Raw genomic sequence first — 65,972 nt, forward strand, 5'->3', positions numbered from 1 at the left:
AAGAATGGTGCAAGGAGAAACGGATCCACCATCACTTTACCTCAGTTGCACACACCAGGAGAACGGCCAGACCGAAATACCCAAACAAAACCATTGTGAATGAGCTTAAGAAACACCTGATGAAAATAAATGGGGCCTTGACAGAATAACTGACAATAGTGTTGTGGTTGTACCGTACAACCACAAGGTCAGGAAAGGAAGAGACACCCTTCAGTCTGACATACGAAATGGAGGTGATGCTCACAGTCAAGATTCTAAGCGAATCATTGCGGGTAACCGGTTTCGACACATACTCGAACAAGGAAGAATGATGGAAAGACTTGGTCATGCTCGGTGAGAAACGCAAAGCCGCTCAACTACGACAAGCAGCCTATAAAGCTCGTGCAAAAAACTTTTACAACATACTGGTGTAGGTAATGAAATTCAAGATAGGAGAATGGTGCTAAGGAAGAAGGAATCTAGCCGCTCGAGCCATTGGGCAAACTAAGTATTGCATGGGAAGGACCATACAAGGTAGTAGGGGCGCATCAAGGTGGAGCATATACGCTAGAAGCATAAGACGGGAGGCCAATACCTCGGACATGGAACACGCATAGTCTGTGCCACTTTTATTCGTAAAAATAGGGGATGTAGTGGCGGCCGAGCCACCAGCCCATGAACCACACCTTGGCCAAGTATCGACAAAACTATCTTTCAGTTGTCACCAAAACGTTCCGGTTAATAAATTTCATGAGTCCTGAATAAAATAACAGTGACCAACTTTATATACCATCATACACACATATAGGTGTACATATAAAAAACAGAGATAAAAAGTTTTGCATGTTTACCAAATGGCAATATGGGTTAATCACCTACATCATTTGATGAAAACAAATCACTAGCATGAAACCATAAATCTAAGAATATTATAACCCCTCTCTATAAACATGTCGATTCAAACAACAACCAAACCTCTAGGATCTTGAACCATACATACTTGAAGGGTTCGAAGGATCATAACCTTCCCCTCACAATTTAACATAAATAATTCCAGGGAGTCTCAAGGTGACGATCTTGAGTCACTTTAAGCATCCACGAAAGATAGGTAAGTAGCCACTTGACCAAAAGCCAAGAGCAAGGACCGTAAAACAATCTTTAGGGAGGCATTTTTCAAAATAAAAAGAAAAACTCATGAAAACGGGTGAACGCTAAGAAAAACCAATCAGTCTTTAAACACACAACATTAAATACCCCATAGAGCCAGATATAAAAATGTTTAAGGAAATACAAATAAAAAAACAATAACAAACACACAAAAACATACAACAAATATCAACCCTGGTGGGGACGATCCAAGGTAACGCCCTCGGAACCACCATATGAAGTAAGTTTCTCCTCCTCGGAATAGTTGGCGAAGGTCAGCAAGACCAAGATCGCCCAAACAAAGATAGGATGCAAAGTCCATGTCGGCAAAAGCCCTGATGGCAGCTTACATTGCTTCGACAGATCATTCCACAACATTTAGTTTAGACAAGTCGAGACCACCGCTAGCCAGCCACCCTCGCACCACCTGTTTCCCACTCCCTATACCAACAACCAGACATGCGATCTTCACACGTCATTTCCCAAGCGCGAACTCGCTGCTCTTGATAACATGATCCACCGCATGAACCACCCCGTTTTAAAGGACCTAGTCCAAATCATCCTCTATGATCTTCTCCTCGAAACCTCAGCTACCAACTGCTCGTCCCGCAGTGCCAAGAACTTCGCCAATGTTTCTTTCTCCAAGCTCAAACTCTAGACCTATTGGGACAGATGATTAACCTCCCTATCTAGAGTTTCCACCTGATCCTCAGCAACAGATTTCTCTATGGATAGTATGAGGAGGCATTCATTGAACGTGTATTGATCCTCCTCCAGAAGCCAAACTTTCTCCGTAAGCTCATCACGTTCTAATTTGATGGCAACTAATTCCGCTAAAACAACCCCTACGTAACTAAGATGACCGGAAGCCACCACCAGGTCAGGAGCAACCTGGGCAGCAGCATACTGAAGATCATTCACCATATGAGAATAAGAAATAAGATTAAGGGACTCCAAGGTAGCCGTAGGAAATGCGTACCAACACCACTGATGGGCGGGTCCCTGTTCTGATAGAAGGGAACCGTGTGTAAGATTCCACTCAGTAAGATATAAACCAGGAGCACTCAAAAGCGAGGGATCGGCCTCTGTGTGGACATCGCCCGAAACAGGATGTGGGTCGGATTCTGAACAAGCACCCACAACATCTGATCTTCAGAACCACCGTTTGTTGTGGGATGTGACCTTCAACAATTTTAATGACAACATGTGACTTACCGAGCAAAGAATCGATGTTGCTCCTTCGACGCAAAGGCATGCCAATGGTATTGTTGCTAATGCCCTCTGCAAGAGAAACATCCATAGCAGCTAACCAACATTTGAAACACACTTGGCTGCTAGTCGTGCCTGGTTCTCCGGCCAAATTGATCATTGAGAAACCCATCAAACTAGGATGGACTGGAGAAACAGGTCTCGCCCTAGATCCAACAGTTAGGGAACCAGTCATAAAAACCCGGCTAACACTGGCGGGAGCCGGGAGCGTCTCTTTTCAGAGGACTTCGCCATATTGAAGATCCCGTTTAAAATCCCTTGCATCACTTGTTCAAGAGATAGAAGCTTCTAATTACCTGCAACAGTAACAAATCAAACCTACTATGCTTCAGCAAAGAAATTTTACATAAAATAAAAAGGGGAAGAAGGGGGTAGGAAGGTAATACTTACCGTCACTGTCTACAAAAAAAAAATTAGGCATCATCCCATGCAACTGCCAAGCAGCACACATTCCGCCCACCGCCAACACACAATCTGGCCAATCCTTACCGTTGAAACAATCCTTAATGCGTGAGCCACCGGCAGACTGGTTCCCGACAATTGGGGTGCCCGATCTGAATACATGGGTACATAAGGATAGCCATGTCTGACCAAATCACCGTTAACCCACAACCACCAACCTTTCCAGTTCTTCTAAGGAGCCTTCTGATTAACTATAAAGGCATGCATACTGCGGCGCCGGGAAATGTGTGAACACCCAAATGAGTAGACAAATCGAAGAAAGAATGGAATGCTCGAAATTAAGGAAGGACACCCAACGCCCGACACTCAAAATCAAACCCAACTATATTGTTCACAGTGTTTGGGGTCAATTTGTGAATATAGAAACCATATTCTCGCATAACCTAGTCCAAGAAGTCTGAATCAGGAGCATGAAACCCGACCTTGTAAATCGACACCGAAATACCATCCTTCCCTGCTGGCGGTTGATAAATCGTAGACCCTTCAAATGGGAATTGAACTCCATGCTCAAGCATAAACCTAAATCAGAACTGAAGAGACTTGGACTCCTTAATCATAGGGGCGATTCTAGATCTGGTGGGGGCCATCAGGAATCGGAAAAGAAAGGCGTAGGATAAAGAAAAGGCCACAAAAGAGGACGAGATGGCTGATATATAGATAAATGAAGCACGTAATTGTTCGTAAAAATAGGGGACCCATGAATAAGTCATGAAGTGATGGAAGAAACAATTCTGATGATGGAAACTATCTGGCCAAAATGGTTGTATTACGTCAGAAATGTGTCATGAACCGTTCTCACCAAATACGTGCCCAAATCCACGCTAAAACAACTTAGCTAGCCCAACAAAATGCGAGCATTTACTAGCCTAGGGAACTTGTTAACGTATCTCACCACGAATACATCAAAGGGTAACAGAAGCGTTAACCAGAAATAGAGCCCACGTCTCCCTCAAGACAGAATAGTACTTTCAGCTTCTACAGAGACAAGGATAGTGCTCTAAGTTCTGCCACCCGACAATGCTGCACCAATAGCAAACAACCATGTGTAGGGCACGTCATATCAATGAAAACCCTCCACAATCTGTAGGACCTGAAAAGGTAAAATATATTTTCAGGGATCTGTTCCGCCAAGGACAGGTGTAAAAAGGTCCCTTCTCCTCCAAGAGAAGGGATCGATAATCTTCTATTTCTCTTCTCCTCTTGAATAGACTAAATCTCTCGAGGAAAAAACTAACTGACCGTCAGAGCTTCATTCCGGGAGCCTCCCCAAGACGAACTCTAACATATTTCTTATCATGTATTGTGATCCTCATGCTTTCTTCTTCAGATGTCAATAAAGACGGAGTCAAGTCGGAGACATATCACAACAGTACTGACAAAGGTGGTGATTATTATGATCCAATTTATTTTGAATCAACTAGAAATGTCTAGAATAATACATCAAACCATAGCTACTTATACACCACATCAAAATGGTGTAACAAAAAGTAAGAATAGGAATTTAAAGGAAATAATTAATTCCATGTTATCCTATTCTGGTATGAGTGAAGGATTTTGGGGTGAGGCTATGTTAATTGCATGTTATATCTTAAATAGAACACCAAACAAAAGGAGTAAGAATACCCCTTATGATCAATGGTATGAAAAAGTTCCAAATTTGAGTTATCTGGGGATGTTCATTTCTGTAAAGGGGTAATTTAGGATGAGATTGATTCTATCATGCATAATAATACGTGGGTATTTTCTGATTTAACTCTTGGTTTCAAGGCATTAGGATGTAAATGGATCCTTAAAAGAACGATGAAAGTGGATAACACAATATATAAGTACAAAGCCAGATTGGTTATCCAAGGCTTTAGGCAAAAAAAGGCATTGACTTTTTTGATACTTATGCTCCTGTTGCTAGAATTCTCAATATTAGAATATTGTTAGCTCTCGTAGGTATACATAATATTTTGATTCACAAAATGGATGTGAAAATTTCATCTTAAATGGTGAATTGGATGTTAGATTTACATGAAACAACATGAAGGGTTTGTGATGCCTGAAAATGAAAACAATGTGTGCAAGTTGAAAAAAATCATTGTATGGTTTGAAACAAGTACCAAAAATATGACATCAAAAGTTTGATGATGTGGTCTTGTCTAATGATTTTGCATCAAACCAAGCTGACAAATGTGTATATAGCAAATTTGGTACTTCTGTAAATGGAGTTATAATTTGTTTGTACGTAGATGATATGTTGATTTTTGGCATTGATCAATATGAAGCTGATAAAACCAAGAAATTCTTATCATTTAGTTTTGACATGAAAGACATGTAGGAGGCTAATTTGATACTTGATATAAGAATCAAAGAAGGAAACAATAGGTTTTAAATTTCTCAATCTCATTACATTGAGAAGATATTAAAAAAGTTTAACTTTGAAAATTGTTCTCCTATTAACATTCCTATAGATCCTAATCTTAAGCTTCTACCTAATAAAGGAGCTCCAATTTCTCAACTTGAATACTCAAGAACTATTGGTTATCTTATGTACGCCATGATTAACATTATGCTTGATATTGCACATGTTGTAGGAAAGCTTAGTAGATATACTAGAAATATTAGTTCACATCAATGGCAAGCTTTAAATAGAGTATTCAACTATTTGAATGGAACCATGGATTATAGTTTAACATACAATGGATTTTCTTCTAACTTGGAAGGTTATTCAGATTCCAGTTGGATTAACAACTTAGAGGATCGCTCTTCTACAAGTGGTTGGGTATTCTTTCTTAGAGGAGGTGTTATTTCTTATGCTTCTACGAAACAAATTTATATTACAAACTCAACCATGGATTCTGAATTTGTAGCATTGTCTATTGCTGATAAAGAAGCTGAGTAGCTGAGTAATTTGATATATGAAGTTCATTATGGCCCAAACCGATATATATAAATTCTATTAGATATGATAGTGCTGCAACTTTGGTCGAGGCTTATGGTCAAGTGTATAATGTGGGGTTTAGACATTTAGGTGTTATACATAACATGATTTGTAAGTTCATCATGACCAGTGTGATATTTTTGGAGTTTATGAGAACTTTGTTGAATTTAGCTAATCATCTAACCAAAGGGTTAACAAGAGATCTTGTACACAAGGTTGTTGTAAGGATGATTTTAAAATCCACCTAAAATCTTTCAGATTGAGATACCAAATTCCCATCTTTGGTAATATTAGATGCTAAATTCAATGTGGAAATCTTGATATTTGAATACTGGAACACATTATTAACAACATCCACAAGGTATGTGTTTAGTATTACAAGTAAAGGAGGTTAAAATTTTATTTCTTATTAGTTCTTTTGAAAAGTTGGATTTGCAAATGCAAGAATAAAAGAACTACCTATATAAGCATGAAGTTTAGCTCCTTCAAGAAGTTTGAGACTTAGCTTTGATATACTTAGTGAAGGATAGGACACATGCTAGTAAAATATAGTGCCAAGTTAGAACTTATGAGAATGTAAAATGTTGTGTGTATTATATTCATGTATTCACTATAAATAGAAATGGTCCAATCCTTAGTGATACCCTGATATTCAAAATTTTTGAATGCATAATATACTAATATGAAATGTAATCGTCACGACATTTCATTTATGCATCAATTTGTTGTTCTTATGCTTTGCTTTAAGTTAATCAGTATTACACTTAAAATAGGGGAGGTTTGTTGGTCATTTGTTTTCACTAATATTATTTAAGTCTAATAGGATTGATTTGTTGACCAAAAACAATCTTGATAAACATTTAAAAAGTTAGGGGGGTTTGGAGTGCACACTTGTTTGAGTTTTTGAAGCTTCAAGTACACTATCATTTACGGGCGAAACCCCTGAACCGATGGGGGTCCGGGGGAACGCGCCTAGTAGCAAGGTCCATGGGGCGACATCCCCTGGCAGGGTCCAAAGGGTAGAGCCCCTGGTCGGGGTCAATTTTTTTTATTTGGGTTATGTTGCTTTGTTAAAATGCATCCAAAATCCAAAATTGAGAAGACTAACCCAATTTTGACCATTTGTCCTAAAACCTAATATTATGACAGTTTTGTTGGTTACTTGATGGTTGTAAAAGTGTCTTATGACAATTTTTATGATATTTTTTCCATCAGTTTTCAAACGTAGATCTTATGCTCGTTTTTAGTCATCTTTTTCTAGTACATTCTCAAGAACATATCTTCACACATTCTTTGTTCCGAAATCTCAAAATTTTATCAAACTGCATGTTTGATCGTACCATGAAATACTTCAATTTGATAGTGATTTTACGAATTTTCGAGAATCCAAACAATCTTTTCTAACAATTACTGATTTCATAACACCAATCTATTAGTTGTATGTACTCTCTGTAAATGTTATAAAATATTCGATCAAGATAAACCTTTTTCCTTTCATTTCTTGCTCACTTCCCCTGAAGATCGAACCATGATAGCATAGGGATAAAATCAGATATGTTGATGCTCTAAGAATATACATAATCTTGAACTCAACTTCTCGAAATCCATTGAATAAATCACCATAATCATTTTCTTCACCAAACTTGCTCCGACCCCATAACATGCTTGTCACAACCTCAAGTTTGTATGGAAAGTATTTCGTTAATCTTACCATATACATTTCTCATTATTTTTTGCAATGTTCTTTAGAAAATCTTAACCAGAACAAAGATTTGCTTTGCTCAAAAATTGGCTCACCAAGAGTTTACACATGGCATGCCAATATATGTTGTTTTAGGACCAAGAAATGTCGTGAGCTTACACATGGCATGCCAATATGTGTTGTTTTAGGACCAATAAATGTCGTGAGCGGTTGTGAAAATATTTCACATGAAATATCCATTTATCATTAAACTCAATAAGGTTCACCTGTACGCTGCTGATAAAAGGCAGAAGGTGTAAAATGTCAATGGTGAACGTCACCCTATTCCAACGGTTGAAGACGATGTGTCGTTTGTGTTTCTATTATGCATTGCATGTGTTTCTTTGATGCTAGATTCAAGGTATTCCAATAATTTAGAAGATGGTATTACTGTAAATCTATATTTTTTTTATAATTATAATGAATTTTAATTACCAAAAATGATTAAAAATGTTTGAAAATATTTTTTGGGGCAAATAAATAAATATGATATTTATAATCCAAATGAATATGATGTTTTGAACTAAGTGTGTTCACTAGATATTTTTTGAACTAAGTGTGTTCACTAGATATTTTTTAAACTAAGTGTGTTCACTAGTTATTTTTGAACTAAGTGTTCACCAGATGTTTTGGACTACGTGTTCACCAGTTGTAATCTATAAACCTTGGTAACGATGAACTTCGTGCCAACTCCTTAGGATGATCCTTAGGAATAACTGAACGAGGAATAGTTGATTCTTAGGGTAGATCCTTGAGAGTAAAGAAGATAATGGGGATGGGTAATTGGGTTGATTAATTTTTTGAAGATTAAACATAATAACTATATTATTGTGGATTGAAAACCCTATGTACTCACCAGGTTTCCCAACCTGACCCACTCAGTTTATTTATATCACAGGTGTTGATATGAAGCGACATTACACTGAGAGATTAATGAGATATAAATTACTAGTGATAATGAATGTAAGTTCTGTTTATGCTTATGTTTATGTATTGCCAATGACATCCCAAATGTTTTAAAATTAATAAAAATACTTTTCTTCGGAAATGCTTTGATAACGTATTTATCATGTTCTACTGGAAACAAATTCCGCAACATTTTTATTAAAAGAGGTACTCTGATTTTTATAAAGCATAAACAAAATCGATCTTTTCTATCCGTGAAATTGGGGATGTCACAGAAATCGAATCTAAAAATTTCATATGTGTGTGTGAAGTTGAATTTGGAAAACAAACATATGGTGTGTATTTCAAGAACATGTTTATGTCAGGGTGTTCTTGGGTGGATATGAACTCTCTTTCTTCTCTTCAAGAACAAAATCAAAAATTGAACAGGTCAGATTGTGAACAAAGAGGTTGAATTGGGTTCATATGATCTGGAAGTTTGCATGTGTTTATCAGATTTGGATATGATTTTTGACGGAAAGGGGAAGAAGACGAAGAACATAAACTGATGATCGTGTTTGGTGGTTGCTTCAATGGAGGGTGTGGCTGGTAATCGACATGTGTTTGATAGAGAGAGAGAGAGAGAGATAGAGAGATAGAGGGAAAGAGAAGGAGAGAGAGAGAGAGAGAGAGAGAGAGTTTTATTATTTTTAATTAGTTAAATAAATAAATAAGTATTTATATTTAAAAAATGAAAGAAAAATAGAAAATAAATACCCAAGGGTAATAAAGTCATTCCAGTTCACCGAATAACCATTTCCACATACAAACTAGGCCAAAAGAATCATGAAACTAAAAAATTTGAGGTTTTGACTAAACCTTAGAAAAAATTACATACCACAGGAACCATTTTTGTAATTTTGGCAATAAAATATTAATGAAAAATAAAGTTGTGTAATATATGTATAATGTTTTTTAAAATTTACATGATTAATATTATATATATAATAAATTTGTTGAGGTGTTAGTAGGGAGTAATTATGAAATAAAATTGTTATTGTATAAACATGAATGGTAATTACAAAGCTGATATGCCACAATTAAAAGTTTAATGACATTGCAATGCGAATGACCTAATAACATAGAAAAATAGTTGACACATAAATTACATAAAGAATTGTTTCCATATAAGACCCTATTTTTTGACATTTTTTTACACTTAAGACCAAGGTTGTAAAACTTGTTACTCGATATCTGCTCGGTCGACTACCGAGTAACGAGTACTCGGAGAATACTCAAATTCAGTAATTCATGTAGAAATATTTTTAGGGAACTTATATATGCCAAAATCATAAGTTAAAAATCTTAAGTTGATTGAAATATATAACAAAATTAGATACCTGTAAATACACAAAAACTGAAAAACACATAATGGCACTCACTTTGTGATTAATTACTGAAAATTTAAGATATATATATATATATATATATATATATATATATATATATAGTAATAATCACATGTGTGTATATGTGTTAAATAATAAACCGTTAAGTATATTATACGTATTAAGCACCGAGTTGACTGGGTTTTACAACACTACTCAATTTAGTAAGTGGCCGATCGGGGAGTACTCGAGATTCCGTAACTCGTCTCGGTAATGGGCCGAGTAGTGAGTACTCGGATAAGTAATCGGACAACTTGATGAGTTTTACAACACTGGTTAAGACTATTTTATTTTTCGAGAAAGACCCAACTTTTATCCATAACTTGTTATTTCAGACATTACCACTTACAAAACAGGTAAAGTGAGAGTTTTTTTTCCCACAAAAAACCCTATATTTTATATTTTTCTTCCGGTTTAGACCTAAATGTTTTTTTTTTCTAAATAAACCCAACTTTAACCTATTATTTTGTATTTCATTAAATGTATATATTTTAATTTTATAAATATAATATGTGCTTGAAAATAGAAATTACATGAGTGGCTTTTTAAAATATTTCTCAAAGATTAAAATAAATTAGATCAACATCTAGTTGTATTGTAAGAAGAGATGAAGATGAAAATCCAGCCTTATTTATCTTATCTTTGAAGAAACAAAGTTGTCTTTACATCTCAACACATCTTTTTACCTAATAATTGTAACACAATAGGGTAAATAAAGATTTAAGGTTACTTTGTGGCTTATCAACAAGTGATATGATATCAACTACTAATAAAATATAAGCATTATCTAATTTACAAATATTCTCTGAAAGAGGCTTTTATCAATATTCAACTGCCAAGAAAAATAAAAATCAAGAGATTAGTAACCTCCCTGATGTAAAAAAGATCTATAACTTGAATCACTATTAAACTAAAATATGAAAACTAATAAATAAAAGAAACTTGTTATATGGAATTGCCTTGTAATGCCAAGAATTTAAACATAAACACAACTCCATATCTGAAGTCTTAATGCTTCGATTATGGAAAGAAATTATCAACTTTGAAAGTAGGTTGGCACTTGGCACAATTGGTTCCTTAGTTCATCTTCATTGCTAGTAGTGAAATCAACATCACTTGGCTTAATTACTCCATATCTTTATAAATTTGTATAGTAAAATTTGGTATTGAGGAGTAATAAATTACATCCTACATATGCACAGATAATTTAGGGATATTCAAATTAAATAAACAATATAACAAAAATATAGATAATTATTAAGAGAGATTCAGATTCAGGAGCATATGTTACAGAACTGTAGAAGGCCGAGTTCACCATGATAAGAGATAGTGCGGTGAGCAGACTTAACGAGGATGATTAACTTAACCGATGTCATTTTCTGTGATCACATCATATCCAATTGCGGAAAATTCTTTAACAACTCCATAATTGTTGCTACTCTTATTCTTACACTACCTACAAATTTGAAAGCTTGACTTTTAATCTTGAAGGCTATATTTGAGATATAGCCACCGTTAATTCATTTGTTATGTTCTTCTATATGGAAACCCATGTTATAATTGGTTCATGTTAGAATTGAGTTTTTCTTTTCTTTAAACCCCTAATTCTCATGGATGATTATCAGATCATGTCCATTTTAAGGATGTTAGTGTGGAATTGGTTTAATAGTTTTCTCATGTAATTATCAAATATTGAACAATTAGATGAATTTGGTTTGATAGTTTTCTCATGTGATTATTAAATATTGAAAAATTAGATGAATGACTATTTTATAATTGGTTCATGTTAGAATTAGTTTTTTCTTTTCTTTAAACCCTTAATCCTCATGGATGATTATCAGATCATGTCCATTTTAGGGATGTTAGTGTGGAATTGGTTTTATAGTTTTCTCATGTGCTTATCCAATATTGAACAATTAGATGAATGACTATTTTACAACTACCTAATTTATTTTAATCTTTAAGAAATATTTTAGAAAGCCACTCATCTAATTTCTATTTTACGCACATATTATATTTATATACATTTAATGAAATAACAAAGAATATTTTAAAGTTAAGTTTATTTTGAACAAAAAAAAAGTTTTAGGTCCAAATCGAAAAAATCAACTATAATAAATAAAGATCTATTTTGTCACATGTCAATATCTCATAAGTTTTGGCATTTGTCATTTTATAATATTTTTGAAATAAATAATATTCAAATATCAATTCTCACGACAATTCAAAATTTAATATTAAAAAGCCACATAATATTTATATATTTATATATGTAAAGTATTAAATGTCATAGATATGATACTAAATTGCAATTAATATTTTTTTATTTCTTATTTCAAACTTTTATTTTAAAAAATATTTATTTTTTACACTTTAATATTTAATCTCTTTTTTAGTCAACCCGTGTAATACACGGGTATTATACCTAGTACAAAATTTAGGTCTGTCGAATCACTCATGTTATGATCTTCTACATCCTAGGTCTTCCCGTTCCATCATCTAGCTTATGTTCTTCATGTAGCATTCAGACCAGATGACTCTATGAAATTATGTTGATACTTCCACATATTATGGGTAACGTAGGAGACATCTCTATTTCCCCCAGGAATCTTTAGAATTACCACTACTTAGCATTCAATTCGCCTCTGACCATCAAATGAAATGTGAATAATCCGTCCTCTTCTCTTTGAAAGAAGGGGCGCTTCCGGTTCTGTCGGTGCTTGAAATAATTTTGTCTTCTCTATATTTATATATCTCTAGAGTCAATGATTTTATATAAGGAACTATTGAACTCAATCACTTATCGCCGTTACTCTTCAATTTTCTGTTGATGTCTATCGTGTAGAGGTATTTAAATTGGATCAGTGATTGATTTCTAGGTTTCGTCGTAAACCTAATTGGTTACTTCCAATTATGTAAATCAGTATTTCAAACCGCACTCAAAGGTAGGACATTTTCCATTTTTATAGGAAATTCTGTACCAGAAACAATGGAGACAAACCAGTTGATGTTTGAAAGGTCTTTTTCCAAAAATATATATATATATATATATATATATATATATATATATATATATATATATATATATATATATATAGAGAGAGAGAGAGAGAGAGAGAAAGAGAGTGTGTGTTTTTTATGGAAACCTTACGTATTAACAAAACAATACAACAATAATATTTCATTACACAAAAATATAAATATAAATTGCATAAAAACAGAACAATAAAGATTATTTTATTAAATAAAAATAAAAATAAAAATAAAACACAAATGATAAGTCAAGCAGCCCATAAAATCTTGCTTCTCCATTGTCTTGATTGCCATTGATGCATACCTGAAACCTGAATTCCTGATAGTGATAGCAGGAAAATTGATGATCGCACATATACTTCAACTGGAGGTGTTTTAGATTATTAGGTTCTCGTTTGTTTGTTTGTGTTCGGACTGTTCGTAAATCAATCAATGGTTTCCGGAAAAGAAAAGGCAACCGTATATGTTCTATAATCATCTAAACGCATTTAGACTGAGTATTCGATGATTTCGCTATCTTCGTTGGAAATTCAGAAACTTGATGCCGTAGGCAAAGACGACGCAAAAGAGGACGGCCCAACAAACATGAACGAAAGCAACGTATCCGAGAAAATCGTACTCAAACCCTAGAAATTCTTTAATGAATTCCTTCACTGTGATGGAATTCTGGTCTAGAACCTCTACAAGGCTTTCGTTTTGACCAAGCTGAGATGTGATCAGGCCGTATAAAGTCCACGCTACCGGTGATCCCCAGTAATACCACCTCCACCAGATCGGTATTTGCTGCAATGTTCAGGTTAGTTTTAATGTGTTAGCTTTTATTAACGTAATTCCTTCTAATCAGTGACTTTTAGATTAGTGATTTAGGTTGTCATACCGTTCTAGGGATCAGGAAACCAGAGAACAAGTTCCAGAAATTGAGGAAGAAGGTCATAGAAATGGCTGCAATCTGATAATTGGGTGTGAGGGCTACAAGCATCATTCCGTATAATGTGAAATAGACAAAGGACATGAACATGTAGAAGTAGAACCATAAGAACTTGTCTGCGGACCACTGGAATCCAATCATGGAGTAAATCAGAAGACTGTATATGATGGTTTGGATTCCTACATAAACCACCTCAATGGCCACCTGCAGATAAAATAATCATCTCCTTTGAGTTTTCTAGAAATGCCATTAGAAACAGAAAAGCTAACAGCTTTCTCATACCTGAGCAAATGCATAAGGGATTGGTGAATACATCCCTGCTGCCTTCTCACGATAGAAAACTGTCCTTTCTATAGACACCACAGACTGCACAGTTGAAGTGTTGGTTCCACCAAGAAACAATACAGCAGCATACATAGCTCCCATCAGATTCATTACATCTTGTTGTTTTTCACTGTCAAAGCGACACAAATTCATTTAGAATTACATATGAAATCTGAAAACGATATCATGTGTTTGATTTCTTACGTCTTTTGGCCTTTGTCCCAGAAAATCACTCCAAACAGAATGCCAATTATCGTTGTCATGAAGAACCGAACAACATTATACTGTGGATGCCTCCAGTAAGACCAGTGTTGTTTCCAAAAACAAGCCATGCATTGTGTCCAAAAGGATTGAGAGTACTTTGTAGGGAAGTAAAGGTCCTTGGACCCTGGTATTGGTGTACTTACTACCTCAATGAGCTCCTGGCTCTGCCTGTTAGAAAGAACCCATTAGCAAGAAGATTAGTAGAGTCGAAAAGACAGGTTTGAAGATTCATACTTGTAAAGATCAGAATTGGCATAAATCTCTGCAAAATCAACACCAAGTTGAGTTTCGACTGCTGAAGAAGTAACTTCAAGCATCCATGTGGCGGGATTTTGACCTTGTTTGATTTTGTTAACTCCTGGAATAGACTGAAAAGTTTGATTGAGTTATTAGATTCTTTGCATTGTATGAATGGGAGCATGAAAATTAAGGATGTACTCACTTCAAAATATTCTATTAGGTGGTTAGATTGGTGCCCGAGAGGTCCAGTGTAAGTGACCTGTCCACCTCTTTTCATCAACAACAGCTGCAAGAACATGGGAATTAAGTTTTAAAGATCATTAATTGAATACAAGAAATGGAAACCGAGCACTTCAATTTTAGATGACTTACCTCGTCAAAAGCCTCGAAAATGTCGATACTCGGTTGGTGGATTGTGCATACAACTGTTCGACCGGTGTCAACCGTGTTTCTAACAGTACGCATGACAATGGCAGCAGCTCTTGCATCAAGGCCTGATGTGGGCTCATCCATGAAAATGATTGATGGATTTGCAACCAATTCTACTGCTATTGTCAGCCTCTTTCTTTGTTCAGTAGAAAGACCATCTACTCCTGGAAGCCCAACTATTGCATTCCTTAACGGGTTCAGTTCCACCAAATCCATGACTTCTTCCACAAACATCTAAACCATAAGAAATAAATGTAGTTGTTGGTATCTGGAGCAGTAATCAAAGTTTCTTCAAAATGGTTATATATACTTCCAGTTCCAACAACCCGTGAGTTGGCCCACACTGTTAGGTAGCAGTGCGCACAAGAAGACCATTCCACATTGGAATTGAAACTCCCACACTGCTGCTGATGAGACTTGAAGTTTCGTGTGTATTTGCAAAGATAAACCCGTACCGGGGGCAAAATTGTCAAAGGAGTGAAAACTAGAAAAAAAATTACCTGACGTGTTTCTGTGGTTATGTCTGGAGAAAGACGTAACCAAGCAGAGTAGACGAGGGATTCATAAACGGTGACATGGGGAGAATGGATATCGTTTTGTTCACAGTATCCACTAACACGAGTAAATGTTTCTTGGTTTTTAGGGTAACCAGAGATGCTGATATTTCCTCCAACATACCCACTGGTCTTTCTTCCAGCTAAAACATCCATCAAGGTCGTTTTTCCGGCCCCACTTATGCCAACTAATGCTGTCAGGATGCCTGGCCGGAATGTCCCACTGACATCTTGTAGTAGTTGTAGGCGATTCTCTTCTATTCCTTGTGTTTTTTTCATTTCCTGATAAAATTCTCAAATTTCTATGTCATCCTTTCACTGAAAAATCCAAGTTATTGAATCTTATTATAACTTGGTCTTACAGCAGGCATGTCTACATAGTAGTTGACATGATCGAATGCAAGGGACAGTGGCTGAAACGGGAGCACCATTCCTTTCTTTCTTGCTGCCATTTCTGTGTCTGTTTCTTGGTGCTTCTTATTCTGCTCATCTTCTGTCGGAACAACGGTTTTTGAATCTCTGAGAGCTGAATTTTGGATCAAAAAGGTATATAAGATACAAGAACGTATGCAGATAAAAAAGATTACACAAATAACAGAAAGAAAGTCTTACGATTCAAGTACGAAAGAGCTAACACAAAGAGGAGGTTGAAGAGAAGAGAAAAACCAAAGAGTGCAATGACACAAACCCAATACATATAATCGGTTGTGAACATCCCCTTCGACTTCAGAAGAACCTTCCCTACAGTCGTTTCATTGATTCTTGGATCAGGATTTGGCTGTAAGGCGATGGAAAGCTATTTAGTTCATAGACAAGCAAAAAATACGGAAATTTTGAGTAACAAAGCTTACGGTGCTCCATCTATCATCTAAAAACTCATTGATCGCAATGGCATTTTGTCCATACATCATGGGGGAAACATAATAACCCCATATCATCCAAGGTTCAATGTCGTCTGCAAGAAACAAATACTATGTATAAAAAAAGGGGTAAACCATATGTGTGAGGGCCACAGGTAAATATCAGAACAAAATGGACCATGCATGGTTTAATGGAAGAGTTGAAAGAGGTGGAATGCCTAGTTTGATATTCAATGGATTAAATTCAATAGAGTGGCCATTGAACTATTTAAAGAAAAACTTTTAATCTTTAAATAGATATCATAAACTAGGTTTTGTAATACATGATCTTTTTAACATGTTCTATTGAATTATATAGGATCTAATGCATTATAGAAAAAAGATTATAAAGTTGTGTGAAAAGTAGAATGATGATGTGACAATCCATTAAACTCTATAAAATACAATGCATTGTGGATGCCCTAATGGTAAATAGAGTGTGCTCGGGTTTTGAACCTATGACCTCAATTATAGAATTTCACTCCATAACAATTTTGTCCGTAAACATACCTTTTGCAACGATGAATCCACCAAGTACAAAAACCACTAGCAACATAAAGGTACCAAGAGCATTTGCTATGACCTGCGTTCTTCCAATGGCAGCCATTAAACGGTAAAGAGCCGAAGCCATTTGATGTAGGACAATATAAGCCAAAAGCTGCTTGAAAAACCTGATACATATTCAAACATGTTAGATTTGTTCAAGTTTCTACCTAATTTAGTTTCACAAAAGTGTTGATACTTGCCTACTAGCCGAAGGAGCAAAACCGATAGTGTAATATGTTAGAACAACCCAAATTAGTGACTCTGTGAACGATATGGGAATCCTCATGATCCATATGGGTATGGCAAAAGCCCATGAAGGGTAAAACAGCGAATCCCTCTGTTTAAAGAACACAGGCAGCCTCTTAACCGTCAATGCCAGCTCAACAGCCCCATTAAACATCACATTCAAAAGACTGAAGAACAAAGCACCAAAAAACTTGCCACCATCTTCAAGTCGACCACTCTTCATTTCGGTTCTAAAGAACACAGTGAAAGTAATAATCGACATGATAGTAATCTGAAACGTCTTGAATATGTACAAGAAAGCATTCCGTTTCATCAATAACCATTCTCTTGCTAAGTTTGCTTTAAGGAGATCCATGTTTGAAATACCATACTTTTTGGTCACCAAAGCAGCAGGTTGCATTTGGGTTTTGTCGTAAGGAAGGGAAAGATCGTCATAAAGACACTCGCCAGTTTCAAACTGGCTAAAAAGCTGACTGAATTCAGATACAGAGACGTAACGGTATGGTTCATTTGTTTTGAACCAATACTGTTGTTGGTCTTTTCTTGAAGTAACTTCTTGCAAAAAGTCTGCAACTCCTTTCCTTTCTGGGCATTTGAACCCTACACTCTCAAAGAAAGCAAGAATATCTTCACGTGGGCCTTGGTAGACTATTTGACCTTCGGAGAGGAGTATAATGTCGTCAAATAGTTCAAATGTTTCGGGGGCGGGTTGAAGAAGGGAAATGATCATGGTTACATCCATTATGTGAACCAATTGTGTCATGTATTTGACGATTTGAAAAGTGGTCGAACTGTCTAAACCGGTCGAGATTCCATCCATGAAGAACATTTTTGCAGGCCCAACCAACATTTCTCCTGAAATTTGGAAAAATATTATACAATGGTCTTATGTTATCATCTCAATTGAAACATGCGAAAAACATGAACGCTCTACTCCTCCTCATCAACGAGAATAACCTAAAAGCTTATGTCTAGTCCTGCTCTTTATAAAAAAGTACAATGGAACATTTTTTTTTTTGAACTACAGATTGACCGGTTATGTGTTAGTGTCAATCCTCTAATTCTTGTTAGCACCAAGGATCGATCACTAGTTTCCCCATCCTCGCAAACTAAGAGGCTATGCCTTTACCTATTGGGCTATTCCCAATTGGCCGAACCTATTTTATTTATTTATTTAATTTAAAAAGATCATAAATTTGTTAATCATTTTATAATTTTTATAATGTTTTTTTTCATTGACCAATTCAATGGTGATCTAACAGCGTAGGACGTCAATGTGGCATCAATTATAGTTTAGTTTAATCTATTAAATGTCAACAAGTCATTTCATTCAATAATTCCACTAAATTGTGCATTGTGGATGCAGTTCAATGTACACCACTCACTGAGATTTTACTGATATTAAAAAAATATTTAAGGTATTTGATTCCTTTTCTTTTGTTTTCTATTTTAGAGTCTAAAAAGAAACGAGTTAAGCTGAAAAGTATGGTATCTTGGGAATTACTGTAGATATTAGTCTGTATGAATGTAAAAAAAAGTTGTCATGTAGTGAATTTCTCTCAACAAAATCTTGGTTTTTCTTTGGTTTTAGAGTTTTTCAATTATACTCTTTATGTTGTGATTTTTATTTAATTAACATCAGTTTTAGTCTCAATCTGCTACATGCCAAACGCAAGTATAATAATTGTGGACTTGAAATAGTTACCAGTAGTGACACGTTTTTTCTCTCCACCAGATATTCCTCTTCTCATCACATCACCGACCATGGTATCTGCACAGATATCTAATCCAAGAATCTGTACGTTTACATTTAGTTTAAATCAGCTCAATTAAAATAACTATAAAATTTGAACAAAAAAACAGAGAAATTGAGATAAACCTTTAAAACATAGTCTGTAGCCAAGCTAGATTCTTGACCAGACACTGCAGTCGCTTTCATGAAAGCATCGATATCCGGGTCTGGTTTAATCCCTTCTTCTTTCTCACGTCGTGAAAGTTCTTCCAGGAGGTCGTATCTGGTTCCTACACCTAGACACCTCCCAGCAAAATCAAACGTCTCCCTAACTGTCATCTCACCATAATGAACATCATGTTGACTAATATATGCACAAGTCCTCTGAGGAATAAACTCCGACATCCGGTGGCCACAGTAAGTAACATCTCCGGTGACTCTTAGATCTGAATTCAGTACTCCGGCAAGTGCCCTTAGCAATGTGGTCTTCCCAGAAGCAGGAGGTCCAAGAAGTAACGTCATGCTGAAAAGGTCAAACTCGGTCAACTAAAATAAAAAATGTGTACTTTAATTTCCCGAGATGTTTGAAAATGGCGCGAAACATACCGTGATGGCCTCACAATCCCACACACATCATGCAAGATTTTAACAACTCTTTTCTTCGATGGAACAAGCTTAAAGAATCGAAGAAGTCCCTATTTTGGTTAAAAATGTTAGAATTTGATGAATTTTTAGTACGAAAAATCAACAAACAAACCTCCATGGTGTTGAGTGAGGCGTTTAGTAAAGTAGGAAGAGCTCTGGACCCAACATGAACGTCTCCTTCGATCGACAAGTTCTTGTAGCATACTTGGATCTTTGGAATATCGATCCCGACCCTGTTTAACACGTATGATATTATGATTTATGAATAAATAACTTGAAAATTAGTAGATTTCATTCACCTATCGGTTCTTGATCGAATTCTATTTAGAAACTTTTCGTTATCTTCTTCTACTACTTTGAGTATGCTCTCTATAAGCAGTTTCTTATCTTGAGGTCCAAGAGTTGTGATATCGATTTCTTGGTGAACAATTTGTCCGTTATCAAGAACTTGCTTCAAGATTCCTTTTTTTAATCTATCGTATGTAGGGAGTCTCTCCAATGCAGCCCATTTCAGCTCTTCTTCATCATCCTGCCGCTCAGTTGTGGAAAAAGCAACATCATCTCCAGGTGCTGCGGCCATCTATTCAAACTGCAGAAAATCCCAACTGAAATCTAGATTTGAAGCTGCTTAAATTGAATTTTATTATGAAAATAAGTGATTTTTATGCTTTTGGAAATACCCATGGCCATAATCATAAGATGACAAGTTTTTTGGTGGTGAGCGTGGAAGTAAGATGTGATTCGCTATTATTGGAACCAATATATAACATATCATGTCTCCATCTTGGTATGTGGAACAGCTTCCGACCTTTTCAGTTTTTCTGCAATCTGCCTATTATGCGTTTGTCATCACTTAAGAGGGTGGCTTTTAGACAAGAATACAGATTCCTTTATTTGTCGTGGATATCAATCTCTATCTGCATGCTACTTAGAATATATATAATATGAAATAAGGTAGTGTTCGTCGTTTCTGAATTAATGAGATTTATTATTGTATGATCATTTATTGTAACAACTAAAATAATAATATTATTTTAATGGAGAAACTAAAAAAAAAAGTACTTTTGGTACCAAATGGAGTGTTACTTGATGACTATTGGCCAGGTTCTTCTCTCTGTATGCAATTACTTGACGACTTCACGAGCCCTTTGAAGATGAATTTAGGGAATTTCATGGTAAAATAGAAACAAATTAGGGATGCTCAGAGACCACTAGGTATTTTCTTGAAAAAATCCAGGAACAATTCGTTCTTAAAATGTGCAGAACCAGAAACCCTTCATAAAGTCTTGATGAAATAAAAAAAGGGGATTAGGAATCAAGAAGGCGTAGAAGTTTCTCTTTACAAACAAGAATATAATGGGTGAAATAGACATACGTTGGTGATCAGTCACTTATTTAATGCTTTAAAAGATCTATGAAGCAATTGTTTCCAAACTGTTAGAGGGATATTATTAGTTCAGAAAATCACTGAATGATTTTGATTTGTTGTCTACAACTTCTGAGAAGTCCAAACTAAAAAAGATCAAGAAAATTAGTTCAGACTGGAGTTTCATAACTGTTCAGAGAGCTGAATTTGTCTTTGTTGTTTAGAAATTTCAGTTCCTACACACCCATAAATTAAGCTTCAACATTCTAAGTCACACTATCCCTTACAGAGATACAGCTACACCCTTTGTGGGTGATTGATTTTAGTGCCACCATGTCATTTTAAGTAACTGGAACCAATATGTGAGGTAAGGGGTTTCATGATTTATTCTCTAATATACGTACTGGGTTGTGCGGAGTGCACGCATGTATAAGATCGAATCAGAAGCCGGTTCGACGACTAGTCGGGGATCTGGGGGCAGCGGGGTCTAGGGGCAGCGCCCCTAGCGGGGTCCTATATTTTTCTAAATGATCATGACGCTCCTTCCTTATTCTCGCTTTCTCATCAGGGTAGCTTCTTCATCGGCCCATCCTCATCAGGGTATGCGTATGAATTTTCAATCTCTGATTCTCAATCACCGTCACTATTATTATCAATTCCCAAGCATCGTCATTGCTATGCGGATGATTTGTCAAAGTTTTTTAACGATTAAACATATTGATTTTCTGTGTGTGCGTATGATTCTTAGATTCTCTATACATGCATATAAATTGTAAAAAAATTTGATCTATGAATCGTAAGTTCTCTTAATTTTGATTGGTATGTGGCAAGAGCTTCGTAGTTATACACTTCGTCTTGAAGAAAATTTGTGCAAGTCACCTTACATTATGTAAATTAAAATCTAGACTAGTTATATGATAGGTTTTGTGGTCTGCAATATCAGGCATGTCTTTTTTGTGATTTTCTCTCTTTTCGTGGGATTATTGGGGAAGGGCATACTTTGGTGTTTGTTTTTCTTGTAGTGTTATTATCTAATTCCATGCAGGTTTTCATTTTCAAATAGTCAGAAGAACACCATTAGGCGGATGCAATTAATCAGATAGGAATAAGGAAAGATGTTTGAGCCTTTTAATCTATTATCCATGGTTGTAGTCAGAAGTAGGAAAAACATTCTTAGGAGTTGGGCTTGGGTAAATGTAAATGAGTTGTGATGTCTTTTGGGTATATGCCTGTTTGCAATCATATGTGTTTTTAGTGTGTATTTTATTTTAAAAGGTTTGACATGGTATAGGATAATAGACTGCAATCTCCGGCATTTCTTTCCTTGGGTTCTTTTTTCATGTGGTGACCAGGGAAAGGTTCATATTTGACTGTGTTTTTTTCTCTTCTGTTATTAACCAAATCAATGCAGGTTTCGATCTAAGAACACCAATCAGTTTCAATCTCATTTGCTTACACTTAACCTCTTGATTAGAATTCTATCAGTTCTTATTAATATAATAAAAGGGAAAACAGGCAATGCCTTTCAAGTTATAAAACTGGAAGTCTGTGGAAGACACAATCTTTTTAATCATTTGGAGACCAAAAGTTATCAGTTTCAAGCCTTATTTAAGTATAAAAATGAGGGTGGATATTTCTGTTCGTACAAAAGATTTAACTGTTAAAATGAGAACGTAGTTTGTAAAGAATGATAAGGAAGAAGAAGAAAAAAAAAATTTAGTTCTAATTTAATATGTGGACGTAGGTGTAGAACAAAAAATTGATCTTTCTCTCTCTTTAATATTAAATGAGGAGCATAATTGGTAATACATATAAAGTTTTAGTGGATGGATTAAAATTTAATGTGGAAGAATCACCTCCCATGTGTAATTCCAACAACATTTCTTCGCATTCTCATTCTAAAAGTCTAGTTTATGATATTGTGCATTGCTTTATTCATATTTGCATAATTAATGATCAATATAAAACATAATTTAACTGTTCTATCCTTTCTTACTTTCAAATTAAGTCGTCATTATAACATATTTCAATATCAAGCATATGACGCGGTGCAATGTGGTTTGGACGGTATATAGTTTTCTAATGAAAAAAATATGTGGTTTAACAAAATTACAAACAACACCACCATTGTTCTAAATTGCATTATACATAAGGCGCGATTTATGAGGTTTGATAAAAAGTATTTATATTTTCTATGATTAATTAAACACATTTACATCTTCGTTGATTTCCTTATCTTCGTTGGAAGTTCAGAAACTTGATGCCGTAGGCAAAGACAACGCAAAAGAGAACGACCCAACCAACATGAGCCAAAGCAACGTATCCGAGAAAATCATACTCAAACCCTAGAAATTCTTTAATGAATTCCTTAACTGTAACAGAATTCTCGTCTAGCACCTCTAGGAGGCTTTCGTTTTGACCAAGCTGAGATGTGATCAGGCCGTATAAAGTCCACGACACCGGTGAACCCCAGTAATACCACCTCCACCAGATCGGTATTTGCTGCAAAGTTCAGGTTAGTTTTGTTAGATTTTGTAATGTAATTCATTCTAATTAAGTATCACTCTAGATTACTTGTCATACCGTTCTGGAGATCATGAAACCAGAAAACAAGTTCCAGAAACTAAGGAAGAACGACATCGTAATGGCTGCAATCTGATAATTTGGAGTGAGGGCTACAAGCATCATCCCGTATAATGTAAAATAGACAAAGCACATGAATATGTAAAAGTAGAACCATAGAAACTTGTATGCTGACCACTGGAACCCAATCATGGAGTAAATCAGAAGACTGTATATGATCGTCTGTATGCCTACATAAACCACCTCGATAGCAACCTTCAGCCAAAATAATGATCTAGTTTCAGTTTTCCATAAAAACTAAAAAGAAACAGAAAAAGTTAAAACAATTTTATTTTACTTGAGCAAATGCGTAAGGGATTGCTGAATACATTCCTGCTGCTTTCTCACGATAGAAAACCGTTCTTTCTATAGACACCACAGACTGTACAGCCGAAGTGTTTGTCCCACCAAGAAAAAGTACAGCCGCATACATAGCTCCCATCAGATTCATTACATCTTGTTGTTTGTCACTGTCAAAACGACACAAAATCTTCTAGAATTATATTCTTAATTTGAAATTAAATGATGTGTTTGAGTTCAAATGTCTTACGTTTTTTGGCCTTTGTCCCAGAAAATCAATCCAAAGAGAATGCCAATCACTGTCGTCATGAAGAACCGAACAACATTATATTGTGGATGCCTCCAGTAAGACCAGTGTTGTTTCCATAAACAAGCCATGCATTGTGTCCAAAAGGATTGAGAGTACTTTGTAGGGAAGTAAAGGTCATGGGACCCTGATACTGGTGTACTGAGCACCTTAATGAGCTCTTGGTTCCTCCTATTCAACATAACCCATTAGTAAGACACTTAGTAGAATCCAAAAGTTGATGCTTAGGGATTCTAGATTCATACTTATAAAGATCAGAGTTGACATAAATATCTGCAAAATCAACACCAAGTTGAGCTTCAACTGTTGAAGAACTAACTTCGAGCATCCATGTGGCCGGATTTTGACCTTCTTTGATTTTGTTAACTCCAGGAATAGACTGAAAAGTTTGATCGAGTTATTAGATTCTTTGCATTGTATGAATGGGAGCATGAAAATTAAGGATGTACTCACTTCAAAATATTCTATTAGGTGGTTAGATTGGTGCCCGAGAGGTCCAGTGTAAGTGACCTGCCCGCCTCTTTTCATCAACAATAGCTACAAGAACATTAGAAATAAGTTTTAAAGATCATTAATTAAATACAAGAAATGGAAACCGAGTACTTCAATTTTAGATGATTTACCTCGTCAAAAGCCTCGAAAATGTCGATACTCGGTTGGTGGATTGTGCATACTACTGTTCGACCGGTGTCAACCGTGTTTCTAACAGTACGCATGACAATGGCAGCAGCTCTTGCATCAAGGCCTGATGTGGGCTCATCCATGAAGATGATTGATGGATTTGCAACCAATTCTACTGCTATTGTCAGCCTCTTTCTTTGTTCAGTTGAAAGACCATCTACTCCTGGAAGCCCAACGATTGCATTCCTTAACGGGTTCAGTTCCACCAAATCCATGATTTCTTCCACAAACATCTAAAAGACATGTGGTTGTTCGTATGTTTAGAGGAATGATCAAAGGTTTCTACAAAAGGTAGCATATAAGACCCGATCTCCACTAGAATCCAACTAGAAAATTTGTTTCTATGAAGATATCATCATGCTACGTGCCGGGGGTAAAATGGTAAGAGTTGTGAAAACTAGAAACTTGGGTAAATTACACGAATGGTCCCTGTGGTTTGGGGTAATCTGCGTGGTTGGTCCCTAAGAAGTTTTTTTAACTCGGAAGGTCCCTAATGTTTGTTTTTGTTGCGTCTTTAGTCCCTTGTTGACTTGAAATGACCATATTACCCTTTTTAAATCTTTATTCAGTTTTTATTATCGTATTAAATTAAAAAAAAAATCATTAATAAAAAAGAACATGGTCCCACCATCTCAATACTCATTATCGACCACCTAACAACCACCTGCAACACCACCACCACCATCAGTTTCCTCCACCACCACTGAAAACTTTCATCGGGAAAACTAAAACTAGAAATCCACTCACTGAAAACCTAATTGCCAGAAAACCAATCGCATTCCTCTTAGTTCGCAAGAACGACACCCTGCCCCACCTCCTTCGTCTCACATAGTAAACACAATTCCGACATACACGACATCATCTTTTCTCAAACCCAGAAAACACACAAACTGAAAATCTGATGAAAATAAAAACGATTACACAATATGATGAAAATGAAAAAACACTCCACCTCCTTCTCTGCCTACCTGCAACTTCCCTAGTGATTAAATATTATACCAAAAGAACAACAAAAAATTTCTCCAACCCCAGGTGATGAAAATAGTATATTGCAGTAAGGGGGGGGATCTTCGTCGACATCAGAAATCTGGATCGTTGTCGGAACATATCAATCTTGATATGCAGAAACGGCCACCATATGTACTCCGAACACCTTCGATTTGCAACATCTGGTTCGTTTTAGGGATTTGAAGCAGGGGGCTTTCATTTTTTTGGCTTTGAAAAAGCATGTGGGTTTCCAAACACCACCACTACCTCTGTTCGATTGCATATCATAGAAAATGATATGGTTCCGTTCGATTGCAGATCGAATATACACCGAAGTTGAGAAACAGAGATACATTGCAGGAGACCAACTAGAGATGAGATGAGAGAAGCTTGATGGTGTGAGGTTGAGAAAGGGTTGGTTCACCGGTACCATCCAAGGCAGCGATGACTATTTGAGGGTTTCTTCTTTCTTGGTTGAGTTGAGAAACAAAGAGATTGTATCAAAAGTAAAAGGTAGAGTTGGGGGTTGAGATATCGGGTATGGTGGTGGGTTTTGTTTTCTTTCTTTCTTTCTTTTTTTCTTAAAAAATATTAATAAAATAAATGACAAGTAAATAAAAAAGAAACTAAGGGTAAAAAAGTCATTTTAAGTCAAACGGGGACTAAAGACGCAACAAAAACAAACATTAGGGACCTTCCGAGTTAAAAAAACTTCTCAAGGACCAACCACGCAGGTTACCCCAAACCACAGTGACCATTCGTGTAATTTACCCTAGAAACTTTATTACCTGGCTTGTTTCCGTGGTTATGTCTGGAGCAAGGCGTAACCAGGCAGAGTACACAAGGGACTCATAAACAGTGACATGGGGAGAATGGATGTCGTTTTGTTCACAGTATCCACTGACACGAGCAAATGTTTCTTGTTTTTTAGGGTAACCAGAGATGCTGATACTTCCTTCAATATACCCACTAGTCTTTCTCCCAGCTAACACATCCATCAATGTCGTCTTTCCTGCCCCACTGATTCCCACCAAAGCTGTCAGAATGCCTGGGCGGAATGTGCCACTGACATCTTGTAGCAGTTGCAGACGATCCTCTTCGATTCCTTGTGGTTTCATTTCCTGATAAATTTGTCAAATGTTTATGTCATTCTTCCACAGATTATCCGAGGAAATCAAGTTTTTGAATCTTGTTATAACCGGCACTTACAGCAGGCATGGCTACATAGTAATTGACATGATTAAATGCTAGTGAGAGTGGCTGAAATGGGAGCACCATTCCCTTCTTAACGATGTTTCTTCCTGCCATTTCTATTTGTGGGTGCTTCTGATTCTGCTCATCTTCTGCCAGAACAACAGTTTTTGAATCCCCAAGAGCTGGATATAGGATCAAAAATTTTTATAAGATGCAACAAGAACTCTTACAGATAACAAAAGATTAAACAAATAAACAGAAAGGACACTCTTACGGTTCAAATATGTCAGAGCTAACACAAAGAAGAGGTTAAATAGAAGTGAAAATCCAAAGAGTGCAATGACACAAACCCAAAACATATAATCGGTTGTGAACATTCCCCTTGACTTGAGAAGAACCTTCCCAACAGTTGGTTCACTAATTCGTGGATCAGGGTTCGGCTGTCATACAAGTGAAAGCTATTTATTTCAGAAACATGCACAAAAAAGATATTCTTTTGAAATGAAAGCTTACAGTGCTCCATCTATCATCTAAAAACTCATTGATCACAATAGCATTTTGTCCATACATCATTGGGGAAATGTAATATCCCCATATCATCCATGGGTCAATGTCATCTACAAGAAACAAGATAAGTTACAAACATTCTCAATCGAGTACAGAAAAGTAAAAACAATAGGTGGGATATATACCTTTTGCAACAATGAATCCACCGAGTACAAAAACCAATAGCAATGAAAAGGTGGCAAGAGCATTTGCAACTACTTGTGTTCTTCCAAGTACAGCAATGAAACGGAAAAGAGACAAAGCCATTTGATGTAGGCCAATATAAGCCAAAAGCTGCCGGAAAAACCTGATAAATATTCAAACAGGGAAACATCAATCATGTTATATTCATTCAAGTTTCAATCTCATTTAGTTTCAGAAAATATTTAATTGCTTACCTTTTAGCAGAAGGAGCAAACCCAATAGTGTAATATGTTAGAACAATCCATATTACTGACTCCATGATTGATATAGGAATCTTCATGATCCATATGGGTATTGCAAATGCCCATGCAGGGTAAAATAATGAATCCCTCTGTTTGAAGAACACAGGCAGCCTAATAACCGTAGTTGCCAGCTCAGCAACCCCATTAAACATTACATTCAGAAGACTGAAGAACAGAGCACCAAAAAACTTCCTACCATCTTCAAGGCTACCACTCTTCATTTCGGTTCTAAAGAACACCGTGAAAGTAATAACCGACATAATAGTAATCTGAGTCGTCTTGAATATGTACAAGAAAGCATTACGTTCCATCAGTAACCATTCTCTTGCTAAGTTTGCTTTAAGGAGCTCCATGTTTGAAATACCATACTTCTTAGTCACCAAAGCAGCTGGATGCATTTGGGTTTTGTCATAAGGAATGGCAAGATCATCAAAAAGGCTCTCACCGGTTTCAAACTGGCTGAAAAGCTGACTGAATTCAGATACGGAGATGTAACGGTATGGTTCGTTTGTTTTGAACCAGTACTGTTGTTGGTCTTTTCTTGAAGTGACTTCTTGCAAAAAATCTGCAACTCCTTTCCTTTCTGGGCATTTGAATCCTGCACTTGAGAAGAAATCAAGAATGTCTTCACGTGGGCCTTGGTAGACGATTTGACCTTCAGAGAGGAGTATGATGTCGTCAAATAGCTCAAATGTTTCGGGTGCGGGTTGAAGAAGGGAAATGATCATGGTTACATCCATTATGTGAACCAGTTGTTTCATGTAATTGACGATTTGAAAAGTTGTTGAACTGTCTAAACCAGTTGAAATTTCGTCCATGAAGAACACCTTTGCAGGCCCAACCAACATCTCTCCTAAAATTAGAAAAAGAAAAAAAAAATATATATATTGTTTCAAGTTATCAACTCGTTTGAAAGCTTAGAGTGTAGAAATAGTTTTTTTTTTTTTTTTTTTGAACGCAAATCTACTTGTAATTTCAGCTATGTCGTAAACCGACTTGAACCCTGGACACAGTTGGTTTTGGTTGTAGAAAATAGACAGACTTGAACCCTGTGGCCACAGTTGGTTTTGGTTGTAGAAAATAGGCTAGTTAGATTTTCGAAATTGTGTATATATGAATTATGAGTGTCCAAAGTTTTCATATAGTTGGTCTCTTGGTGCCTAAACAATGGGCCCAAGCATATAGAGACACCCGAACATGGAATAATACCGGTAGTGACACGTTTTTTCTGTCCACCGGAGATTCCTCTTCTCATCTCATCACCTACCATGGTATCAGCACAAATATCTAATCCAAGAATCTGTATGCATTTTGTTCAAATCAACTAATGTTGCCATTAAACTAACTAAAATTTTGAACAGAAAACAGAGAGTTTGAGATAAACCTTTAAAACATAATCTGTGGCCAAACTAGATTCTTGACCAGATACTGCTGTCGCTTTCATGAAGGCGTCGATTTCCGGGTCTGGTTTAATCCCTTCATCTTTCTCACGTCGTGAAAGTTCTTGGAGGAGGTCGCACCTGGTTCCTACACCTAGACACCGCCCAGCAAAATCAAACGTCTCCCTAACTGTCATCTCACCATGATGGACGTCATGTTGGCTAATATACGCACAAGTCCTCTGAGGAATAAACTCCGACATCCGGTGGCCACAGTAAGTAACTTCTCCGGCGACTCTGAGATCTGAATCCAGTACTCCGGCAAGTGCCCTCAGCAATGTTGTCTTTCCAGAACCAGGAGGTCCAAGAAGTAACGTCATCCTGAAAATGAAAATTCGGTAAAATCAAAATAAAATATTAATCCTTTCCCGATGTTTAAAATTGGCGCCAAACGTACCTTGATGGCCTCACAATCCCACTCACATCACATAAGATTTTGATCACTTTTTTCTTCGATGGAACAAACTTAAAGAATCGAAGAAGTCCCTATCCGTAACAAATAAAAGTTTAGAAAGTGTCGATTTTTATGAAGTACTAAAAATCAGCATACTAACCTCCATGGTATTGAGGGTGGCGTTTAGTAAAGTAGGAAGAGCTCTGAACCCGACATGAATGTCTCCTTCGATCGACAAGTTCTTGTAGCGTACTTGGATCTTTGGAATATCAATCCCGACCCTGTTTAAAACACATAATATTACTATTGATTAAATTGAAATTTTAATACAACTCAGTTATTATAAAGATTAGTCTGTTCTAATTTCACCTATCCGTTCTAGCTCGAACTCTATTTAGAAACTTTTCGTTATCTTCTTCCACTACTTTGAGTATGCTCTCTATAAGCAGTTTCTTATCTTGAGGTCCTAGAGTTGTGATATCGATTTCTTGATGAACAATTTGTCCGTTATCAAGAACTTGCTTCAAGATTCCTTTCTTTAATCTGTCGTATGTAGGGAGCCTCTCGATTGCAGCCCATTTGAGTTCTTCTTCATCGTCTTGTTCGTGGCGCCCGCTTGTGGCAAAAGCATGATCACCACCTCCTGGTGCCGCCGAGAAAGCCTCCCTGATACTAGCGGAAGCCCAGCTCCTCCTACTGGAAGATGAAAAACTCATTGACCTGGCTAGATCATCTCCGGCGAGCGCTGCCGCCTGCATCTTCACCACTCAAACCGCAGAAATTGAGTTTTATTATTATGAGAATAAGTGATTTACAAGGTGGGTATTGAAGAGAGATCTGATTTACTATTCATGGAAGGCAATGACGAAAAGGTTCGGAATTTAATGTTTATAACAGATGGGTTTGACTTCGACGAGAATCATAGATATATGGATAATAGCTTTGCCACTTTTTCTGATTTTCTGTAATTTGCTTTTCATGACTATGGATACCTTTACAACATAGGCGGAGCTTTCACTTTACGCGTCATAAATATTTAGTGTATATCATGCTAAAATATGTATAAATTGAAATATAGTACGTATACTACGTAGTGAGGTTTATTATTATGATTATTACAATAACCAAAAAAAAAAAAGACATCTTTCATATGTGGTACTACAGTTTGACACTACATGGTTCCCACAACCCCACCCCATTAAATCACCAACGACTTTCCCGCATTTGTCAACCTCCGTGGTGTCCGCAATCCAATGTAATACCAATAATCATCCTTTTGGCCCATCTCAAAACCAAATATCATATCATCGACCATCACTTTACTATAGTCGTCTACCGGTACACCGTCATGACATCCCTTGTGTTTCGTTAATTTTTCATCCCAACGCAACCAAAAACCTGCCGAGAAATTACACGACCTATACAATGGAAGTTTCACGGTTGTCCGAGTGAAAACTTAGGAGGGAGAGAGAGAGAGAGAGGGCCGCCGATGTGGAGGAGGAAGGGAGGCCGCCGCCGGTGGGTGTAACTAAGTGGGTATGGTTTGATAAATGACTTTTTGTTAAATATTATACTTATCTATAAATTAACGAATGGCAACGCTCAATCAATGCAATCTACTCTTGACCATTTTGACTAGCCGTTGAATTGCATTTTTTTGAAGAAAAAAAAATTAATTAATTTTTAAAAAAAAACATTTACCTATAAATACCATAATACACAACCTAATTTTTTATACCATTTTTCGTTTTCTCTATTTACCTACAAAACTTTGTTTACGATCCAAGTATCATGTATCCCAATTAAAATACTCCGCCAAACTATCGAAACCGCAAGCCAGATAATGCGTTTGTGTTGGATACAACTATCCATCAATACCCGAACATAGAATCACCTCAATGTGGTTTTATGAATTTGCTCCAAAGTGGTTCCCCTATCCAACAAACTCGATTTTTTTCAACAATATCAAGCTTTCGCACTCTATCAACAACAATTTCAATCTAATTTCATATACCAACAACCTTCACAACCTCGTTTTTCACCCTTAATTCATCAGATTTTGTAGCGGAAACACAATTTTCATCATTATTGGATTAAGGTGTCTAAGCTCATAACTAAAATGGTATAAAATTGCAAATAGAAGCAAAGTCTTTTTTGGATTACCCTCAGAACTAGTACTTATAACATTTGGAGAGAGAGAGAGAGAGAGAGAGAGAGAGAGAGAGAGAGAGAGAGAGAGAGAGAGAGAGAGAGAGAGAGAGAAAGAGACGTTGATTTATTAATTTATTATATGATTAATAAATAACAATAAATAATTCGTTAATACATTATGTAATTAATATATTAATTAAAAATAGTATTATTTAATTAATAATTAATCAGAAATTAATTCAAATTTATTTTGGGATTAATTTGATTAATAAAATGTGCAAGGACTTAAGTTGTAATTGTTCTAGAACGTTCCACGGGTCATGGACGATTTTGATAGGGATCAAAAGGGTTCTAGAATATTTCTTTAAGATAAATAGGAAACTAGATAAATACCAGATTTGAAATAATATTTTTTTAATTCAAATAAGGTTTCTAGGGTTTTCCTATCAGCTATAAATAAGGCCGTTAAAGCTCTCATTTTCGTCCACCCTAATCCGAGAAAGATAGCCAAAATTCTTCATTTATTAGGTTAGACTAAGTGTGAGACACATGTATTACATAGGTTTATATATATATATATATATATATATATATATATATATATATATATATATATATATATATGAAATTCTAAACATTTGAAGTTTGAATTTATTAAAAAAAAGTGAGAAAAATATTAAATCTTTTAAATTTAAACAAATAATTTAGATAAATAAAAAAAAAGATACTAATTTTGAAATAAGAAAGAAAGTACATTAATGCAATTAATATGTATTTATTATTACATTTAAATATTATGTGGAAATTAATAAAATTAAAAAATCAGAAAATGACATATGGAAAAAAAAATGAAAATGATATAACGCATTAAAAGATGATAAGTGATAAGATGATTTTCATTTATTAGAAAGGATATAGTTGATAATATTTTATTTAATGGTAATGATATTCTTGCACAAGAAGAGCCTAGAATTATATATATATATATATATATATATATATATATATATATATATATATATATATATATATATATATATGTGTGTGTGTGTGTGTGTGTGTGTGTGTGTGTGTGTGTGTGTGTGTGTGTATATATATATATATATATGTTATAATTATCTAAACGCTTTTATTACAGTATTCAATGATTTCCCTATCTTCGTTGGAAGTTCAGAAACTTGATATCGTAGGCAACGACGACGCAAAAGAGGACGTCCCAACCAACATGTGCCAAAGCAACGTACCCAACAAAATCGTACTCAAACCCTAGAAATTCTTTAATAAATTCCTTCATTGTGACAGAATTCCGATGTAGAACCACTATGAGGCTTTCGTTTTGACCAAGCTGAGATGTGATCAAGCTGTATAAAGTCCACGCCACCGGTGAACCCCTATAATACCACCTCCACCAGATCAGTATTTGATGCAATGTTCAGGTTATTTTTAACTTATTAAATCCTATTTACGTAATTCATTCTAATTAATAATCACTCTAGATTAGTTGTCTTACCATTCTGGGGATCATGAAACCAGAAAACAAGTTCCATAACCTAAGGAAGAATGACATTGTAATGGTTGCAATCTGATAATTCGCAGTGAGGCTACAATCATCATCCCGTTTTTGGCATTTTTTTCAAAATTTCTCTCGTATGGACTCCGTTTTTGGCATTTTTTTCTCGTACGGACTCCTTTTTGGCATTTGTTTTTCCCAAAATGATTTTGTAGTTTACTACGTCATACATTCATTGTGCATGACTGACTTTTATATTTTATAACAATCATATATAATTCATACAGAGTTAGATTCCTATAAAATTTATATTTTCGGTATCGAGAAGACATATACTTTCTAAATATATAATAATATATATGTTTTGGCCAACTTATTTTTACGATTTACGGGCGATTTAGGTGATTTTTTCTATTTTATTATATTATAATAATCATGAAATACATAATATTCATATAATTTTTCTTTATTACATCAAATAAGTTACAATTGTTGACGCTAACTATTACATCATCTTATTAATGCCTAGCAAGAAACGCGAGCGTTACATCGTTTGTTTCGTACAAAAGTTGAATGTCAGCGAATGTTGGATGATGTGACATCCCCAAAATCTCGGCCCGAAAAGACCGATTTCATTTATGCTTTTTAAAATAATTTTCAGAGTAAATCCTTTTAATTTTAAAAGAGATGCGGAATTTGTTCCCAAAAACAAAACATGATAAAATAGATATTTATCAAAACATTTCATAGAGAAATATGATTTCATTTCATAATCAAAAGTCGGGATGTCATGTTCCGATACAGATCATAAAGCATAAACGATAGCATTACAAGTCTTTCAACAAATATATACATATACAGACTTGTAAACAAAACAACTTGATGTTCGCCCATCTTAAGCTCTTGCGCCACTTCCTGTAAAATAAATCAACTGAGTGGGTCAGGCTTGGGAGCCTGGTGAGCATATAGGGGTTTCAACCCACAATAAATAATTAAATTAATTATTATCAACCAACAATAACCCAGTTACCCATTCCCGTTATTCTCACTTTATGACCCTAAATAACTAACACAAGGGACCTAGTCTAAGAATATTTCATCGGGGCGACTACACATGCTTCGGGGGTTCCTCAGCAATATAAGTCAAATAAGGCAACCATGGGGGGATGGAATACAGCGAATGAACACCCAAGTTCATTAACACCTACAGGTTATGAGCCTGCTAGCGTTCCACTGGACTATCTAGAAAAGTCCGTGGTCATCATCTAAATTCCGCTAGATGACTGGATCAAAACAACATCGAGGCCTCTCATCTGTTTATTACACACCAACTAACTACCCATATTCTACCCAACATATTAGTAGATGAAATATACATTTTTATACGTAGTTTCAAAACCTGTATAGCATGATCAATCAAAACATTTTTCTCATAACAGATGAGGCATACACACATAACATGTATTTCATAGAGAATACTTCAGATCTATAAGATAGAAGAGAGTGAATATACACTCACACGTATAACAACCAAATATATACACATAACACGTATTTTATAGGAAATACTTCATAATATTGTGTTGGAATGAAAGTAACTACACACTCACTTGATCAGAAGATGATCGGGCAGCACTACGGCTTGCAGAAGAGGTGTTTCTCCGTAGATCTGGAAGATCTTTACAAAACCGGGCTCCTCGCGGGCAGCGTTTCGGCTCGGGAATAACGCTCTTTGGGATTCTCAGGGCTTCGGATCTTGCTTCGGGGCTCGGGAATATTACCGGGGCTTCAGGGTATAAACTGCACGCAAAACGAGGCAAAACTTAGAGAGAAAGAAGAGTTTGAACAAGAGAAAATGGCTGAATTCGAGTTCTATTTATAGGCTGCTGGGTCTGGGATTACGCGGGGCGTACTCAAATTACGCGGGGCGTACTCGGGTTACGCGGGGCGTACTTTGATGTCACTACGTGCGTCGACTGGTGGCACTCGAGTATTGGTCAGACAAGTTGCAACCGACTGAGTACGCGGGGCGTACTCAAATTACGCGGGGCGTAATTGACTTGTCAAACTTCTAAATTGCGTAACTTTCGCATACGAGCTCCGTTTTCGACGTTCTTTATATCCACGCGAAGGTCAGACCGTACTCTACAACTTTCATTTAGACTCCGTCGGCTAATTTTGACTTTTATTTTTATTATTTATTTTTAGAAGGCCGGGACAGAAAAACTTCGTTATAAATTCATAACTTCTTCGTCTGACGTCCGTTCTCGCCTAACTTTTCATTGCTTCGCTACTAACAACAAGATCTTCGATTCTCATTTAGATTGTTTCAGCTAAAAACCGCTCGATCTCAAATCGAGTATTCGGGCTGCATACTGCCACGTCGAAACTTCAGAAAATCATAACTTCCTCATACGAAGTCAGATTTGGGCGTTCCTTTTATGCACGCTCTCGGTTTAACGAAATCTACGACTTTCGTTTAGATCGCTAAGGCTAAATATCGTTCTATCTTAAATTCATATTTTACGTCACTCGGCGTCGTGCCGGTTCTGTCTCGAAACTTCGACAGGTCATAACTTCTTCGTTATAACTCGGATTTTGGCATTCCTTATATCTCCGAAATCCTTGTTTCGACCACTATAACTTTATGCAAAGATATCGGGCGTATCTCACACTTTAATTTTGACGCTTATTTCATTCTTAATTCATTAAATTATAAAAATCAAGAAAATAAACACATAAATCACATAATTCACATAATTCACAAATAATACATTCTTATTATTTCAAGTTGAGTTACAAAGGTTAACCTAGACTATTACATTGCTAAAAATGGCAAGCCCAGAAACACAGGCGTTACAATTCTCTCCACCTTAGAATGATTCTGTCCCCGGAATCACACATCAACAAACAAATGCGGATAGCGACTCCTCATGTCACTCTCCGTCTCCCAGGTGAGGTTTGGCCCATTCGTGTGTTTCCATCGGACAAGCACTAACTCCACCATCTTACGTCGCAATTTCTTAGTCTTTCGGTCAACAATTGCCTCTGGTTCTTCAATCAACCTTTTGTTCTCATCGATTCTCAACTCCGAAAGTGGAATCATGTCGGGAACTTCCCCCGTGAACTTTCGTAAATAACACACATGAAAAGTGTTATGAATTCCACTCAGTTCTTCTGGTAGTTCGAGCTTGTAAGCTTGGTTCCCAATCCTCTGAAGAACTTTAAACGGTCCAATAAACCTTGGACTCAACTTTCCCCTTTTACCAAATCTTATAAGTCCCTTCCACGGCGAGACTTTAAGCAAAACCGAATCCACAACTTCAAAAGTCGTCGGTCTTCGCTTTTTGTCAGCATAACTCTTTTGACGATCTTGAGCTGCTAACATTCTTTCCCTAATTATTTTCAACTTTTCAGCAGTCTGATGAACCATCTCCGGTCCCATAAACTGCTTTTCCCCAGCCTCAAGCCAACAAGACGGCGTATGACACTTTTGTCCATACAAAGCTTGGTAAGGTGCCATCTTAATGCTCGAGTGAAAACTATTGTTATAGGAAAATTCTACCAACGGTAAATGTTCATCCCAATTACCTAGGAATTCCAAGGTACATGCTCTCAGCATATCTTCAAGTGTTTGTATCGTTCGTTCGCTCTGACCATCGGTCTGCGGATGGTAAGTTGTACTTAAACACAACTTGGTACCCAATTCTTCTTGTAGACTTTTCCAAAATCGCGAGGTGAAACGACTATCACGATCCGACACAATTGTTAACGGAACACCGTGAAGCCTCACAATTTCCTTTACGTAAGAATTCGCAAGCTTTTCCATAGACCATTTCTCCTTGGCTACTATGAAATGCGCACTCTTAGTGAATCGATCAACGACCACCCAAATCATGTCGTGACCATTCTTTGTTCTGGGCAGTTTAGTGACAAAATCCATGGCAATGTCTTCCCACTTACCCATAGGCACAGGTAAAGGTTCTAAAATCCCGTACGGTTTCTGATGTTGTGTCTTGACTCTCGCACAAGTCACACACTCGGCCACATACTTTGCAACATCAAGCTTCATCGTCGGCCACCAGTAGTAGGGTTTCAGGTCCCTATACATTTTAGTGCTACCAGGATGAATCGAATACATGGTCTTGTGAGCTTCTTCCATCAGAAGATCTCTAATTCCTCCTGACTTAGGTACCCAAATACGATCTTGGAATACCTTCAGTCCATGATCGTTTGTACCAAACACCAACGTTTTACCCAAACGTTCCTCCTTTCGGTCATTTTTCTCAGAAGCTTCCTCTTGAGCTTTCTTTATACTTTCCACAATGGTCGAGACAACTTCAATACTCAACGCTCTTGGCCTTTTCCTTTCAAGATTGACTTTCCGACTGAGAGCATCAGCAACAATATTAGCCTTACCGGGGTGGTAAAGTATCTCGCAGTCGTAGTCCTTGAGTAATTCCAGCCAGCGTCGTTGCCTCATATTCAATTCCTTCTGATTAAAGAGATATTGGAGACTCTTATGATCAGTGAAAAGTTTGCACTTAGTGCCATAGAGGTAATGCCTCCATATCTTCAGAGCGAAAACTACTGCTGCCAACTCCAAATCATGAGTCGGGTAGTTCTTTTCATGCTCTTTCAGTTGTCGAGACGCATATGCTATCACCTTTTCTCTTTGGGTTAAAACACAACCCAATCCAACCCCAGACGCATCGCTATAAACAGCGAAGTCTTCAACTCCTTCAGGTAGAGAAAGTATCGGTGCCTCGCATAGTTTCTTCTTTAGCTTCTCGAATGCTTCTTTATGCTTCTCACTCCAAGCATAAGCAGCTCCTTTGTGGGTCAAAGCTGTCAATGGAGTAGCAATCGAAGAAAAGCCTTGGATAAACCTTCGGTAATATCCGGCTAATCCTAAAAAGCTTCGAATCTCCGTGGGACTTTTCGGTTGTTCCCACTTCATTACAACTTCAATCTTTGCTGGATCAACCATTATCCCTTCCTGGTTGACCACATGACCCAAGAATTGGACTTCACGAATCCAAAAATCACATTTGGAGAACTTAGCATATAGCTTCTCCTTCTTCAAAACTTCTAACACTTCTCGCAAGTGTCTGCCATGCTCCTCCTAGCTTTTTGAGTAAATCAGAATGTCGTCGATGAACACTATCACGGATTTATCAAGGAACGGATTACAAACCCTATTCATTAAATCCATGAATGCTGCCGGAGCATTGGTTAGTCCAAACGACATAACCAAGAACTCGTAGTGTCCATATCTAGTTCTGAACGCAGTCTTCTCTATATATTGCTCTCTTACTTTCAGCTGATGATATCCTGACCTAAGATCGATCTTCGAGAAATAGCTCGAACCTTGCAATTGATCAAATAGGTCATCAATCCTTGGCAACGGATATCTATTCTTTATTGTTGCCTTGTTCAGCTCTCTGTAATCAATGCACATTCTCATACTTCCATCTTTCTTCTTCACGAATAACACCGGAGCTCCCCAGGGTGATGAACTAGGTCTAATGAAAGCTTTGTCCAACAACTCTTGAAGTTGCATCATCAGCTCCTTCATCTCCGTTGGTGCTAATCGATAAGGTGCTTTTGCTATTGGCGTGGTTCCTGGTAACAAGTCAATACGGAATTCCACTTGTCGATCAGGTGGTAATCCAGGAAGATCTTCGGGAAATACTTCCGGATAATCACACACCACAGGAATACTCTGCATCACCTTCTTTTCCTTCTTAGCATCAATCACGAATGCTAAATATGATGTACATCCCTTGGTCAAACACTTTCTGGCTTTCATTAGGGAAATGATTCCAGAATTCACTCGGCGCTTGTCCCCATACACCATAAACGATTCATTTCCAGGCGGGTTTACTTTAACTATCTTCTTTTTGCATAAAATTTCGGCATCATTGGCGCTGAGCCAATCCATTCCCAACACGATGTCGAAACCATTAAGTTCGATAGGCAATAATTCCTCGTGGAACTTATTCCCATTCAAGTCGATTAAGATGTTTTTCATACGATGGCTAACAGGTACAAACTTGCCACTAGCAACTTCAACTAATAAAGCATTATCTAGTCTATCAACAGGCAAAGCTAGTTTTCTACCAAATTCATGCGATATAAAGGAGTAGTTGGCTCCAGAATCAAATAAAATTTGGGCAGGCAAATTGTTAACGAGAAAGGTACCTGAAGCGACATCAGCTTCATCCTTAGCAACTTCCAGTGTCATCTGGAATGCTCTCGCCTTCGGCTTTGGTGGAATGTTGGGCTTAGCTGCCTCCTTCTTCTTCGGACAGTCTTTCAAAATATGCCCCTCTTCATTACAACCAAAACACATCCTTTTGTTGTTCGGACATTCATTGGCAAAATGTCCAACCTTTCCACACTTGTAGCAAGTTACATCCTCGCTACATTTCCCGAAGTGCTTTTTCTTACACTTTTCACACCACTTCGCTTCTCCCCCTTTTCCCCCACCAAACCTTTTCGAATCAGATTTCGAAAATTTACTTTTCTTACTGGAACCAGATGTTCCCTCAAACTTCCTCTTCTCACCAACCTCAACCTTGTTGGTAGTTCTCCCCTTGATCATGTTCTCAACAGACTTGGCAGCCCAGATAGCTGCCTCTAGAGTATGTGCCTGACGTACTGGCACCTCATACTCCCATGGGAGTCCCTTCGCATACTGGTCCACCTTCGTCAGCTCGTCTGGAACGATACGCAAGGCAAACTCCATCTTATCGGTGAAGTTATTGGTGTATTCATCAACTGACATACTGCCCTTAGTCAATGTCAGGAACTTGTTCTCCAACTCCAACAGATTTTGAGCCGAGCAGAACTTGCGCTTAAACTGCACCAAGAACTCTGCCCATCACAATTGCAGTGGCTCATTAGGGCTCAAAGTCTTCCCTAGAGTGTTCCACCAACGAACGGCTCCACCTCGGAATTGACGCACGACATAGATGGTTTGCAACTTACCTCTGCAGCCACACGTCATGAAGGCTAGCTCCATTTCGGAGATCCAATCCATAACCCCAATCGGATCCTCCTTTCCATTGAAGGTCGATGGTTTGCAAGTCAAAAAGTCCTTGTACTTGCATCCCATTCCATCATTCCTTCCATCGCGGTTATCTTGCCTAACTATCGGTGGGTTGGCTTGACCAACTGATCCACTGAAGTTTCCACCTTCCGAGTGCCCTTCATTTAATTCAGGCTCTTCCACACGAATCGATAGTTCTTCACGATTTTGTTGAAGCAACCGTCTAGTTTCCTCCATCTGACGATCCAACATCGTCTGAATCATCAATTGCACACCAGCCATGGTTATTGGCTCAGGTGCTACTGCTACAACAGGTCTTTGTTCAATCACTGGTGGTTGATTCCTATTTTCATCAGCATTTCCAACTCCACTTCTTGTTCTCACCATTTTTGATCTACACACCGAATAAGGTGAAATTAGATCCTTATTCACGATAGATATTCAAATCATCCTTATCACTCCGAAACGTTTACATGCTAGTTCTAATATCGTAGACGTACGCTTAGAATCCTACACACATAAAGTTTCTAGATCCGGTCGGCAACAGACCATAGATCCGAACAAATAATATCATATATGGCAACATATAACATTTAGCACATAAAGCATTTTAGGCAACTTTCCTAAAATAAACTAGTGGTTGTGTCTAAAACATAACAGACACGCATCTCAAAATTCCACTTAGCATTCTAAGTTTAAGTCTAGAAATCCTACAAATTCCTAGTTCGCTTAAACTAATGCTCTGATACCAACTGTGACATCCCCAAAATCTCGGCCCGAAAAGACCGATTTCATTTATGCTTTTTAAAATAATTTTCAGAGTAAATCCTTTTAATTTTAAAAGAGATGCGGAATTTGTTCCCAAAAACAAAACATGATAAAATAGATATTTATCAAAACATTTCATAAAGAAATATGATTTCATTTCATAATCAAAAGTCGGGATGTCATGTTCCGATACAGATCATAAAGCATAAACGATAGCATTACAAGTCTTTCAACAAATATATACATATACAGACTTGTAAACAAAACAACTTGATGTTCGCCCATCTTAAGCTCTTGCGCCACTTCCTGTAAAATAAATCAATTGAGTGGGTCAGGCTTGGGAGCCTGGTGAGCATATAGGGGTTTCAACCCACAATAAATAATTAAATTAATTATTATCAACCAACAATAACCCAGTTACCCATTCCCGTTATTCTCACTTTATGTCCCTAAATAACTAACACAAGGGACCTAGTCTAAGAATATTTCATCGGGGCGACTACACATGCTTCGGGGGTTCCTCAGCAATATAAGTCAAATAAGGCAACCATGGGGGGATGGAATACAGCGAATGAACACCCAAGTTCATTAACACCTACAGGTTATGAGCCTGCTAGCGTTCCACTGGACTATCTAGAAAAGTCCGTGGTCTTCATCTAAATTCCGCTAGATGACTGGATCAAAACAACATCGAGGCCTCTCATCTGTTTATTACACCAACTAACTACCCATATTCTACCCAACATATTAGTAGATAAAATATACATTTTTATACGTAGTTTCAAAACCTGTATAGCATGCTCAATCAAAACATTTTTCTCATAACATATGAGGCATACACACATAACACGTATTTCATAGAGAATACTTCAGATCTATAAGATAGAAGAGAGTGAATATACACTCACACGTATAACAACCAAATATATACACATAACACGTATTTTATAGGAAATACTTCATAATATTGTGTTGGAATGAAAGTAACTACACACTCACTTGATCAGAAGATGATCGGGCAGCACCACGGCTTGCAGAAGAGGTGTTTCTCCGTAGATCTGGAAGATCTTCACAAAACCGGGCTCCTCGCGGGCAGCGTTTCGGCTCGGGAATAACGCTCTTTGGGATTCTCGGGGCTTCGGATCTTGCTTCGGGGCTCGGGAATATTACCGGGGCTTCAGGGTATAAACTGCACGCAAAACGAGGCAAAACTTAGAGAGAAAGAAGAGTTTGAACAAGAGAAAATGGCTGAATTCGAGTTCTATTTATAGGCTGTTGGGTCTGGGATTACGCGGGGCGTACTCAAATTACGCGGGGCGTACTCGGGTTACGCGGGGCGTACTTTGACGTCACTGCGTGCGTCGACTGGTGGCACTCGAGTATTGGTCAGACAAGTTGCAACCGACTGAGTACGCGGGGCGTACTCAAATTACGCGGGGCGTAATTGACTTGTCAAACTTCTAAATTGCGTAACTTTCGCATACGAGCTCCGTTTTCGACGTTCTTTATATCCACGCGAAGGTCAGACCGTACTCTACAACTTTCATTTAGACTCCGTTGGCTAATTTTGACTTTTATTTTTATTATTTATTTTTAGAAGGCCGGGACAGAAAAACTTCGTTATAAATTCATAACTTCTTCGTCTGACGTCCGTTCTCGCCTAACTTTTCATTGCTTCGCTACTAACAACAAGATCTTCGATTCTCATTTAGATTGTTTCAGCTAAAAACCGCTCGATCTCAAATCGAGTATTCGGGCTGCATACTGCCACGTCGAAACTTCAGAAAATCATAACTTCCTCATACGAAGTCAGATTTGGGCGTTCCTTTTATGCACGCTCTCGGTTTAACGAAATCTACGACTTTCGTTTAGATCGCTAAGGCTAAATATCGTTCTATCTTAAATTCATATTTTACATCACTCGGCGTCGTGCCGGTTCTGTCTCGAAACTTCGACAGGTCATAACTTCTTCGTTATAACTCGGATTTTGGCATTCCTTATATCTCCGAAATCCTTGTTTCGACCACTAAAACTTTATGCAAAGATATTGGGCATATCTCACACTTTAATTTTGACGCTTATTTCATTCTTAATTCATTAAATTATAAAAATCAAGAAAATAAACACATAAATCACATAATTCACAAATAATACATTCTTATTATTTCAAGTTGAGTTACAAAGGTTAACCTAGACTATTACATTGCTAAAAATGGCAAGCCCAGAAACACAGGCGTTACAGATGATGTAACTATTCTCCCTTTTACAGTTGGACAACACCATAACAGACATTTTGAAGACTTTCATGTGAAGTTCTTCCTGACATATTCAGAAACTTCTTTGATACTTCCTTCCCATGTTGTTTGAAAATAGGGATAATTCCTTCCCAAGTCACCGAGAATACACATAAACAGACGTTTGCTCATATGATATTTTCTGTGAAATTGTTCGTTAGCAAATGTTGAAGCACCAACAAAGTAATGAAGGATTAGTAGTTATTCAGCCTCTATACAATCATGTGGATTGTGTATCTTGTATGAATACTGCTTGAACTGACATTATTCTGAAACAGTACTTGTGCAGTACGAGATAATGTAGCTAACAAATTAGCATTGTTAAGTTCATCGTCGAATGAGGATGAACCGTCTACGATACTTTCTATTACTATTTTTTGGATGTTGAATTCATTTTGTTGAGAGGTTATAGAAAATGAATGAAATTAAAGAAGGTTGGAATTGAATTGAGAGAAAATAGAATGGAATTGAGATAAAACGAAATGGAATTAGATTAGCGTTTGATGGTTTTATATATAGGTAAAAATTATATATATTTTTTATTATTTTTAACCGGTGAATGGTCAAAAAATGGAGGAAAAAAACTCAACAATTTGGATGTGTTCAACAACTCGCAAGATGCTTCTTTCACGGGACCAATTTTTCGATGGAATCATGCCACCAGCGACACTAACCCGATTGCTTCATCCACTAATGATTTTTTGCACCTTACCATGTTCTCGAGTTCAACTTAACGAGAGAAAAGAAAGGAAATGAGTGGAATTGAGAAGAAAGTCAAACAAATTTGTGTTCCCGAGTTTCATTAAAGGAGAGAAGTGGAAGGAAGTGGAATGATCATTTTCCCTCCTAACTTTCCTTATGATTTGGAAGGATTTGAAGAGAAAGAAGAAAATTTATAATTTTCTTCTACTTCTCTCCAACTAGGGAACACAAAAGACCAATTTATTTTCATTTCTTTTCTCTTCTTATTTTCTTTTCTCTTCTATTCTTTTCTCTGCAACGGGAATTAGGCGTTAAATGCTCTAAACATGAAAGGGATGGTAAAGGATTTTTTTGTTAAATACTATATTTATTTATTATATAAGTTAAAAAGATAAAATATTATAAATATTCTATGATGTATATGGTTATTGTTTAATGAGATGATAGTGTTTATGCAAATATATGCACGGGTGAAAATGTTCTCTACGTAAATTATATAAACTACTATACACCATTTATACCGAGGTTGTCAAGATTGGGATCCTACCTAGGATCGTTTTTGGGTTTGCAAGATCGGGATCGTAAGATCGGGATCGAGATCTTAAGATCCCACAAAATTGAATATAATTTTAATTTATAATGTTTAATAATGAAAAATATTTCGAACATTTAATTTTTCGTTCAAAAGTTATAAAAACTTCAAAATATTAGTCATAAGTCACAATAAAAAATGATAAATGGTAGATTGGTAAAGGGTAAAAGATATAAAGTGGTAAAAAAATTCCATTTGCAAAAAAAAAAAATCAAAGGAAGGTAGGATCGGACCGGATCTCGATCCTACGATCCTACCTACGATCTTACGATCCTACCTGCGATCCTACCTCAAATACGATCCTTTTACGATCCGGATCGTTTTTCATATGTAGGATCATAGGATCGTACGATCCTACGATCAGGATCGCGATTTTAACAACTATGATTTATACTAAATAATATCATTAATATATTGTATTGATCAGGTAAATAAAAACAATATTATATTTTTAGGTTGTTGGGTATGGTCTTTATCACCACGTTGCCACATCAATATCAATCTTTTTCTTCTCTCTAGCACTCCTAAAGGGTGTTGACGCCATTGTAAGGCCAAAAAGTAAGAAAATCATAGCACATAATAGAGGAAGAAAGAGAGTTTTGCGAGTTGAGAGATGTCAAGAGGGCAGCAAGGCTTAACACAACATGGAGGCGGTGCGGTGTTCGTTTGGCCATAACGATGTTAAGGGGTTCCATGTAAGCCTCTCAATTGTGTTAAGGAGCCCACTGCCCTTAATGCAACTTCAACAACTTTATTTTATTAGATTCATTTATTTTATTGAAGTACTATTATAACATACATAAAAACTCATAAAATTTAAACTTTTCAAAACAACCCTTTTTCTAAAGAAGTGTTTACTAAAGCCATTGTTCCAACGACATTATTTAAAAATCAGAATCGCTTTCAACATAGTTTTCAAAACATTCACATTATCAGAGTTGCCCAGAAATCATAAGTCCAAAACGCAAGAATGTATACGGTCACGCCTTCACCTTGACACGATCCACTGAAGTACTTGAAACCATACACCAAAACCGTAAGCATGAAGCTTAGTGAGTTCCCCCAAAATATCAATCACACAACCAAACACATATATAAAATAACAACATGCAATTGGTCCACAACTAAAAGACTTGATTACCCCTCAGCCCACAGTATGAGTCTGGCTTGCCTATCGAGCCTACAGCTCATATTTGGCTTGCTCTTGAGCCCACAACATAAGTCTGGCTTGCCCTCGAGGCTCACAGCTTATGTCTGGCTTGCTCCTTGTATCGATCAGTCATCAAACTGAATTATCAACGTTCAGCCCTCAGTACGAGTCTGGCATACCGACCAGTCCTTAGCTCGTATCTGGAATGCTATTGAGCTCATAGTATGAATCTGACATGTCCCACCCGGCCCTCAGCTCATATTTGGAATGCTACTGATCCCTCAATATGAGTCTGACATGCCCCGTATGGCCCTCGCCTCATATATGAAATGCTTCATGGTTTGTTGGCTACAGCACAAAGCAGTACAACCTCAACCCAACCAATCATGTCAACATATAATAGACAACTATATATATATATATATATATATATATATATATATATATATATATATATATATATATATATATTGTATAATCATGCAGCCAGAAACACAGCTAGTCCTACAAATCTACCAGACTATCGTATCGGCAACTAACATATCATGCATATCTATTCCATACTCAACATATCATCAAATAGTAGGATATCAAACCAATGGGTCGGCCTTGGTGCCTTTGACCCAAAAGTACAGTGAGGAAAACTCGCCTCACAATGTTGAACCACACTAAAGATCTCCAACTGCTAGCTTTAAGAAAATTCCAAACTATCACAATAAAACAAACATCCAGTTAACAATTGGATTTGGGCCAAGACCCAAGCCCAATTCTGGATCCAAAAAGGCCCAACTACTTCAAAGCCCATGATTGGTCTAATTTTCCAAATTAGGCCCAAATTCCTTATTGTGCCTTATTCAAAGGTCCAATCATCTAATTATCCCAAAACATACTTATCCAGATAGTCCATTAGGGCCCAAGAATTAAAACCCAAAAGATTGTCCAAAATACAAAGCCCGAATGTGAAAACCCAAACAGAAGGCGTGCGTCGGGAATAACCCTTCAGTATGTTGGGCGTACTCCGCCTCGCATTGACCATCATCGGGGTGGTTGACTCAATACACGAGGCGTACATCGCCTTATGTGGGGCGTACCCTTGCAGGTCTTAAAATCCTAATAAGTGCTTAATGGATTAAGCACTTAAGTCCAAACTTCATATCCATGACTCAAAAGTACTCGAGAATCATAAAGTCTCAAAATCTAAGACTTTAGGTGACCAAAAAGTCCTTAATACATTGTCTTAATCCATTAAGACCTCTTACAAAGAACAAGGAACTAAACTAGCTAAAGGGACCTCATTTTTATGACTTATGACCCATCCTAGGGTCTGAAAGGACAATGTAACACGTCCAAAACAAAGCATGCACATCAATGTGACTTTTGGGACAAAAAGGACACCAAAAAGCCACTAAAACAAGATCTAAACAATCTAAGCATAAAGGTAGAAGCTTTTTACCTTCTTGAACTTCTTAATGAAGTGATGATCCAAGATCTACCAGCTTGCTTTAATCTCCAATCACCTTGATGCAACTTCTTCTTCTTCAACCACACAAGAAACACACTCTCAGCTCACGCACACACATACACACATACGCACACACACTAGAAAAGGTAGGGTTGCCAAAAACGATTCTAGAACTTAGAGGCGGAGAACATGGCGGGGGAGGGGGTAAAGGGTCCATAAAGATGCTTAAATACTCCACAAGCCCTAAAATTTAGGGTTTTCACCCGGATATACGTACGCCCAAAGTACATATGTGTACGCCCTAGTATGCTCAGCGTACTCACATGTACGCCCAACGTACTGCTCATGCTCCAAAATTACCAATTTACCACTAGAGCTTCCCATAGCCACTAAGCCCTTCATCAAATAAGAATGGGAAATAAGGTCAAACCAAACATTCTCAGGCCATAGATTCTTAGTTTTGTACAGTTATGATGCATACACTAAGCAACCATAGTAACGATGTCAATTTCATATAAAGAAGAATCCTAGGCTATCAGGCATAATATAATTAGGCAATTCTATCATGCATTTCTTGAAGATCCCTAGCCTATCACTAGCATGTTGTTCTAACATAACATAACATAATCTCAAATAATTGTGTGTTATTTTGGGGTTAACTTATTGGATCCGGCTGATCGTACACATCGCGTCTTCCTTGATTATTTCGAAAATTGTTCTAAAAACCTTTTTCCTTAGTGAGACTGGATTCACACGAGTGTTCCTCCAATTCACTCAAACCAAGGCACTGATACCAACTTGTAACATCCATAAAAATTCATGAATGCTTGGCGCATTCATTCCAATCACTAATTTTTCTCCTCCCTCCTCATCACTATCTGACACAACGCCTGCTACCTTTCCCTCCCTCCCTCCATCGGTGTGAAATAGAAACTCCACAATTGAATCAACCGGACAATTAGAGATGATAAAAAAATATAACCCAAGCATTTCAGGTAAGGTAACAAGTTGTTCTCCGGTTATGGGCAGTAAATGGTTTTCCTCACCCCCGCCATCGTTTGATTACTTTTGATATTTAATTAAAGCATTTAAAGATACAAATAACTACTATGAACAAGATCCTTTTAATTTTAAGGACCTGCTATGATATTTTAACTTTAAAAGAGAGACAAGAACATATAGTTTTTTATAATATATTTTTTGTAAATTTTTTGATAAGACACACCAAATACCCAAAACTGGAAGAAAGTTTTCATTATAACTTTTTGTAAACCCTTTAAGATACCCAAAACCTAATGGGCATCTACATAAAATACCCAAATGTTATGGGGATGGTTTGGTAAACCATACCCCAGCCCATTGTCATTCCTACGGCCAATCCCACTTTTCTGGTCTCTCTTTCTCTCTCTCCAACTCTGGTCACCTCCTCCATCCTCAAACTCCTTTCTCTCTCCCTTAAAAAAACCTAAACTTAATCATGTCTTATCCCCCTAAGGCCACTCTGCTACCCCTTATGGTCAAACATCTTGACGTCATGTCTTCTTTATTGCTTATTCATCCAACACAAATGAAGATTCTTAAATCCAGTAAAGGAATTGAAGGAGATGAAATCAATTTTTAGGTGTCAAGCCCAAAACGGAAGGTTGAAGATGAAGCCAAAAAAAATAATGAAGTTTTAACCTGGAAAAAGGCGATGAAAACAATTTTCTTTTCATCCAAACCAATTGCTACAGTTTCGAAGATGGATTTTGAGGCTTCAACCAACAACTCAAAAAAGGAAGGTGAAATCGAATGTCAAATCAAATAACAAAATCCATCTTATACTTCCCTCCATTAACACATGACCCGCATCCACTCTAGAACGACTCTATGCACGCTAAAAACTAATGAGAAACCAGCATATAAACCCAATGCAAAATTTAAAAATAATTTTAGCATACAAACCCTTCAAAAAACCTGCATCTTATTTTTATTTTTTTTCCATATTTTGGCAGAAACCAAAACCCGTTGTGTGGTTTCATCATCAAAAAACATAACATTACACAATATAATATGCTCTACAACAATATACTTCCCTCTGTTACTGGGAAAAATAATGATCTATTCACCCACTCACCAAGTAAACCCAGTGGTTGCTGCTCGAGCTTCTGCAATTCTAAGTGCCATTGTCGCTCTGTAAGTTGCCAAGTCAGCAGTCTCCATAAGAGCTTGAGCTTCTTGTCGTTTAACAATGGCTGCCATTTCTGACCTCCTTACATCTTCTTGCGTTTCATGCACTTTCATATACGCCTTTGCAGCCTCTTCCAGTGTTCTTTGTTCATTCATCATCAGCATCGCTGTTCAGATATCAAAATCAAGCATTTAACAATTTGTACAATGACATCTGTTGGATTATAAATGAATGCTTCTTTTTTACTTAAAGGATGTATGAAGAAGATACTCACCTTTCAAGAAACCAACATGTTTTGATTGTTTTCCTGCATGAAGTTGGCTCTTTCGTCTTCTAAGTGACCGTTTTTTCCGAAGAACAATATTTGTAGCATTTTTTCTAACTCTTTTACGCGGGTAACACTGCCATCAAAGTCCTCATGTTAAAAAAAATCCCAAATTTTATATTCTATACATACACACGTTTTTTCAAAATGGTTAATTGCATAAAACACACATTTTTTACCATTTCTCGGATAAGTCCTAAAAGAAAGTTTTACAATCTATAAACCAAAAGACTAACCTAACTTTTCGTTTTTGCCTTTTTACCCGATTTACAAGTTTCCATCTAAAAAGAAAGATATTAGGTTTTTTCTTCCGAGAAAAATGGTCAAATATTGTCTTTTATGCAAACAACCATAAAAACACAACATTTTGATCACGTTTTAGCGGATGGAAATTAGTAAAGTAGGTAAAAAGGCAAAACCAAAAATTTAGGGACAGTTTTTTAGTTTAGAATGTAAACAAAAAAAAAAAAAGTTTTATCCAGAAATAAAAAAAATAAAATGTTGCGACTTTTATGCAATTAATCCTTTTTAAATTACATTTTACCTGAAAAACTCTAACTAGAGGCGAACGTTTTTTCTTCCGCTTAGTCATCCAATACCTATACAAAGCCTCTAAAACATCCTTTGATGCCAACCCGAAACACCGATCAATCGCTGATGTGGCATTAGAATAATCATTTGGACTACAATAAATTCCTCTCTCAAAAGCGTCAATTACTTTCTCAAAAGTATCTTCCGAGACACAATCATTAGCCCCAAACTGCTCAATATTAAACTTCTTTAACCACTCCTCATCAGTAGAATCCATATCATAAATCGGATAACTCTTTTGCAAAATTCTAGAAAATTCATCACTTTTTGAACTAATATAAAAACCCGGTAGCTTAAAGGGTACATATTCCTCCTGTTCATATCCTGCTACTTCCCTAACACCAGGCACAGGCACTATATTTAATATCTACATGGGTTTGCCATTTTTTAAAAAGTGATACCCTTGGCACCCTTTTTCTGGAAGATCTAGGCTTTGTGACTAACATATATTTAGTAAAATGGTGGAGTTCAGTGACAACAGATAGCACTTTAATATCCTCATCCATAGAATTTTCAACAACTGGATGTAAGATCAATGCATAGGATAGGAATGCAAATTTCAAAAGTAAGCTTGAATGCATATACAAGAAGCAGAATGGAAGTGAAATGAAGTCAACAGTAAAGAGTGGTATAGAAAGAACTGAGCCAAACACTTTCAAGAATCCATGGCCCATTGTACAAGTAGTGTCCTGAAAGATAGCAGAAAATGAGACAGGTAAGATATTATGCAGAAAGAAATTTCTTGCTTTTTGAGAATATTTCAATCAATCACAAGAAAAATATTTAGAATCTTGGCAATTATCAGAGTGTAGTCCAAACATAACATCAATCCAAAAAAACAGATATAGAATATGATAGAATAGATCATTGGCTTAAACATGAAAATATAGATAGCATAACATACCTGAGAAAACTGTCTCCATGAGAACACTTTGACCTTCCTCATGTATCTTAAAATTGAACTAACAGAACAAGAAAACCCATTACTGCTGTTGCGACTTTTATCACCACAAGTGCCAAAGATAATAACAGGCCCTTTGGATAAAACATCTTTCCCATTAAAACCTAAATTTGAATTGAAAATCCCAGATACTAAATTAGTTCTAACCCTCTTTTTAAAGTACTTATTTTTAAACATCTTATCTGAACCGCATTTTTCCTCCAAACTATTGTTTTTTAAACTTGAGTCACCGGGTATTGCCCTCTTTCGTTTTCTGGTATAAACAGCTCCAAATCGCTTAGTGCGACTCACTTTATCACCCCCATTAAGATTATCATCAACCAAGCTCGTTTTCTTGGATTCCCCCAATTTGATCTCATCGCCTTGTTCATCGGTTCTATGTCCATTCTCTTTGATTTCTCTTGGTTCTTCGTGATCAGTTCCCTTAACCTGATCAGTACCAGTTATGTGTTTCTTGGATTCACCCAACTTGATTTCTCTTTCATGTTTTTCATGATCAAGAAGCTCAACCTTGTTTTCTTGGGTATCTACAACAGCCATGGACGTTAACCTTATGCGCTTAGAAACTAATCGTCTCCCTGACCTTAAAATCGTATCGCCGGAAACCCTAGCACTCCTCTTCATCCCAGCTGATCCCATGGCTACCCTTCAAAAATTAGTAAGCCGTCGCTGAAATCTGTCCTTAGTATACCTCCTCCTCCCCACCCACGACGACAGAAATACTTTTTTTAAGTACTCAGACTCAGAGCATCCAACCACAGAACCCCCACAATAAAATCTTCCACAACCCAACTCAGAATTATGATTATATGTCTAAATAAACACGAAAACTGGAATTTTAAAAGACACAATAAGATTCTAGAAAAGATAAACCTGGGTATTATCAAAACCGGTGGATTCTTAGCGAAATTCCGAGTCTTGGCGATGTTTATACGAGCTCTGGATTTCTGATAGAAATTTAATGCACGTACCTGCTGACAGCGTCTCGGGTTTCAAGAACGAAGATCGGAGAGAAATAGGGACAGAGAGAGGGGTCGTGAAAACTGAAGAATCGGGCGGGGAAGAGCCTTGGGCGGGAAAACAAAAAGGTATATATGGCGGTGGATGGAAGAGAGAGGAAGGGGAAGAGGTGGTAACCGTTGGATCTTGCAAACCTTAGGATAAGCCCATTATGGTGCGTTATAGCGTACTTTCATGTTACATAAATGTCCTTGTATTTCGTAGTTATTTATTTAAGTGAGACGTTAACTTTTATTTAAAATTATGAAAGAACATGATAAATAGTTCTTTTTTTTTTTTTTTTTTTTATAAAAATATAATACATGTTTTAACGATTGGTCATTATCATTAATTCTGTTAAATGAATGGTATTTTTGTCATTTTAGTATCCGTGGATCATTTATGATGTTTTTTTTATTTAAAAAAAATGAAATAATATGAAAAGTGGTCCTTTCTCTTTTATATATATATATATATATATATATATATATATATATATATATATATATATATATAAATAAAAGTTCAATAGAGAACCATAAATATTAGTTCTTCAAGAAACCAAATATTTTTTTTAATTTCTAGAGCTTATTATTTATCGAAAAAAAATCTAAAAATATTTAAATTCATATATTAACATTGTGAATGTGAAAAATATTTTTCGGATTCACGTTGTGACTTTTCAAAGATTCACATTGTGAATTTGACGTAAAAAAATCAAATTTTATATCATTGGAAAAATGATAAAAAGTTATGAATTTCTGTATTTTTAGTTTTTTTTTATAAAAAAATTAATTCTAAAAGTTGAAAAAAAAGATTGGTTCATTGGTTCATTGGTTAATTATGGTTATTTATTGAACATCACTATATATATATATATATATATATATATATATATATATATATATATATATATATATATATACATATATATGGTTATGATTAAATATGAACTCCAAATATTATGTGAATGTGTGATCAAATTATGATCATTGGATTAAAAAAAATTAATGACTATGATTTTAGTGTGCATTGTATTAATGTATGATAGGAATTACTATATAATTACAAGTAATTTATTCTAAGGTTATTAAAGAGTAATCATGACATTTTATGAAATGAGATCGAAGAGAAATAACTATATTTTAGGAAAAATTAAGTCAAATATATTAACAAAATGAGAATTGGAACCGGAACCGCCTAAGGCAGATCCATAACTTTAGGAACCAAAACCGCTTAAGGCAGTTCCAGTTCCAGAACCGGCAGTTCCGAGGCGGTTCTAGTTCCAAAAGCGGATACCCGGTTCTGATGCTCATCCCTAATATCGGTTGGCTCCTCCAGAGATACATGAGTTATCTACACAGCTGCAGGAGCTGTTAGACAAGGGATTTATCAGGTCGAGCAGTTCGCCTAAGGGAGCTCCGATCATGTTTGTAAAGAAGAAGGACGGGTCACATCGGATGTGTACAGATTACCTGGAGCTGAATAAGGTAATGGTGAAGAACCGTTACCCACTCCCGATGATTGGCGATTTCTTCGACTAGCTTCAGGGAGCATCTTGGTTTTCCAAGATTGATTTTCGATCAAGCTACCATCAGATGAGAGTCAAAGACGAGGATGTGCATAAAGACAATGTTTTGGACTCATTATGGGCACTATGAGTTCGTGGTGATGCCATTTGGGCTCACCAATGCTCCTGCCGCGTTCATGGATCTCATGAATCGCGTATGCACACCGATGCTAGATAGGTCTGTGATAGTTTTTATTGATGATATATTGGTTTGTTCCAAGACACAGGAGCAACACGATGAGCACTTGTGAGAGGTGTTGGAAACCCTGAGGAGCGAGTGCTTGTACGACAAGCTCTCCAAGTGTGAATTCTGGTTGCACGAGGTGCAGTTTCTGGGGCACCTTGTCAACCAGAACGGTATTCTGGTCGATCCGGCCAAAGTGGAGGCCATAATGAGATGGGAGGTTTTGAAGTCTCCATCTAAGATTTGGAGCTTCCTCGGTTTAGCGGGCTATTATCGGAGATTCATTTAGGATTTCTCCAAGATAGAGGTACCCCTGACTCGACTGACGAAAAAGATTGTTGTCTTTTGCTGGGGGTCTGAGCAGCAGGCAACGTTCGATACTTTGAGGCAAAGGTTGTACGAGGTGTCGATCTTAGCCCTGCCAAAGGGCGTTGAGGATTTTGTAGTATACTGCGATGCATCCATCTCCGGTGTAGGCGTAATGTTGATGCAGAGGGGGCACGTCATCGCCTACACCTCGAGGCAGCTGAAGCCTCACAAGGCAAATTACCCGACACATGACCTGGAGTTGGGGGCGGTTGTTTTCACCCTCAATATTTGGCGACACTAACTCTATGGGGTCCGTTGTACCGTCTACATGGACCACAAGAGTTTGAGGTATCTGGTAGACCAGCCAAATATGAACATGAGACATCGACGATGGTTGGATGTGGTGAAGGATTACGACTGTGAGATCCTCCACCGCCTAGAGAAGGCCGATGTTGTGGCCTATGCACTTAGTCATAAGGCATTCACAACCCCGATCAGAGACATCTGATTGAGGATGAAAGTAGTGACTCCGCTTTTGGAGCGGATTCGAGAGGCGTAGGTCAAGGGTATGAAGGATGAGCGCTAAAAGTGTGAGCGGATCATAGGCCAGGTGGCCTCATTTTATTATGACTACCATGGGTTGTTGACCCTACACCGGAGGGTCTCGGTTCCTTACTGGGGTGGAGTGCACCAGGTTCTTATGGAGGAGGCGCACAAATCCAGATTTTCATCCATCTTGTGGTGACGAAGATGTATAGAGATCTTCGTCCTGATTACTGGTGGCTATGCATGAAGTGGGATATAGCCTGGTACATCGAGAGGTGCTTGACCTGTAGGAAGGTCAAGGCTGAACACTAGAGACTGCATGTCAAGACTCGGTCGTTAGATATTCCCATATGGAAATTGGAGGATATTACTGTGGATTTTACCACGAAGCTCCCCAGGACCATACATGGAGTAGATTCGATATGGTTCATCGTGGATCGGTTGACCAAGAGTGCTCATTTCATCCCGATACATGAGAGTATATCAGCTGAGAAGCTAGTTGAGATCTATGTGTGCGAGGTTGTGGCACGTCACGGAGTGTCGGTTTCGGTTGTGTCAAACCGAGATATTCGTTTCACTTCCAGATTTTGGAAGTGGTTCCATGACAAGATGGGTACTCATCTTGACTTCAATACCGATTTCCACCCTCAGGCGGATGGGTAGAGTGAAAGGCCAATTTAGAATCTAGAGGACATGCAACGTGCATGTGTATTAGAATTTGGAGGCAGTTGGGATACGTATCTTCTGTTAGTAGAATTTTCGTATAACAACAGTTACCATGCTAGCATAGATCGACCTCCCTTCAAGATGATTTACGGGAGGAAGTGTACGACCTCAATCTGTTGGGGAGAGGTCGTTCAGAGAGTCATAGGGAGTACCGAGGTGGTACTCAAGACCACGGAGAAGATCCAGCAGGTCCGGAGCAGGCTCCAAATTGCTCAGAGTTGGCAGAAAAGCTATGCTGACAAGCGCCGCGTCTCAGGTGGGTGACATTGTTCTCCTGAAGGTGTCACCTTGGAAATGTGTCATCCGGTTCAAGAAGTGAGGTAAGTTAGGCCCTAGGTACATCGGTCCGTTCAGGGTTTTGGCTCAGGTGGGCCGAGATGATTATCGTTTGGATCTTCCAGCAGAGCTTAGTCAGATCCACATCACCTTTCATGTCTCCCAACTATGGAAGTGCTTAGTGCATGACTCTGTAGTTGTGCCTTTAGAGGATATTCAAGCGGACAACAACCTAAACTGCATTGAGAGACCAGTGGCTATTATCGATAGGAAGACAAAGGAGTTGAGGAACAAGAGGGTAGAGTTGGTGAAGTTTCAGTGGCAGCACCGCAAGGGCTCGGAATGGACTTGGGAGCCTGAGGAGGAGATGGGGGAGCATTACCCTGATTTTTTTGAGGCGACGGACTTCGAGGATGAAGTCTGATTCAAGTGAGGGAGAATTGTAACACCCACTCCAGGTATTATTTATATTTTGGTCCCTTATATATTGAATTACTACTTTTGGACCTTTTTATTAGTGAGTTTGGAAGAATGATAGATTGTTTCTTCTAATTCATGATTTTGGAGGCGGATTCTGAACACAGGGGATTCCCCTGAGGAACGTGTTGCATTCCCACGTGGAATGCAAACCCTAAGTTTTAGAGTTTAGGACCTATATAAATAACATTGTGTCCAATACCTCAACCTCCTTACCAGCCTCTCAACCTCATAAAAACCCTAGATATCCTAACACTCCATCCTTGTGTGATTTTGATCTTGTGAAGTTCATCTTGGTGGTTTTAAGCTTTGAAGGAGAAAGAAGAAGTTGAATGAACAAGAACTTGAATATATTGAGCTCAAGGATCTGGGATAGTATCATCATTTGGTACTCTTTTGAGGTCAAAAGCTCACAACTTGCCTCATGTATGCTTAGATTTATGGTAATGATGTTTTGGACCTTTTTGGTCCCAAGAATAGATTTTTATGGCTCAAATCCATTTCTGGACTTAGGGTTGCCACCCTTGATGCTATTTTAGTCCTTAGTAGAGAAAAGTTTTCATATTTAAGGTCCTAATGGGTTCATGCAAGATTTAGGACCATATTTATGGAAATTGGTTGCTATTTCTTGGGATTGGGACTTTTAGGGACATGCAAAGTCATCAAGTCCGTGACTTTATAATTCTAGAGGTCCTAGATAGCTTGGATCTATGTTTGGATAACATGAATTAAGCATTAAGTGCTTAATGGCCGGTTTTTGGAGACTGGACGCGAACGCCTTGCGTAAGGCTCGAAAATGTGCAACGTTCCCGTTGGGGCTCGTAATCTGATCCAAAGAGGAACGCCCAGCGTTCCACAAGGGAATGCCCTACGTTTATTGCGTTAGTGGGACTCTTTGGGCTATTTCCTTGGACTACATGACTATGGGCCTAGATGGATCATTCTTTGGGTTGTTATTAGACTATATTACATGTTGGGCTTGAGGGAAGGCCCATTTGAGAAGTTGGGCCCAATTTAGAAAATTGGGCCATAAGTGGTCCATTCGTGGGCTTGGAAAGACTATATGGAATTGGGCCTTTCATGTTATTAATTTGGGTCTAGGTCATGGACCAAACTAGATCAGGGTTAAAATAGTCATTTTACCCTAAGAAGGAATAATAGATTTTGACTAAGTGTTATTTGGTAATGATAGCTCAGGGAGTCGTCGGGGCAGCCACTAGAGATTTCTTATTGTGAGATTCTGCATTCAACCTTGCCAGGTTAGTTACCTTCCCGTATCAGTGGGTCGAAGGCACCAATGTTGGTCTACTAGTAGTTGTTGTAGCATAGATGATTGTATTTGTGATAATTGTTTGGCTTGCCACTACCTATTGTGATTTATGTGCGTACCTGTTAAGATATTATGTGGTAGTGGTAGGGGTGAAATAGACCCACTATCCGCTTGAAATAAACCGAAGGGGAAGCCAGCACCCAGATATACTCGGCAATATCCGGTTGTAATAGACCGAAGGGGAGGCTAAAACCCATATATGCTCAGTAGTATCTGGTTGAAACATACCGAATGGGATACCAACACCTAGATATGCTTAGCAGTATCCGATTGAAAAAGACCGAAGGGGAGGCCAGCACCCAGATATGCTCGGCAGTATCTGGTTGAAATAGACCGAATGGGAGGCCAACACCCAGATATGCTTGGCAATGTATTTGTTATATGCTATGTGGTATTATGGGGGAACTCACTAAGCTTTGTACTTATGGTTTTCAGTTTTGGTTTCAGGTACTTCCTCTTCTAAGGGAAAGGAGTCAGCATGATCGCATCACATCACACTACATTTTTCGTACATGAGATCTTTGGGAATTTAGACTCTAATGTTGTTTTACCATGACATGTTTTGACTATTGATACATGGGTTTTGATATGAGTTTATATTATCGATGTTTCCGGATAAAGGGTGCTATAATTATTTAATTTAAAAATGAAATTTTTGGTCTTAAATTTTGGGATGTTACAGTATATAATTATGATTTAAAATTATATTATGACTTCATTGACGGATGAAGATTAAGTTTAGTTGGAATGAGGTCCACGCAAAACAAAATGACACAATATACTACAAAATAAGAATACACTACTTTAGAAGTTCAAATCTAATATGATTGGATGAATGATTTCATTGAAAAACTATGTTGATCTATGTCATTAAAGGATCACATAGAAATCATTGTGACTTTGAGAGTATACTTAATCGAGCAAAGAGACACTATATCACAAAAGAACACCAATCATATACTCCAATATATTTAACTATACCTAGAGTAAAGTCAAATATGGAGATGATAGTATTCACAGAATTCACACAAATTTAATTTAGTCGAACCCATTAATAAAGTTCTTTTTCTTTGCTAAGTATGATAGGTCACACTTCAACCATAAGATTTTATTATTATAGAAATGGGATTATGATTTGGATTTAGTATTTGGATATTGGAACAATGTAAGAACAACTATTATATAATGTTTTTGATATACTAGGATATGATCGTAACATCAATACTTGTTGTGTTCTATATTAACGTGTTTAATCGATGAATAATCTTATTATTCTAAAAGTTCATAGTCGATTATAATTGTGGGAGCAATTATGAAATAAGACTAACTTGAATTGGATTTGTTGACGTTCACCGGATGAAGGTAGGCAATGGGTTGTAGGCAAGTTTCATAGGTACTTGTTAGAGAACTAGTATTGAACTAACCCACATCAAGTTCATCTCATGGATCGCTATCATGAATGATATTTGATTAATAGGTACTATCTATGTATCCTTAATACCTGAGATAAATAATGAGACTTAAGTGTAGGGAGTATTGTGCTTAGATATGGTCAAACGCTTGTCCTTAACTAGGCAGTTATAAAACCATTTTTAGGTATGGTATGAACTATGCAAGAGGCTTATGTAGTCAAGATGCAATTTGTTCCTCTTATGTGTTGAGATTTAGACATCTAAGGTGCCTTACTAAAAGTTGAACACCATATGAGATTGATTGTGATCCATATCTCATGTTTAACATGATGTATGTGACAAAGGGATAATCGATAAACCTACATTATATATTAATTGTAGATTGGAGCTTTTTGGGAATTGGGCGTTGATAGAATGGCACAAAGTCATATGTTGATGGGGTAAATGAAATGTTGATAGACGTTCACCATTGTCTATATCAGTCTAATATGAATCTTACGGAAATGAGAGATTGAAAGATCTAGTATGCTCAAGAATCTTATTAAAGTGATATTGCTAATTAACATATGATACTAATGAGTCACACTAGCAACAACTTTATATAATTGATTGTTTATTAGAAATTGGTTTTAATAAATATTCAATAAACTCTTATAATTAAATTGAATCTTATTTATTTCTAGGAAATAATAATTTTCATTAGTAAGTAACATTATACAATTCATATGGTATGAATTAATAAGTTATGCACAACATTTTGGACTAGACAGATTCTTTTGTCTTTTACCAAAAAATTAAAGTTTATAATTTATAAACTTGGTTTATAAAATATAAAGGTTTTGCCTTATTTCTTTTATTATTTTATAAAAATAAGAGTAGAAAAAGAAGAGTATGACTTTTTGATTATTTAAATGAGAGAATGACTATTTGATTATTTAAATAAAAATAAGGCTTTTTTATTATTTAAATGAGAGAATGGCTATTTGATTATTTAAATAAGAGTATGACTTTTTGAATATTTAAATAAGAGTATGGCTTGTCTTAAGAAGCATGAGTTTTTGACTTATTTAATCAAAAGTAATAAGAAGCATAAGTATTGTGCATGCTATATATATATATATATATATATATATATATATATATATATATATATATATATATGTTTGTGTGTGTGTGAGAGAGAGAGAGAGATAGAGAGAGAAAGGCTTTCACTTAGGTGTGCTTCTCTTCTCCCGTCAAAACCATAACATGCATGATGCATGGGTTTCTCTCTCACTTTGATCATCTTATGAAGATTACTTGCTTCTTGATGCTCTCTTTATGTTCTTATTTGGAAAAGAACATAAATCTTAAGAGTCTTAAGAGTTCTATACAAAATAACTAGCATTCTACATTAAGTTGATATGTTGTTGTAGTCTCTCTAGTTCATCATTCTCCATCAACTTCAAAGCCTCCCAAGAGGATCCAAAGAACTACAAAGGTAGTAATTTTCTCAATCGTCTTTTTTGGTGCTTGTTTTCTTTCCAAAGTTTTCAAGAAGATCCTTGGTAGGTTATAAACTTATTTTATGTTTATTCTAATCTTAAAGTATTCCATTGCTAAATCTTATGTTTTCGAAATTAGTTTTTGAATAAAAACCCAGCATAAGCGTACTCTTAGAGTACGCCCCGCATACTAGCAAGGGGACAAATTGATAATAAATTTGCATTAAGGATTGAAAGAGAAAATTGCCAAAGCTTGAATGTTACACTTGGCTACCAGATCCAGAACTAGATCCTCGCGTGAACACCATACTGAAAATGAACCAAAAATATATCAGAAAAGTCATAATTATACTATTATAACCATCACAAAGAGGCTAAACCCTCGGGGATTGTGAATTCCTTGCTATACATACGGGTATTATGCTTCTATATACTACCTTCCACACCTACTTGTATATGTCTCAATGGATCATCACAAACTATCCTAAAACCAACCCACAACTAGGATAGACATTCATCTTATATTCACTCTCCCGATGTTGGATAACCATTCCTCAACTGACCTGCTTCTACCATACTCACTCATGAAATTTCCACCAACCCTATAGCCGCTCATGCATGCTAATAATACATAACGTTGGATCCCATAGACATTCAAATACTTGATTCTATCCTAAGTCCATAAGCAAACAAGGAACAAGAAATAAGGCTAAACCAAACATTCTTAGGCTATAAAATCTTAGTTATGTACAAATGTGATGTATACACTAAGCAACTATAGTAATGATGTCAATTTCATCTAACATATAAGTTCTCCTAGGCTATCAGCATAATATATCATACAATTTTGTCATGCAATTTCTGAATATCCCTAGCCTATCACCAGTATATAGTTCTATCATAATCATCATAAACAAATAACAATATGAGTAACTTAGGGTATATTTTCCTGCTCCGGATGATCATACACATCTCATCCTTCTTTGATTACTTTTGACAACAATTTTAAAAACCATTTTTAGAAAAATCATTTTGAAAAATTATAACAAAACCTTAGTTTGAGTGTGGATTCACATGAATGATCATCTAATTCTCACAAACCAGAGCTTTGATACCAACTTGTAACATCCCTAAATCACAATATTTTTATTTTTAATTTAAGAGAAATAATTGTTTTCAATCAAACCCAAGTCATAATAATCCAAAATCAAGTACAAATGTTCCCAGAATCAATGTATCGTAACATCTCCAAAAAGTGTCAGCAATTATGTGTACAACCACACCTTTATTATTCTCCGATCATCTAAAGTACCTAAAATATAAAACTTAAACTATAATCCAAAGCTTAGTGAGTTTCCTCAAAGTAGTTGGGTGACAAAAAAACAAGTCAAGCACTTCAGAGAAAAAAACAAAACAAACTTCGGTGACCTTGCGGAAATAAAATTTCTGAAAATGTAAGTCAAGTGAACACAATATTTAACATGGTTCAGTCAAGATGACCTACATCCACATACGAACAAGAGAGAGAGAGAGAGAGAGAGAGAGGATTTTATTAACTTCCAAGAACAAGTATAATGATTACTCTAAAAAAAAGAGAATCTCTTTTGTTTACAAACTGCTCCAAATAAGTGCTCTTAACCTCATAATGACGAAGATATGAGTATATTTATACTTGAGGGGTCATAACTAAAACCCTAATGGGCCAAGTCTATTAGCCCATATGCCCATTAAATGTGACAATTAATCATATCCCGCCATGCAACATCTTTTGGAACATTCTTCCATGTCATACAACCCATGAGCATCAATTGCACACATGACGGACCACCTTGACCACAGTGGAGCATCATGATGCACATGTGGCACATCATGAACACTAATGGCCCAACATCCATCGTGATGGCACAAAATGGTGTATATCTTGAGCAATACCAACTTTTGAGTATCCTTGAATGATCTTGAGAATCATTGAGGACTTCATAGCATACTTGGCTCATCAAGGACCAAGATGGTCCATCTTACGCCATCATGGCACAGTAGGAATATGGATGATGCAAGAGGCATCAAGTGTGGCACAAGAGCATCTAGGTTGGAGAAAGATCACCATCTTGGCGCAACAATAACATACAAGGTGCAACAAGGCCATGCTTGGTGCAACATCATACTCCATGGCGCAATAGGAGTACCTAATGACGCAAAAGGGTTACTCCATGGCGCAAGAGGGAGTATCTTGGTGCAAGAAGGAGTGCCCTTGGTGCAACAACAACCTTCTTGGCCCAAATCTTCAGTAGATGGCGCAACAAGGTCCCCTTGTTGCTCCATATCACTCCCAAGTGCTCCAAACCACCTTCTGTACAATCTGTTCCTTTGGCACTTGATCCATTCCTTTCTCAGATGATCCATTCCTTTATCACATGCTCCATGAACCTCAAGTGCTCCATTGAGCTCTAAGTGCTCCAAATGAACTAAAAAAATGCTTCATCCAAGTGCTCCATGTTGGACAAGACTTCATACCTCAACAATCTCCCACTTAAAGTCTTGAATAACTTCATCTGATATTCAAAGTCTTCATCATTCTCTCAATCTTTCTCCATATCTACGCTAACCCCTTCCTCAAAATCCTGGAAGGGCAGTTGAAGTCATGCTTGGCTTCAACTTTTCGGTGGTAAACACCTTAGTACATTTATTTGTTGAGTTGTCCACACTAAGGACTTTTTTCAGCTTTGTAGCCCATTGGTTCATTGTCTTGAACTCTTTTGTCAGTCACTTCTTAAGCTCATTGATCTTTTGCGTGTTGGAACTAGCAATAAATATGACATCAACATTTAATACGAGGATGATATATGGGGAGCTTAACTTCTTCAAGTAACAACCCTGATCAACCTCACGTCTTCTAAACCCACTCCTCATCATGAAGTTATTAAACTTGAAGTACCATTGCTTAGAAGTTTGCTTCATGCCATATAAGTTTTCTTTCTTCTTGAACACCAAATTTTTCTTACCAGCTGTAAGAGCACTTTTTGGTTATGCCTTCAAGATGTCTCCTTCCATGTTATCATAACGGAGATCAGTTGTAATCAAATCTAGGTGCTTTAGATGGAGATTTTCAGTGGCCACCGCATTTAACATAGAAGTAATTGTAGTCATCTTCGCAACTGGAGAATCGTCCTCTCCCTTCTTTTGTATTCCATTGACCGCCAATTTTCCATTGCAAGTTTTACCGCCATCTATCTCATTGTTAACTTGAAACATCTTACTGTTCTACAGTCCACTCAACTTGTTATCCATAGCCTTCTCCTACTATATGGAGTTAATCCTCAAGGCCTTTGGTTTTGACCCATTCTTACACATCGTGTTATTGGTTGATGAAGAATACCTCACTGGAGTACTTTGCTTCATGGTCCTCTGGTGGTTTGATCTTTGAAACACCTACAACTCCACCCTTATAACCATTATCACCTGAGCTCCCACTATTTCCAAGTTTATTAGAGCTCCTACTGCTTCTTGAACATCTTCATATTCTTTGAACAAAGATAGGTTTTGCATGATTCTGGGATCCTCCTAGTGAAGAATATGAAGTTGGACTGTAAACACCATAATAAACTGAACCTGACTTCCCAAACTTAGATAGATTTCCTATCTTTGTAAAATTGATGTTCTTATATCTACTAACAGAACATGGATTAGAAGCATCTATCACATTCTCTGGCGTCCTCCCACTGGATACATGCTTCCTCGTTCCTTCCTCACTTTATGAAAAATCTTTTGTGGCATAAAGCGGATCCCCCGACTTCTTCAACACCATGTGCCTTACCATCAGAAACTTTGACCATGTATAATTGAACCATGTTTCTAACCCTTAGTAATGATCAAGTTTCCCTTCTTCACTTTCCATTTGCGATCACCAAATGTAACATGAGGACCTACATTATCAAGTTGTCTAACGGATATCAACATCCACTTTAGATCTGGAATAAACTTGACATTCTTTAAAGCCTAATCCGTACCCAGAGTCATCTTGGGAACCATATCTCAGATACCCATGATATCCAGACACTTGTTATCTGCCAGCCTGACCTTCCCTTGGTAATGCCTGAAGTTTTGCATCATGTATTTGGAATGACTAGCGTGAAATGACGCACCAGAATCCAAGACCCATGATTCTATTGATTTTCAACTGAACAAATAAGCGTGTCACCTTCAAAATATTCTATCATATTCATCTCCTTGTGGCCTTTATCTGCCATGAGCTTTGGGTGATGACTTTTGAAATGACCACTCTTTTTTCAGTTCCAACATGTCATGTCCCTCCTGTTGTTTTATCCACCTCTCCTTCCTGACTTCAATCTTCCACTACCCTTACATCCTCTGTTGGACCCCCTTCCCTTATCTTCGGTACTTAGAAGACTATTGGAATCTTATCCAACACTCTGTCTGTGTACATCCTCACCAAGGATTAAATCATGAATGCCTTTCGAGTGTTAACTTAGCGCCCCCAACTGAGTTGCTAACTGTTGTCACTGTATCGGACCAACTATCATGCAAAGATGATAATAGTAGCAAAGTCATTACTTCATCTTCAAATTTAATATCAACCAACATCAACCTTGATAGGATTGAATTAAATTCATTAACATGATCAGTCACTAAGCCACCCTCCTTCATCTTCAAATTTACCAATTTTCGAATCAAGTGAACATTGTTCGTTGCTGAAGGTTTTTCATACATGTTAGATAGTGCCTTGATCAACTCATGAGTAGTATTCACATTGACAATGTTGTATGCAACATTCTTTGTCAATGAAAATCTCACCACACCAAGTGCCTTCCGATCTAACAATTCCCAATCCTCATGCTTCAGTTCTTCAGGTTTACTTTTGGATAATGGTTCATGTAAATTCTTCTGGTAGAGGTAGTCTTTGATTTGCATTTTCCAGAAAATGAAATAGTGC

The 65,972-nt window shown here is 36.9% G+C and overlaps 3 protein-coding genes across 4 annotated transcripts; all 3 read right to left on the reverse strand.

Moving 5' to 3' along the window:
• Nucleotides 1-13,146: 13,146 nt before the first annotated feature.
• Nucleotides 13,147-20,276, reverse strand: LOC145030341 (pleiotropic drug resistance protein 2-like). The gene is made up of 18 exons (XM_078978722.1): nucleotides 19,996-20,276; nucleotides 19,809-19,929; nucleotides 19,658-19,746; nucleotides 19,199-19,574; nucleotides 19,025-19,115; nucleotides 17,274-18,174; nucleotides 17,038-17,198; nucleotides 16,480-16,583; nucleotides 16,241-16,406; nucleotides 15,991-16,154; nucleotides 15,575-15,910; nucleotides 15,018-15,308; nucleotides 14,848-14,931; nucleotides 14,640-14,773; nucleotides 14,346-14,573; nucleotides 14,100-14,271; nucleotides 13,767-14,021; nucleotides 13,147-13,672 (listed from the first exon to the last, which is right to left on the reverse strand). The coding sequence occupies exons 1-18, from the start codon at nucleotides 20,274-20,276 to the stop codon at nucleotides 13,403-13,405; spliced, it is 4,224 nt and encodes a 1,407-aa protein (XP_078834848.1). The 3' UTR covers nucleotides 13,147-13,402.
• Nucleotides 20,277-23,156: 2,880 nt separating this feature from the next.
• LOC145032556 (pleiotropic drug resistance protein 2-like) lies at nucleotides 23,157-31,003 on the reverse strand. The gene is made up of 18 exons (XM_078981402.1): nucleotides 30,348-31,003; nucleotides 30,139-30,259; nucleotides 29,982-30,070; nucleotides 29,530-29,905; nucleotides 29,355-29,445; nucleotides 28,098-28,998; nucleotides 27,846-28,006; nucleotides 27,667-27,770; nucleotides 27,428-27,593; nucleotides 27,169-27,335; nucleotides 26,748-27,080; nucleotides 24,915-25,205; nucleotides 24,745-24,828; nucleotides 24,537-24,670; nucleotides 24,235-24,462; nucleotides 23,983-24,154; nucleotides 23,646-23,900; nucleotides 23,157-23,564 (listed from the first exon to the last, which is right to left on the reverse strand). Exons 1-18 carry the CDS (start codon nucleotides 30,734-30,736, stop codon nucleotides 23,295-23,297), a joined length of 4,332 nt encoding a protein of 1,443 aa, XP_078837528.1. The 5' UTR covers nucleotides 30,737-31,003; the 3' UTR covers nucleotides 23,157-23,294.
• An 18,604-nt stretch (nucleotides 31,004-49,607) lies between these two features.
• On the reverse strand, nucleotides 49,608-52,766 carry LOC145032557 (uncharacterized). Of its 2 annotated transcripts, none has more exons than XM_078981403.1 (4): nucleotides 51,652-52,766; nucleotides 50,701-51,436; nucleotides 50,106-50,232; nucleotides 49,608-49,997 (listed from the first exon to the last, which is right to left on the reverse strand). In XM_078981403.1, exons 2-4 carry the CDS (start codon nucleotides 50,962-50,964, stop codon nucleotides 49,774-49,776), a joined length of 615 nt encoding a protein of 204 aa, XP_078837529.1. In that variant the 5' UTR covers nucleotides 50,965-51,436; nucleotides 51,652-52,766; the 3' UTR covers nucleotides 49,608-49,773. Both variants share the same exon structure in this region; 1 of them encodes a protein (XP_078837529.1).
• Between the last annotated feature and the right edge of the window lie 13,206 nt (nucleotides 52,767-65,972).

Source organism: Lactuca saligna, chromosome 2 (assembly GCF_052625555.1).
Source record: "Lactuca saligna cultivar CGN05327 chromosome 2, ASM5262555v1, whole genome shotgun sequence".
Taxonomy (NCBI): Eukaryota; Viridiplantae; Streptophyta; class Magnoliopsida; order Asterales; family Asteraceae; genus Lactuca; species Lactuca saligna.

Bases quoted from the DNA above. Each gene is read 5' to 3' on its own strand.
- LOC145030341 (XM_078978722.1), bottom strand. From the start codon at position 20,276: ATGGCCGCAGCACCTGGAGATGATGTTGCTTTTTCCACAACTGAGCGG. The intron at 19,930-19,995 runs GTGAATGAAATC...CGTGTTAAACAG, and splicing joins ATTCGATCAAGAACCGATAG to GGTCGGGATCGATATTCCAA. The intron at 16,584-17,037 runs GTATGTTTACGG...TGTTTCTTGCAG, and splicing joins TGGATTCATCGTTGCAAAAG to ACGACATTGAACCTTGGATG.
- LOC145032557 (XM_078981403.1), bottom strand. From the start codon at position 50,964: ATGGATTCTACTGATGAGGAGTGGTTAAAGAAGTTTAATATTGAGCAG. The intron at 50,233-50,700 runs GTAAAATGTAAT...CTTTGATGGCAG, and splicing joins CTCTAGTTAGAGTTTTTCAG to TGTTACCCGCGTAAAAGAGT. The intron at 49,998-50,105 runs GTGAGTATCTTC...ATATCTGAACAG, and splicing joins ACATGTTGGTTTCTTGAAAG to CGATGCTGATGATGAATGAA.
- LOC145032556 (XM_078981402.1), bottom strand. From the start codon at position 30,736: ATGCAGGCGGCAGCGCTCGCCGGAGATGATCTAGCCAGGTCAATGAGT. The intron at 29,906-29,981 runs GTACGTTTGGCG...TTTCATTTTCAG, and splicing joins GGGATTGTGAGGCCATCAAG to GATGACGTTACTTCTTGGAC. The intron at 25,206-26,747 runs GTAATAAAGTTT...CATGTCTTTTAG, and splicing joins TAACCACGGAAACAAGCCAG to ATGTTTGTGGAAGAAATCAT.